This window comes from Zingiber officinale, chromosome 7A (genome assembly GCF_018446385.1).
Source record: "Zingiber officinale cultivar Zhangliang chromosome 7A, Zo_v1.1, whole genome shotgun sequence".
Lineage (NCBI taxonomy): Eukaryota > Viridiplantae > Streptophyta > Magnoliopsida > Zingiberales > Zingiberaceae > Zingiber > Zingiber officinale.
Genome location: NC_055998.1, coordinates 11,417,438 through 11,489,526, shown reverse-complemented (window position 1 = coordinate 11,489,526; position 72,089 = coordinate 11,417,438). Strand labels below are relative to the sequence as shown.

Below are 72,089 nucleotides of genomic sequence, written 5' to 3'. Positions count from 1 at the left end.
GCATTGTTTCCTAACATTCCTTGGAGCTTGGTTAGCGGCCGAAGTTCTTCATCTCTAGGAGATTGTTGGTGGCCGAAATTTGCAAGGAAAAAAAGGAGGCTTGGGTGGATTCTCGTCTTAGTAGATCGTCGCCCACACGACGTCCAAGATAAAAAGAGGAATACGACAAAAGATCGTGAGGTCTATAAGCTACAAAAGGTATAACTAGTTATTAGTTTCCACATCATAACTAGTTCATCCTTTTGTTTAGATCTTGAAATATCAAACACAAGAGGCTTATGATTCTAGGTTTCGAATTTATGATTCGAATTTTTGTTTCTTTTGTTTTTCAATCTTGTGATTCGATTGTTCTTATTGGTTAAACCTAGGGTTACTATAAGGAGATTAAATATTAAATTTCGTTAAAAGGCTTTATCTAGGAAGTGGTGGATGCTCTCATAACCAAGAAGGCCTAGTGCCTTGCCATGTTTAACCTGGAAGCCAATCTCTGAAATAAATATTTAATCGAATTTGTAACATGGGTGGATTTGGATCAATAATATTAAACATCGTTTGCGATCCAAGTCTAAACCTCTAAGAACAGATAAGTTGAATTTGGAATCAATAATGTTAAGTTCCGTTTGTGATTCCAAATTTAATTTCTAAAGAACACAATAGGTTGTTAGGAAAGGTTTAGGACTTGTACAAAATTTTTATACAAGGGAATCGGTACGATATTCCGAGTACCAACCAACAGATGGTACTTACTAAGCATTTGCTTATAGATTTACATTTCCTTATATTGCAGATAAAGGAAAAGGAAAGCTTGAGTAGGAGGAGGCAGTAGGAGCAGTGTTTGTGTGTGTGTGTGTGATGAAACAATGGAAGGAGATCGAAGAACTTGTAATTGTGTGAACATGTTAGAACTTTAGTATTTTTTTCTCTCTGTTTTACATAAAATACTATCACTAATTGTTTAGGATGAATTTATTGGTTTGGCAGAATTTAGAGTGGCAAGTATAGGTGAAAAAGGGGAGAATAAGCTCTTTTGGTAGAGAAGGGTGTGATCCTTCGGACGACCCGTGACACGGCCGTGCGGGTTCACACGGCCTCCCACTACCTGCTTTCGGCCAAGGTGACACGGGGGTGGAAAGTCCTAGTGAGTAACGGCACGGCCAAGGGTCATCGGTCGACGACATTAGAGGTCGCCAAATGGGCCGACGACATAAGGGCCGACGGTCGATGACCCGAGGGTCGCCAAATGGGCCGCCAAATGGGCCAAGAGGGCCGGGTCGTTACAATAAAAAGGCGCCTTTTTATTGTAACGACCCGGCCCTCTTGGCCCATTTGGCGGCCCATTTGGCGACCCTCGGGTCGTCGACCGTCGGCCCTTATGTCGTCAGCCCATTTGGCGACCTCTCACATCGTCGACCGATGACCTTTAGCCGTGTTGTTACTCACTAGGACTTTCCACCCCTGGCGGTGGATTTTTGCCTCCCCCAGGATTCGAACTCTAAACATCCAGGCTTAAGTATTAGAGTTTATGAATCCTGGTAACCAAGTGAGATGTCGGGTCATTACAATAAAAAGACGCCTTTTTATTGTAACGACCTGGCCCATTTAGCGACCCTCGGGTCGTCGACCGTCGACCGTGCCGTTACTCACTAGGACTTTCCACCCCTAGCAGTGGATTTTTGCCTCTTCCAGGATTCGAACTCTAAACCTCCAGGCTTAAGTATTAGAGTTTATGAATCCTGGTAACCAAGTGAGTCATCTCACTTGGTTACCAGGATTCATAAATTCTAATACTTAAGCCTGGAGGTTTAGAGTTCGAATCCTGGGAGAGGCAAAAATCCACTGACCAGGGGTGGGAAGACCTAGTGAGTAACGACACGGCCAAGGGTCGTCGGTCGACGACATGAGAGGTCGCCAAATGGGCCGACGACATAAGGGTCGCCAGTTGGGCCGCCACAAGGGCCGCCTAAGAAGCCAAAGGGTCAGGTCGTTACAATAAAAAGGTGCATTTTTTTTGTAACGACCCGGCCCTCTTAGCCCATTTGGCGGCCCATTTGGTGACCCTCAGGTCATCGACCGTCGGCCGTGTCGTTACTCTCTAGGACTTTCCACCCTTGGCAATGGATTTTTGCCTCCCCCAGGATTCGAACTCTAAACCTCCAGGCTTAAGTATTAGAGTTTATGAATTCTGGTAACCAAGTGAGATCATCTCACTTGGTTACCAAGATTCATAAACTCTAATACTTAAGCCTGGAGGTTTAGAGTTCGAATCCTGGGGTAGGCAAAAATCCACTGACCAGGGGTGAAAAGTCCTAGTGAGTAACGGCACGACCAAGGGTCGTCGGTCGACGACATTAAAGGTCGCCAAATGGGCCGACGACATAAGGGCCGACGGTCGACGACCCGAGGGTCGCCAAATGGGCCAAGAGGGCCGGGTCGTTACATATTCGCCCCGAACACACAACTCAAATTCATCAACAATAACTCATTCCACTAGAGAGTTATTGTTGCACTACCGTACCAATCCCAAATTACATTATGGGCTCCTTCATATCATGAGTGTGTTTGTCTCCCTGTGTTTAAAATAACGAATGTCCACTAATTAAGTAAGTTACTGACAACTCACTTAATTAATATCTAGCTCTAAGAGTAGTATCACTCAACCTCATTGTCATGTCGGACTAAGTCCACCTACAGGGTTTAACATGACAATCCTTATGAGCTCCTCTTGGGGACATTCTCAACCTAGATAACTAGGACACAGATTCCTTCTATAATCAACAAGACACACTATAAGTAATATCATTTCCCAACTTATCGAGCTTATTGATTTATCGAGCTAAATCTCACCCTTTGATAAGTCAAAGAAATAAATACTAAATATATATACTTGTTATTATATTAGGATTAAGAGCACATGCTTCCATAATAACTAAATAAGTCAGTATAAAAAAACTTACCTAAAATAGTCCTACTCAATAGACTTAGAGTGTACTAGTGTAATTTATTAGTCAAGACAAACTAATACCTAATTACACTACGACTATTCCAATGGTTTGTTCATTTTCATCCTAGTCGTAAGCACTTGTTTATAATTTATAAATATCTGATAACATGATCTTCTGTGTGTAACACCACACACCATGTTATCTACTTTATAAATTAATTAAACAACTATATTTAACAAATAAATATAGATATTTGACCAATGTGATTCTTTTATTTCAAAAATAAATGTTTACAAAAGCTAGGATTTTAGTATACACTCTAACAATCTCCCACTTATACTAAAAGACTAAGTTGGCATATCTGCTGCCATACATCTGATTCCCATCCCTTCCACATGCCGATCAAAAGCTTTCGCCAGAAGGGCCTTAGTGGAAGGATCTGCAAGGTTATCTGCTGATGCAATCTTGGTGACGACAACTTCTCCTCGCTTGACGAGGTCTCGTATCAGGTGGTACTTGCACTCTATATGTTTACTCGCCTTATGGGCTCGTGGTTCCTTCGAGTTTGTAACTACACCGCTGTTATCACAATAAATTGTGATGATTTTGGGCAAACCAGGAATCACATCTAAGTCCATTAGAAAGTTCCTGAGCCATACAGCTTCTTTGGCTGCCTCAGAAGATACCACATATTCAGCTTCCATGGTTGAGTCTGAAACGTATTTCTGCTTAACACTCCTCCATGCAATGGCTCCACCTCCTAAAGTAAACACATAGCCTGATGTAGACTTACTGTTGACCCTATCTAATTGAAAATCTGAATCCATGTAACCCACAGGAAGCAAATCGTCTGCTTGGTAAACTAGCATATAATCTCTAGTCCTTCTCAGGTACTTCAGTATATGCTTTACAGCAGTCCAATGTCCTTGTCCAGGGTTACTCTGATATCTGCTAACCATGCTCACGGCAAAACAGATATCAGGTCTCGTACACAGCATTGCATACATAAGGCTTCGTACAGCTGAAGCATAAGGAACTGCCTTCATGTCCTCTATCTCCTTTGATGTCTTCGTTGACATCTCTTTAGATAAGGCTACTTCATGCCTAAAAGGTAAGAAACCTTCTTGGAGTTCCGCATGCTAAAACGAGCAAGGATTGTATCTATATATGAACCTTGAGATAGATACAACAATCTTTTCTTACTATCCCTTATGACTTTGATCCCAAGAATGTGTGCACATTCTCCTAAGTCCTCCATATCAAATTGTTTGGACAACCATACCCTTACATCCGATAATACCTTGACATTATTGCCAATTAACAAAATATCATCTACGTATAGTATAAGAAATACCATCATGTTTCTGTTACACTTCTTGTATACACAAGACTCATCCGGACACTGAATAAATCTATATGACTGGATTACTTCATTAAACCAGATGTTCCAAGATCTTGAAGCTTGCTTCAGTCCATAAATGGACCGATTGAGTATACCCTTTCGCAACAAGCCTTGCTTTGAAGGTTTCTACCTCCCCGTCTGTCCCTCTTTTTCTTTTGTAGATCCACTTGCATCCAACGGCTTTTACACCATCTGGTGGTTCTACAAGCTCCCAGACCTTATTAGAATACATAGACTCTATTTCAGAATTCATTGCCTTTTGCTAAGATACTGCATCTATATCTTGGAGTGCTTCGTCATATGTTCAGGGATCAGGTTCATGTTTACCCGGGATCAAGTCCGAAGACTCTCCCAAAAACATGAATCTCTCAGGTTGCCTTACAACCCTTCCACTACGACGAAGCACTGTCTCTGGTTGTATATCATGTGTAACACGTGTTGCAGTTTCTTGTGGTACTTCATCTTGTACTATGGGTAATAAAGTAGACGTGTCCTCTCTTATTTCTTCTAGAACAATTTCACTCATGGCCTTATGATTCATTACATAATCTTCCTCTAAAAATCGAGCATTGGTGCTAACAATGATCTTCTGATTTTTAGGATTATAAAGCAAACCACCTTTCGTTCCCTTAGGATATCCCACAAACAGACAAACTTCTGTACGTGATTCCAACTTGTCAGTATCTCCCTTTAGCACATGTACTGGACTACCCCATATCCGGATATGATTCAGACTAGGCTTAGCCCATTCCATAATTCCATGGGAGTAAAAGAAACTGTTTTAGAAGGTACTATATTCAGAATATACACTGCTATTTCCAGAGCATATCTCCAAAACGAATTTGGTAATTCTGAATAACTCATCATCGATCTAACCATTTCCATAAGAGTCTTATTCCTTCGTTCTGCCATACCATTCTATTGGGGTGTACCAGGTGTAGACAATTGGAATTGAATCCCGACTTTTGATAAGTAATTCCTAAACTCTCCAAAGAGGTATTCGCCACCACGGTCGGACCGTAGTGTCTTGATACTTTTACCAAGACGTTTCTCCACATCAGCCCTATATTCTTTGAACTTGTCAAAGCATTCAGACTTGCGGCGCATCAAGTAAATGTATTCGTATCTTGAATAATCATCTATAAAGGAGACAAAGTATTCATAACCACCTCTTGCATGGATAGACATAGGACCACACAAATCAGAATGAACTAATTCTAACACATCTTTGGCTCTATACCCCTTGCCCTTAAAAGGTCTCTTGGTCATTTTACCTTCCAAGCAAGATTCACAGGTTGGAAAGTTTTCCAACTCTAATGAACCTAAGAGTCCATCGGCTACAAGCCTTTGAATCCTACTTAAGTTAATATGACCAAGCCTTAGATGCCAAAGATATGTTTGGTTCATTTCCGAAAGTTCTTTTCTCTTATTAGAGTTAGAAGATGTGTTATTAATTTTCATATTTTACTTTGTGGGATAAATTGGATTTAAAGTATATAAATTGTCAATCAATGCACCAGAACAGATAATCACCTTATTTATCTTTATAACCACATTGTTACTAAAGGAAACAGAATATCCATCCAAATATAGTTTAGAAACTGAAATTTAATTCTTTCTAAAACTTGGTACATAAAGACAATTTCTTAAAACCAAACTTATATTCCTATCAAAAGATAAGTAGACATCTCCCACTGCAATAGCCACCACCTTAGTAGCATTACCCATGTAGACGATTATCTCTCCTTCAAATAGTCGTCCGGTTTCCTGGAACCCCTGCAAAGAATTGCAGACATGATCAGTGGCTCCCGTATCTACACACCAGGTGCTGGTAGATAACACCGCTAAACATGTTTCAACTACTAGAGCAAGAGATATACCTTTATTGTTTTGATTCCTGCGAGGATAGTCTACCTTCCAATGTCCTGTCTGCTTGCAGATGAAGCACTTGACCTTCGGTTTCTTTATTCCAGCTTTTTGTCCTATACCCTGAGGTTTATTCACCTTCTTTGCTGAAAAGACTTGTTTCTTCTTCTTCTTGCCTTTCGACTTAGAAGTAGAACCATTTTTAGCATAGTGAATCTGAGAACTGTGACGAAATATTCCTTCTACTGCCTGTAGTTCTATCAGAAGTTCCACCAACGTATACTCCCTTTTATTCATGTTATAGTTCAGGCGAAACTGCTCAAAACTTCTAGGTAGCGTTTGGAGAATTATATCGACCTGAGTTTCCCCATCGATTTCTCCTCCTAGGACTTGTATTTCATTTAGATAAGCCATCATTTTGAGGATATGATCCCTTACGGGTGTCCCCTCTGACATGGTGGCTGTCATTAACTTTCTCATTGCCTTTTGCCTAGCAATTCCACTCTGGTACCCAAAGAGTTCTTTGAGATTGTTCATTACATCATAAGTCGTTGGTAAGTCCTGATGCTGATGTTGCAATACATTTGACATTGATGCCAAAATGTAACACCGTGTCATCTCATCTGCCTTTACCCATTTCTTATGATACTTAATCTCCTCTGGGGTAGAATCAATGTTAGGTGTTTTTGGGCATACCTCTGACAGTACAAACTTATAGCCCTCAGCAGTTAAGACAATATCCAGGTTTCTTTTCCAATCTATATAGTTGAGACCAGTAAGTCTATTCTCTTTCAGTATAATGGCCAGTGGGTTGAAAGTCATCCTAAGAATCACAAAATAAACTTTGGTCAGAACACTAAATTTAGAATAATATTGATTCCTCAAACAATACTATTTTAAATTTGCCAACATCTCAAAACACCGCGAATATTGCATGCCACGTTAGTGTGGACGTATACAAATTCAACATTTGTAAGAGAAGGGTGTAACCCATTAATTTTATTATCTTGTCATCCTAACTTTATGATAAATAAAATTAATAGTTGGTTTTCCTTTGGTCACACAAAATAATAGCAGTGACTCTGTTGGGGAGAATACTATTGAATGCGTCTAAGTGTATATCATTACTTGATACTTAGTCCATTAAATAGGATTATGCTCCTTAGTTGGAGAAGATCACACGCTCCTAAATAATTTCCTATAATCATCCATAAAGGAAGTTTGATCTAGTGATCCGCAACAAACCCATCTGTTGTGGAGGGAGGCACTCAGAGCCAACACGCAAGCTTATTGCATCACTTACAAACCAGTAATGGAGACCGTGGAATTTATTAAATTCCCTCTCCCACATAGTTATTTAAAATTGAGGACTTTAACCTATGCTAGCATACATCACATGCACACACACATCATAGTAAATAAAAGCAATAAATATGGAAATTAATTTTCCAACTATTATGGCATTTTCTGTCACTGTTCTCCGTGTGCTCAAACCCTAGCTGCTGCCATCTTTAGCCACCGCCACCGGGTCGAGTTGTCACATCTATCTTGCTTCTTATTCCACTATGTCTCTGGTCCTCTAATAGCACCACGCCTTGAAAAGATACGATCTGCGACAAATATAGAATTTTACATATATCGATCCTATATTCCACAAAGGAATGTACATGTATTCTATATCGAATAAAAATAAAATTCTAAAAATAATACAGCTCCTGTTGTATTTGATACATACAATCATGCACATAAAATAATGCCCTAGACATGTCCAAGGGTCCAATCACACACAATATCTATATGTCATAATAGTTGGAGCCTGTAACCACAAAGTTAGTACATCCTATTATTATCCTGCCTAAATTATGTATGACATGTGCATAATTAATTTGAAAACCAAAACACACAGAGACAAACCCTAGCTCTGATACCAATTGTTGGTTAGTCCTAGGAAGATCGTACCGGTTCCACAGTACAAAAATTTTGTACAAGTGTCAAACCTTTCCTAAATAACCTATTGTGTTCTTTAGAAGTTAAATTAGGAATCGCAAACGGAACCTAACATTATTGATTCCAAATTTAACTTATCTGTTCTTAATGATTTAGATTTGGATCGCAAGCGGAACTTAGCACTATTGATCCAAATCCACCTACGTTATAAATTTAATTAAATATTAATTTCCAAAATTAGCTTCTAGGTTAAACATGGCGAGGCACAAGGCCTTCTTGGATATGGGAGCAACCACCACTTCCTAGACAAAGCCTTTTAAGGAAAGCTAATATTTAATTTACTTATATAACTCTAGGTTTAACCTAAAGGAACAATCGAATCACAAATTCAAAAAATAAAAACACAAATTCGAATAGCAAATCTGAAAAACTAGAATATAATGCCTCTTGTGTTTGGAATTCTAACAAAGAAAAATACTAGTATGATGCGGAAGAAAAATACTAGTTATACCTTCTCTTTGTATGTTAATGACCTCGAGATCTTCTGCCATATTCCTCGCCTCGCCTTGGACGTCATGTGGGTGACGATCCTCAAAGGTGAACACCACCCAAAGCCTTCTTCTCCTTCTTCTAATATTCAGCCACCACCACCACTAAAGAAAAGAGAGCAAGGGGAAAGGGAGAAGAGAGAGGGTTAGCCACACCAAGAGAGTCTCCACCAAGAGAATAAGAGTTGTTGTGTCATGAGACCTCCTCACCCCTTTTATATTACTTGCCCAAGGCAAATAAGGGATGAATTTTTACAAAAATTAAAATCTTCCTCTTTTTTTTCCTTTTTCCTTTTTCCTTTTTTATTTTCCTTTTCTTTCCTCTTGATTGAATCAATCACCAAATCATTGGATGATGATTTTATTTTTATTTTTATTCGGCCGGCCCCCTTGCTTGGGCACCAAGCAAGGGTGGCCGACCCCCTTAAAGAGGAAGAAAATATTCTTTATAAAATTTTATAAAAGAAGAAAACCTCTTATAAAATTTTACAAGCTCTCTATCTAAAAGTGTATGTTAAAAAAGGAAAGTTTTAAAAATTAAAACCATGTTTTAAAATTTAAAACTTCTCTTCAAAATTTTCCTTTTTTAACATGAATAGAAAATTTTAATTTTAAAACTTCTCTTCCTTTTTTTCAAAAACCATGAGGATGGTTAAAAAAGGAAAGTTTTAAAAACTTTTAAAACTCTCTATTAAACTATATGGTCTAATTCAAATAAGGAAAGTTTTTAAATTAAAATCTCTCTTTTAAAACTTATAGTTTTCTACAAAGAGAAGATTTTAAAAATTCAAAACACCCCTCCTATTTGAATTTATTATGGTCGGCCCCTACTTGCTTGGTCACCAAGCAAGAGGGTCGGCCCTCTTAAGGTGGCCGACCATTGCTTGGTCACCAAGCAATGGGCCAACCTCCTTTCTTGGACACCAAGAAGGGATTTTATTTGGATGGACTTGAGACTTTAATGAGGCTACGACAGGGACCTAGAGGAGAAATTGGTTTTGTCCTTCCGATGAGCTTGAGTATCCCATGTTCACCCCGAACACACAACTCAAATTCATCAACAATAACTCATTCCACTAGAGAGTTATTGTTGCACTACCCCACCAATCCCAAATTATATTATGGGCTCCTTCATATCATGAGTGTGTTAGTCTCCCTATGTTTAAGATAACGAATGTCCACTAATTATGTAAGTTACTTACAACTCACTTAATTAATATCTAGCTCCAAGAGTAGTACCACTCAACCTCATTGTCATGCCGGACTAAGTCCACCTGCAGGGTTTAACATGACAATCCTTATGAGCTCCTCTTGGGGACATTCTCAACCTAGATAACTAGGACACTGATTCCTTCTATAATCAACAAGACACATTATAAGTAATATTATTTTCCAACTTATCGAGCTTATTGATTTATCGAGCTAAATCTCACACTTTGATAAGTCAAAGAAATAAATACTAAATATATGTGTTTGTTATTATATTAGGATTAAGAGCACACACTTCCATAATAACTAAGGTCTAGTTCTTTTATTAAGTCAGTATAAAAAAACTTACCTAAAATGGTCCTACTCAATACACTTACAGTATACTAGTGTAATATATTAGTCAAGATAAACTAATACCTAATTACACTACGACTATTCCAATGGTTTGTTCCTTTCCATCTTAGTCGTGAACAACTGTTTATAATTTATAAAGAGTTGATAACATGATCTTCTGTGTGTGACACCACACACCATGTTATCTACTTTATAAATTAATTGAACAACTATATTTAACAAATAAATATAGACATTTGACCAATGTGATTCTTTTATTTCAAAAATAAATGTTTACAAAAGCTAGGCTTTTAGTATACACTCTAACAGTTATACCTCATCTTGAGTTAGCTTTGGCTAATCGACCAAGACTTAGTATAACTTAGGTAGGTAACGTTTACCAATTGCATCCTATCTAACTCATTTGTTCATTTACCTATCTTATGAAATGCACATTATAGCTCATCTTGAGTTAGCTTTAGCTAATTGCCCAAGACTAGTATAACTTGGATATCATCATATGGGATATGCCTCTAAGTTCTCAACTTAGTTAAGTCAAACCTAAAATGTAATAGTCGGATATCACAATTGTCCTGTCTCACTCTAGAAAGATAAATCAAGTCACTTTACTTTGGCAAAACATTACTACAATTGATCAAGATAAAAGTGAGTACTAAACTTTAGTAGGTATATAATAAAAGGAGCTAATTATGTTTAAACTAAACATGTATCAAATACAATCAAAGAACACATCACATATATACATAAATAAAACATGGCATGGTCATGGCCTCCATAAACTATGATCTTCTCAAGCCAATGAGAAGAGCGATAAGTCAACCTAGGTCAAAGAACATACTAAGTTTAATGAAGGAAATTTATACCTGTGTTGCATTCCCTTCCCAATCCCGGCAGCAACGTTTCATTATATGCAGATCTCAGCACGATCAGCACGTCCATGCCTCTACGGTATCGACATGAACACGTTCTCCATCCGTCTCATGAACTCATGACTTGGAGAAGAAACAACCTTTGTTGTGCTAGCAACTACACAAGGTTGTTTCTGGGTAAGAGAAGAAGAGGAAGAAGATTAAAAACCAAGAAGATCACACTCACCCCAAAAGTCTCTTCATCTATATAAGCTAACTTCACAAAGGGTTGCTTTACCAAATAGGCTATTTCACCAAAAGGTTACTTTACTAAAAAGGTTAATTCACCTAAAGGTTACTTTTACAAATGGTTTTTATTCTCATTCAATGAATACAAAAATTTTTTATCTATTTATCTTCCTTATGATTAATGATGTATTAATCTCTATTAATATTCATTAATCTTAATGGGTTGGATTTAGTATATTGGATTAACCATTAATCCAATAAGCCATTAACCTAATAAACCAATAAGTCTAACCCATTACTCAATGAGTCTAATCTGAATGCATTCGAGTCTAACTCAATGTGTAAAATTTGGATTAGACTTAACCTTATAATCCATCTCCAAATCAACATATTCTTTGTGTGTGACCTAATGGGCTCTCATAATGTTGGCAATGTATCAAAAACCATTTAAATACATAAGGAATAAGTGACATCAAGCAATGCATCTATGCTACCCAAGTGACGAGAATGTCAAGATCTGACCTAACCTTTCCATGTCTATTATCTTGTATGACTCAGTCCTTCTATACTTGATATCTAGATTGATCAATGAGGCATAGACCGTGTCATTTTCTTATCAACATTTATATTTCTTGATCTCTAAGTAGACACACTTAATCAAATAAGCTCAATATCTCATATTGACTTATTTGAACATGGACATGCTTTCTTATGTTCTACTAATCAAAGGGCCCACAAATTCCTCTTTCGTCATATGGACGGGATAGATCTTATCTACATCACTCACATCCCTCCGCATAATTCATTGCATACCCAGTGATCAACTTTATTGTCCACCTTGTTACAGGTGATGTTTTCCTATACCAAAGTACACAACTCCTTATGTAGGGAAACGTAGTGACTTCAGGTCTAAGGACTATTCATACAAATAGTCATATGAGAATATTTATAACACTCATATAATAATCTATGAAACATTCTCGTGGAGGGGCATTCAGTATATATTCTCTAATACATACCCATGTATCAACCTAATATCTCATATCCATGACTTGTGAGATTAAGTCATCCGTTGACCTACATGCTAGTCTCAATACATTAATATTGTCCTTGTTGTTAGAGTGTATACTAAAAGCCTAGCTTTTGTAAACATTTATTTTTGAAATAAAAGAATCGCATTGGTCAAACTGTGGGACCGTTGCGGCCGGCTAGGAGAGGGTTGGATATCCTGCAAATACAAAAACACAAACCCTCCTCGAACTCTTTAAACTAACACTTGCATATATAAAGTAAGCTGATAAATTAAAAAGCATAAATATAAAGCGAGGCACAAAAGGTTTACATGGTTACAACCGATGTGGTTGTTAATCCAAGGAAGATTAAGCTTACTAAAAATCTCCTTCAGGCGGAGAAGCCTCGTACAGTAATGTAGCGCGGAAAACAGAAGCTAAACTAGAACAGAAACACACAAGTGTTTGGAATTACAATTTAGAGTTCATTTTAAAAAGCTTCTGGACCAAGGCTATATTTATAGCCTTGGTCGGGGCGCCTAGAAGGGTTCCGGGTGCCCTGAGGGGGATAAAACTTATCCCCCAACGTTAAGATCGAGTCAAAACTCGATCTGGTCAATTTTACTGCTCCGGGCGCCCGGAGCAGCTCCGGGCGCCCCGGAGCCCAAAGTCAACAGTTATTGACTTTTTCGTCCGGGACTTCTTCTCTGGTTCAGTCCCGCCTCGGTTCGGTTCTTCTCTTCCGGATCCGCTCGCTTGGGTGATCTCAGCCATCCGGAAAAGGGCTCACCCGAACCCAACTTTCGGTTTTCTCGAGCAGCCTTCCGCTCCGGCTTCTCATCCCTCGGAATCGCTGCGTGTTTCCTTCTCGTCCACCAGCATACTCATCCACAGTCTTCATCCCTCGGTCGCACCGCGTGCCGACCTTCTCGCAAGCTGCGTCTCTTGCTCCCCGAGCAATCTTCCGCTTTGGCTTTCGTCCCTCGGAACCACCGCACGCTTCCTTCTCAGCCACCGGGGTACTCTTCCGCAGCGTCTTGTCCCTCGGACGCACCGCGTGCCGTACTTCTCGCTAGCTGCGTCTTCCGCTCGAGTACCTATGCTCCTAAGCTCCTACACACTTAGACACAAGGTTAGAAACAACGTAGAACCTAACTTAACTTGTTGATCACACCAAAACAACCTTGGGATTCCAACACAAACATCTATATTTATTTGTTAAATATAGTTGTTTAATTAATTTATTAAATAGATAACATGATATGTGGTGTCACACACAGAAGATCATGTCATCAACTCTTTATAAATTATAAACAGTTGCTCGTGACTAAGATGGAAAGGAACAAACCATTAGAATAGTCATAGTATAATTAAGTATTAGTTTATCTTGACTAATAAATTACACTGGTACACTCTAAGTGTATTGAGTAAGATCATTTTAGGTAAGTTCTTTTTATACTAATTAAATAAAAGAACTAGACCTTAGTTATTATAGAAGTGTGTGCTCTTAATCCTAATATAAAGACAATCACATATATTTAGTATTTATTTCTTTAACTTATCAAAGGGTGAGATTTAGCTCGATAAATCAATAGGCCCGATAAGGTGAGAAATGATATTACTTATAGTGTGTGTTGTTCTTTATAGAAGGAATCTGTGTCCTAGTTATCTAGGTTGAGAATGTCCCCAAGAGCAGCTCATAAGGATTGCCATGTTAAACCCTGCAGATGGACTTAGTCCGACATGACAATGAAGTTGAGTGGTACTACTCTTGATATTAATTAAGTGAGTTGTCAGTAACTTACTTAATTAGTGGGCATTCTTAATCTTAAACATAGGGAGATTAACACACTCATGATAAGAAGGAGCCCATAATGTAATTTGGGATTGGTGCGGTAGTGCGATAATAACTCTCTAGTGGAATGAGTTATTATCGATGAACTTGAGTTGTGTGTTCGGGGTGAACATGGGATACTCAAGCTCATCGGAAGGTCAATACCAATTTCTCCTCTAGGTCCCTGTCATAGTCTCATTAAACCCTCAAGTCCATCCAAAGAAAGGTCCATCTTGGTGTCCAAGAAGGGGGGTCGGTTCATTGCTTTGTGACCAAGCAATGGTTGGCCACATCTCCTCTTAAAGGGTCGTCCCTTTGCTTGGTGCCCAAGCATGTAGGGGCCGGCCACAATAATTTAAACAAGGAGGGGTGTTTTGAATTTTTTAAAAATCTTCTCTTTGTAGAAATCTACAAGTTGTAAAAGAGAGATTTTAAATTTATAAAACTTTCCTTATTTGAATTAGGCCACATGGTTTAAAAGAAAATTTAAAAGTTTTTTAAAACTTTCCTTTTTATAACCATCCTCATGGTTTTAAGTAAAAGGAAGAGAAGTTTTAAAATTTAAATTTTTCTAACCATGTTAAAAAAGGAAATTTTTAGAAGAGAAGTTTTAAATTTTAAAACAAGGTTTTAATTTTTAAAACTTCCTTTTTTTAACCTCCACTTTAGGAAATTAAAAGAGAGCTCGTAAAATTTTATAAGGGCTTATAAAATTTTATAAAAAATTATTTTTCTTTCCTTGATGAGGTGGCCGGCCACCTTGCTTGGTGCCCAAGCAAGGGGTCGGCCAAAATAAATAATTATAAATCATCATCCAATTTATATTTGGTGATTGATTCAATCAAGAGGAAAGAAAAGGAAAAATAAAAGGGAAAAGGAAAAATAAAAGGGAAAAGGAAAAATAAGAGGAAGATTTTAACTTTTGTAAAAAGTCTTTCGTTATTTGCTTGGGAAAGTAATATAAAAAAAGGGGTGAGGAGGCCTCAAGGAACAACAATTCTTATTCTCTTCCTTGGAGATCTTGGTGTGGTCGGCCCCTCTCTCCCTCTCCTTTCCCTTGCTCTCTTTTCCTTGGTGGTGGTGGTGGTCGAATATTAGAGGAGGAAGAAGAAAGCTCTTTGGGTGGTGTTCATCTTGGAGGATCGTCGCTCACATGACGTCCAAGGCAAGTTTAGGAATACGGCAGAAGATCTCGAGGTCATTAGCATACAAAGAGAAGGTATAACTAGTATTTTTCTTCTGCATTATGCTAGTTATTTTTCTTTGTATGAATTCCAAACACAAGAGACATTAGATCTAGTTTTTCGAATTAGAAATTTGTGTTTATGTTTTTTTTTGTTTTTCGAATTTGTGACTCGATTGTTCTTTTTGGTTAAACCTAGAGTTATATAAGGAAATTAAATATTAGCTTTCCTTAAAAGGCTTTGTCTAGGAAATGGTGATTGCTCCCATATCCAAGAAGCTCTTGTGCCTCGCCATGTTTAACCTGGAAGTCAATTTTGGAAATTAATATTTAATTGAATTTATAACGTAGGTGGGTTTAGATCAATAGTGTTAAGTTTCGCTTGCGATCCAAATCTAAAACATCAAGAACAGATAAGTTAAATTTGGAATCAATGATGTTAAGTTCTGTCTGCGATTCCTAATTTAACTTCTAAAGAACACAATAGGTTATTTAAGGAAAGGTTCGACACTTGTACAAAATTTTTGTACAGTGAAACTGGTACGATTTTCCTAGGACTAACCAACAATATATTAATACTTAACTACGAATAGTTAAGAGCAGTGTTCTTTGTATATCTACAATATCTCACAATGAATTCAACCAATTAATGTGTTGTAGATAAGAACCTACTACCCAAAGATATTATTATACTTATTCAATCAGCATTGAACTAAAATAAATATAATAACCAACTTTACATTTTATTAATAAGTGAAATATGATACAAAAAATGCCCTTATCAATTATCTCATAATTGGTACTAGGGCTAATACTAAACAAGGGACTCAATAGAATCTTGAGTCACATCAAGAGCACTCTTAATATAGGTCTTTAGTACCCTAGGGCTAGAAATTTTAACTTGATTGGGTACACTGATTCTGACTATGAGGGTTGCAAATTAGATAGGAAAAGTACTAGCGGTGGATGTCAATTTCTTGGATCCTCTCTAGTAAGTTGGAGTATTAGAAAGCAACCTTGTGTTACCTTGTCTACCACCGAGGCCGAATATATAGCTATGGTTAGTTGTGTGGCTCAATTACGTTGTATGATGCATACTTTAGAAGATTATAAGCTTCACTACTCTAAAGTTAAGGTATTGTGTGATAATGTAAGCACCATCAACTTCTTCGCATCCATTTTCTTAAGGGTTCTTTTGCACGATGAACAGTTGATAACCATGATTTTGGCTATATTATCTTGATTCATAATGCACATTTTTAATGATCTTTTTATAGCTTAATCTCACATTTACACCATATATCATAATTGCATATGATTTTGAACCTAATTGCAAATTAGTCTATTTTCATGGTATTTGATGCTAATATTTGTTTATTATTTTGTAGGCATCAAAGGATCTTGGATTTGGATCTATTTGGACTGAAATTGGGCTCGAATCGGAGTTCAAACAAGAAGATCAAGCTTTGGGTTGTTTTGGGCCGTTCATCAAGAATAGGACAGATCTAGACCATCCGTTGAAGATCTGGCTGATCCAACTTAATGGGGAGTAGATCTGAGCCATTTATGAAGATCCAGAAGTTTTGATCCAGATCTAAGTTCATCTAGCCATTGAGCCAGGCCGAAACAATCTGGGTCGTTCATTGAAGACAGGGCAAATCTGGGCCATCCAGTGATGATCTGATCGATCCGACCTACGGGAGGGTAGATCCAGACCCTAGATCAACATCAGTACCTTCAGATCATATTTCGGGCAAACTTTCACCGTTGATTAAGCACCGAGGATCCTCAGCCGTTCGATCAAAACTGAGGAGGTTTAAAAACCCGCGTGAGAAGCTACAGTAGCTGAGCTCGGCGTCGCGATTTTCCAGCACAGTGTCATCTTCTTCGTGCGACGCCGCAGCTTCCCCATCCTTCTCCAGATTTACTTTTCAATGATTCTCGTTGGCGTTGGAGCTTCTATCCATTGGCTTCCAAGTCTCGATCTTTTGCACGCGCCGGCGATTTCCTCTCCGGAGCTCAGATCTGTGCGATTATTTCCTCTATTTCAGCCATCATCGGAGGAATTCCTTGGTGACAGTGGCTCGCCTCCATCAGAGAGCATCGATCCAGAGACTGCATTCCTCAGATCTGCAAAATTTCAAGCTCGGCAGTGTTAATCTTCACCAGCTTTTCCTGGAAGCATTTCTTCGGTGCTGGACGAGATGGTACTGAGTCAGTGATCGAGAGCTCCTTCACCATTCAGATTCCTTGTGTGACGGCAAGGGAAGACTCATTAGAAGAGTAGATTTGGGTAGAGATGGTTTAGATTTAAATCTTGCAATTTATGAATTCTAGTTTTAGTTTTGTTACTAGATCTTCTTATTTGCAATTCAATTCTGTTTACTTGCATTTCTGATTTCTTCAAATTTCAGTAACTCCACCCATGTTAAGCTACTAATTCAGTTTGCAATCTATTTCTTATTTTGTGTTCTTAATTTTAGGTTAAGCTAGCTAATGTTTAGTCACTAACAAGAGCTTATCTAGAGTTTTGTTTTGAATGTCTAGCTACTAATTTGGTTTTCCTTTATTAGAGTTGATTTGATTCTTAAACTTTAGGGTACTGCGCTGAAGTTGATATTGGAATGATCACAAAATGTCTTTATTATTCATCTTTGTTTGGCATTGTAGAATATGTTTGAGAATTGAAAATGTAGTGTTTAAGTGTTTACTTTGATTGTGATGGTGAATAATTCTTTAATTCTATTCTTGAATGCATTAGATGAGGACAAGTTGATTTGTAAGTCAAAGGATGAACTTAATTGATTTTGTTGATGTAATAATTTGATTGGAACCAATTCTAGAATTCACACATTTACTAGTTAGCCCTTGGAAAAATACGACTTGGGACTCCTTACTACATGTGATTACTTTAATTACAATGAGTTCCAATCTTTATTAATTTGGAGTGTCACGTGACATGCAAAATGGTTGACACCACTTCACTACTCTAAAGTTAAGGTATTGTGTGATAATGTAAGCACCATCAACTTATCCAAAAATCTGGTGCATCATTCTTATACAAAGCACATTGAAGTGAAGCGCCACTTTATTATAAAAAGGTAGATCCGCTACCTTAGCGGTCCCCCTAGTGTCGGCCCCATGGATATGGAGGGAGGTTCAATGCAGGTACATAGGCTATAGGTGCATGGTGGGGTAAACCACAGGTCGTTAGTTCCTGAGAATCGACCCCTGGCCATTACGCCAGAGATACCATGCACCCACCGTCTACGCTACGCCTTGGGGGCGAAGCACCACCTTATTATAGATCATGTGGCAAGAGGAGAGATTGTACTAAATTATGTTGAATCTAAGTCAAATTTTGTCGACATATTTACCAAACCACTACGCAAAGCAGAGTTTACCTCTCTTAGGAGAGAACTTGGTATGTGCTTTGTAGAATAATGGCTATAGCCTTGCATGATCCCATATTCTAAGACTCAAGAATATACCTCAATGCATCTCACACAAGACCTAGGAAACCTTGTTTGTGTATTTCTTCATTTAGAAATTATGTGAGATGTTAAGATGATGCATTTGGCTCATCATATTAGTTATGATACATTACTTTGAGTCAATATGACATATAGCGACATTAATCCTTCATTGGACCAATCATTAGGAAGACTTGTGCAAAATTAATGTGTACATAGCTCCTTGAACATGATTGAAAATTTAATTCAATGACACAAGGTTCTTGCAAATTATGAATCATCCCTTATTTCATGTGAATTAAGATGAGTTGCATAAATACCATACAAATAAATGCAAGAAATCCATTATACTCTAATATAAATGGAGAAATCATAAGGAAGTCAAGACTAGGACTTTCGATCAAGGATATGCTACATCACTTAGCTAGTTTTAAAACTTTGTGTCAACCTTAGAATCCAAGACATATATATCTTTAAATATAATTTCACCACGTAGACACTGATAAAACAGACCTCTCCACAAAGTTTGGAGATTTTTGGAGGTCCATAGAATTCTTGGTAAATTTTTGAAATCTATTCCATTTACATAATTAGGTTGATATAAGGTATCAGTCGACTGGTGCAGATACCAGTCGACTAGTAATAGTAATTTTTACGAATAGAGGGTTTTGCGAGTTTTTGTTTCGAGTACCAATCAACTGATAGTTACATCAGTCAACTGGTAATTGCATTTTTATAACCCTGCGTGCAATAGGCGGCTCTATGGAAACCCTAGTTCCTCCAACCGCCTGCTGTTACCCGGGATCTAAAGATTCTCCTCACCACCTCTAGTCACCTCCGACCACCTAAAACCCCTCTACATTTTTGATCCACCACCTATTTCCTTCCTTGCCGATTTTTGGTTTCCTGTTTGCTTCTCGGCACTGTAGGCATCCGAGACACTACGAGGCTGTGGTTTTTGGTTGCCAACTCATCTCTTCTTCCCTAATCTTTCAAATTTGGTGGAAATGGAATGAAGGTAACGATTTCTCACCAATATCTCTCAATTTCGTTGTGATTTTTAGACTAATCTTTCTTCTTTGTATGTCTACCTTGTTTCACTCCTCCGATCGGGTTCATACTGGATACATTTACATTACATTTGCATGTCTAGGTTTAGGCAAAAGCGTAGGGCTAGAGAGGGAACCTCCCAGCCGTCCGCCCCAATCCCTTCGATAGATCGGTTTCATTCCAAGGTCAAAAGACAACGGTTTGCAAATACCAACTTTTTTATAATGAATTATTGGTATCTCAACCAAACATATTTTACTGAGATATTCCTGACATAATGGAGATAATCATGTATTTCAGATTAGATAGGTGGGTTCATTGCACGCATACAGTCAATTTAGATCTGCGTAGGGAATTCTACAATAACTTGCATCCTAGCAGCAGTACTAATCGGGCATGGGTGTCTCATGTTGGAGGGATAGATATTGAGTTCACTCCTAGCATTCTCCAGCCATTCTTAGGATGTAGAGGTTCGGATAGCACATTCACATGCTTTTCTACTATTGTGGAGCCTTTTACTAATTTATTTTCTCATCTTTCGGTCAAGGTGATCCATCAGTATTACTTCAATGCTCTTTGGGCTCCACTGAAGCGCATCTTTGATGCTATGCATATGTCCGCCCACAGTAACATTCTCTACAAAATTGTCATTGCATGTATCTTACCTATTATCACTAAAGGGCAAGCCAAGATTAGGCTACCCCATCTGGTTCTGATGTATGCCTTAGAATAGAGGGTAGATATTGACATCGATCTATAGGTCTTTAAGTTCATATTACATTTCTCTAGCCCTATCCAGGGGAAGTTATACATGCCATTTTGCCACATACTGACATTATTTTTCGCATCTAGAGGTATAGATGTCACTAGGGGCCAACAACATCAGTTGTCTAAGGATTATGATCAGATCAGGTGTCGACAACTATCTCTAGAAGGATTTGAGAGATGCTAGGGAGTGATGGTCTGCCGCGGTCAGGTTGCAGAGGACTCTGACGATGAGGAGGTGGATATTCCAGCTCCAACTCCTGATCCTATGACCGTAGAGGATCGATTGACTCGATAGGAGGAGATAATTCGTCAGGGGTTTCAGGAGGTTCATGGTTTCTAACAGGATTGGCCCACCTCTCAGCAGTGTCAGATCGAGATGCACAAGATGATGCAGTGCTCGGATTTATCTTACCGGACCCCTCTTCCTCCTTCTAGTGATGATGTTTAGGCATGTTGCTTAGGTTCTAGTTGGTGTTAAGAGATATTTGGCCTATACATGTTTCTCTTTTATTTATCTTTAACACTATTGTCTCTCTTCTAGTTGTTGGTGCTACTCGGAATTCGGTTCTGTTTCCCCTGTACAAAAATTTGTACAAGCATAGAACTTTTTCCTAGCAACCATGTGTTTTTCAGAAGTTAAACTTGGATTGCAAACGAAACTTAACATTATTAATCCAAGTTCAACCCATGTGTTCATCAAAAGTTAAACCATATTACAGAAGTTGATTAAATATCTATTTCAAGGATTGGCTTCCAGGTCGTTGGCAAGGCACTCGACCTTCTTGGGTATGGGATCATCCACCACTTTCTAGTCAAAGCCTTTCAAAGAAATTGAATATTTAAACTCCTTACAGTAAACCCTAGGTTAAACTACAGAGACCTCAATCAGATCACAAGATCGCTTGCCTCTTATGTTGGTACTTCAGGATCCATACAAAGGAAAAATAAACTAGTACACAGCGAAAATAATTAACTAGTTATACCTTTCTTTGTAGCTTAAAGACCTCTTGATCTTCTGTTGTATTCCTCTCCTCCTCTTAGACGTCGTGTGGGCGACGATCTACCAAGACGCAAAAACCACCCAAGTCCTTCTTTCTTCCAAGACTTTCGAGCACCAAGGGATCAAAGCTAGGAACACCACTTCTTGTTCTCCTTTCTTCCTTGCAACCCGCCGACCACAAGATGGTTGAAGCCTCTTGATGTCGTCGGCCTTAGGTGAGAAAGCAAGGGGAGAATAAGAATATGAGGGGGTCAACCACAAGGAGAATAGAAGAGGAATAGAAATTGTGTAGATGATTATTTCTTCTAAGGCACAATCTAACCTCTTTTATAATCCTTGGTAATGGCAAAAAAAGGAAAGATTTTAACAATAATTAAAATCTCTCTTTTAAATTTCCTATTGTGGATTGCGACAAAAGGAAAGTTTTAAAATTAAAAATCCATCTTTTAAACATTGTAGATGGCTAAAAAAGGAAAGATTTTTAAAATTAAAACCTCTATTTTAAATCATGGTTACAAAAAGGAAAGTTTTAACAAAAATAAAATCTCTCTTTTAAACCATTGTAGATGGCTACAAAAGGAAAGATTTTTTAAATTTAAAACTCTCTTTTAAAACCATGTGGATGATTTCAAAAAAGGAAAGTTTTTAAAATTTAAAATCTCTCTTTTAAAACATTGTAGATGGCTACAAAAAGAAAGATTTAAAAAATTAAAGCCACTTTTAAACCCATCTTGGTCGACCCCTTGCTTGGGCACCAAGCAAGGGGTAGCCGACCCCTTGCTTGGGCACCAAGGAAGGATGTGGCCGGCCATAAGGATGACTTGGGTGGATGCGAGGCTTTATACATAGAGGCTGTAACAGGGACCTAGAGGAGGAATTGGTTTTGGCCTCCTAATGAGCTTGAGCTTCATGTGTTCAACCTGAACACTCAACTCAAGTTCATCAATAATAACTCATACCACTAAAGAGTTATTATTGAACTACCACACCAATCTCATATTATATTATGAGCTCTTTCTTACCATGAGCGCGTTAATCTCCCTATGTTTAAGATATCGAATGTCCATTAATTAAATGAGTTACTGACAACTCACTTAATTAATATCTTGCTCCAAGAGTAGTACCACTTAACTTTATTGTCATGTCGGAACTAAGTCCACCTGCAAAGTTTACATGACAATCCTTATGAGCTCCTCAAGGGGACATCATCATCCTAATAAATAGGACACAGTTTCCTTCTATAATCAACAAAACACCATATAAATAATATTATTTCCCAACTTATCGGGCCTATTGATTTAACGAATATATCTCACCATTTGATAAATTAAAGAAATAAATACTAAGTACATATGCTTGTTATTATATCGGATTAATAGTACGCACATTCATAATAACAGAGGTTCTATTTTTTTATGCAGTCAGTATAAAAGGAACAACCTCAAATGGTCCTACTGTTAGAGTATATACTAAAAGCCTAGCTTTTATAAACATCTATTTTTGAAATAAAAGAATCACATTGATCAAATGTCTATATTTATTTGTTGAATATAGTTGTTCAATTAATTTATAAAGTAGATAACATGGTGTGTGGTGTCACACACAGAAGATCATGTTATCAGCTCTTTATAAATTATAAATAGTTGCTCACGACTAAGATGGAAAGGAACAAACCATCGGAATAGTTATAGTGTAATTAGGTATTAGTTTATCTTGACTAATAAATTACACTCTAAGTGTATTGAGTAGGACCATTTTAGGTAAGTTCTTTTTATACTGACTTAATAAAAGAACTAAACCTTAGTTATTATGAAGTATGTGTACTCTTAATCCTAATATAATAACAAGCACATATATTTAGTATTTATTTCTTTAACTTATCAAAGGGTGAGATTTAGCTTGATAAATCAATAGGCCCAATAAGTTGGGAAATGATATTACTTATAGTTGTGTTGTTCATTATAGAACGAAACTGTGTCCTAGTAATCTAGGTTGAGAATGTCCCCAAGAGGAGCTCATAAGGATTGTCATGTTAAACCCTGCAAGTGGACTTAGTCCGACATGACAATGAAGTTGAGTGGTACTACTCTTGGAGCTAGATATTAATTAAGTGAGTTGTCAGTAACTTACTTAATTAGTGGACATTCGTTATCTTAAATACAGGGAGACTAACATACTCATGATAAGAAGAAGCCCATAAATGTAATTTGGGATTGGTGTGGTAGTGCAACAATAACTCTCTAGTGGAATGAGTTATTGTTGATGAACTTGAGTTGTGTGTTCGGAGCGAACATGGGATACTCAAGCTCATCGGAAGGCTAAAACTAATTTCTCCTCTAGGTCCCTGTCGTAGCCTCTTTAGTGCCTCATAAACCACTCATTAAAAACCCTTCTTGGTGTCCAATAAAGGAGGTCGGCCCATTGCTTGGTGACCAAGCATTGGCCGGCCACCATATCCTCTTAAGGGGACGGCCCCTTGCTTGGTGCCCAAGCAAAAGGAGGCCGACCACATTAATTCAAACAAGGAGAGGTGTTTTGAATTTTTAAAATTTTCTCTTTGTAGAAAATTATAAGTTTTAAAAGAGAGATTTTAATTTTAAAACTTTCCTTATTTGAATTAGGTCACATGGTTTAATAGAGAGTTTTAAAAGTTTTTAAAACTTTTCTTTTTTAACCATCCTCATGGTTTTAGAAAAAAAAGGAAGAGAAATTTTAAAATTAAAATTTTCTATTCACGTTTAAAAAGGAAATTTTATAAGAGAAGTTTTAAATTTTAAAACATGGTTTTAATTTTTAAAACTTTCCTTTTTAATATCCACTTTAGGAAAGAGAGCATGTAAAATTTTATAGGAGGATTTCTTCTTTTATAAAATTTTATAAAAAAGATTTTCCTTCCCCTTGATGATGTGGCCGGCCACCCTTGCTTGGTGGCCAAGCAAGGGGCCGGCCAAAATAAATAAAATTAAATCATCATCCAATTAATATTTGGTGATTGATTCAATCAAGAGGAAAGAAACGGAAAAATAAAAAGGAAAAACTAGAGGAAGATTTTAATTTTTGTAAAAATTCTTCCCTTATTTGCCTTGGACAAGTAATATAAAAGAAGGAGTGAGGAGGCCTCATGAGATACAACTCTTATTCTCTTGGTGGAGACTCTCTTAGTGGTCGGCCCTCTCTCACTTTCTTCTCCATTTGCTCTCTTTTCTTTTGTGGTGTTGGTGGCTGAAAGTTTGAGAAGGAGGAGAATCTCTTTTGGGTGGTATTCATCTTGGAGGATCGTCGCCCACACGACGTCCAAGGCGAGGCGAGGAATACGACAGAAGATCTCGAGGTCATTAGCATACAAAGAGAAGGTATAACTAGTATTTTTCTTCCGTATCATACTAGTTATTTTTCTTTGTAAGAATTCCAAACACAAGAGGAATTAGATCTAGTTTTTTGAATTAGTAATTCGTGTTTGTGTTTTTCTTTGTTTTTCAAATTTGTGATTCGATTGTTCCTTTTGGTTAAACCTAGAGTTATATAAGGAAATTAAATATTAGCTTTCCTTAAAAGGCTTTGTCTAGGAAGTGGTGGTTGCTCCCATATCCGAGAAGGCCTTGTGCCTCTCCATGTTTAACCTGGAAGCCAATTTTAGAAATTAATATTTTATTGAATTTATAACGTAGGTGGATTTGGATCAATAGTGTTAAGTTCCGCTTGCGATCCAAATCTAAACTATTAAGAACAGATAAGTTAAATTTGGAATCAATAATGTTAAGTTCCGTTTGCGATTCTTAATTTAACTTCTAAAGAACACAATAGGTTATTTAAGGAAAGCTTTGACACTTGTACAAAATTTTTGTACAGTGGAACTGGTACGATTTTCCTAGGACTAACCAACAATTGGTACCATAGCTAGGGTTTGCCTCTGTGTGTTTTGGTTTTCAAATTAGTTATGCACATGTCATACATAATTTAGGCAGGATAATAGTAGGATGTGCTAATTTTGTGGTTGTAGGCTCCAACTATTATGGCATTTAGATATTGTGTGTGATTGGACCCTTGGGCATGTCAAGGATATTATTTTGTGTGCATGATTGCATGTATCAAATACAGAAGGAGCTATATTATTTTTAGAATTTTATTTTTGATCGATCTAGAATATATGTACATTCCTTTATGGAATATAGTATCGATATTTGTAAAATTCTATATTTGTCGCGGATTATATCTTTGCGAGGCGTGGTGCTTTTGGAGGACCAGAGGCGCAGCGGAATAAGAAGCAAGATAGATACGACAACTCAACCCGATAGCGGTGGCTAAAGATGGCAGCAGCTAGGGTGGGAGCATAATGAAGACAGTGATGGAAAAGGTCATAATAGTTGGAAAATTAATTTCCATATTTATTGTTTTTATTTACTGTGATATATGTGTGCATGTGATGTATGCTAGCATAGGTTAAAATCCTCAATTTTAAATAACTAAGTAGGAGAGGGATTTTAATAAATTCCACGGTCTCCATTACTGGTTTGTAAGTGATGCAACAAGCTTGCGTGTTGGCTCTGAGTGCCTCCCTCCACAACAGATGGGTTTGTTGTGGATCACTAGATCAAACTTCCTTTATGGATGGTTATTGGAAATTATTTAGGAGCGTGTGATCTTCTCCAACTGAAGGGCCACAATCTTATTTAATGGACTAAGTATCAAGTAATGGTATACACTTAGACGTATTCAATAGTATCCTCCCCAACGGAGTCACTGCTATTGTTTTGTGTGACCAAAGGAAAACCAACTATTAATTTTATTTGTCATAAAGTTAGGATGATACGATAATAAAATTAATGGGTTACACCCTCCTTTTACAAATGTTGAATTTGTATACGTCCACACTAACGTGGCATGCAATATTCACAGTGTTTTGAGGTGTTGGTAAATTTAAATAGTATTGTTCGAGGAATCAATATTCTTCTAAATTTAGAGTCCTGACCAAAATTTATTTTGTGATTCTTAGGATGACTTTCAACCCACTGGCCATTATTCTAAAAGAGAATAGACTTACTGGTCCCAACTATATAGATTGGAAAAGAAACCTGGGCATTGTCTTAACTGCTGAAAGCTATAAGTTTGTACTGACAGAGGTATGTCAAGATACACCTAATGGTGACTCTACCTCAGAGGAGATTGAGTATCATAAGAAATGGGTAAAAGCAGATGAGATGACGTGGTGTTACATTTTGGCTTCAATCTCAAATGTATTGCAACATCAGCATCAAGATTTATCAACTGTTTATGATATAATGAACAATCTCAAAGAATTCTTTGAGCACCAGAGTCGGACTGCTAGGCAAGAGGCAATAAGAAAGTTAATGACAGCCACCATGTCAGAGGGGACACCCGTAAGGGATCATATCCTTAAAATGATTGCTTATTTGAACGAAATACAAGTCCTTGGAGGTGATATCGATAGGGAAACTCAGGTCGATATAATTCTCCAAATGCAACCAAGAAGTTTTGAGCAGTTCCGCCTGAACTATAACATGAATAAAAGGGAGTATACGTTGGCGGAACTTCTGACAGAATTACAAGCAGCAGAAGGTATATTTCGTCACAGTTCTCAGATTTACTATGCTGAAAATGGTTCTACTTTTAAGTCGAAAGGCAAGAAGAAGAAGAAACAGGTCTTCAGCAAAGAAGGTGAATAAACCTCAGGGTACAAGACAAAAAGCTGGAATGAAGAAGCCGAAGGGCAAGTGCTTCATCTGCAAGCAGTCAGGACATTGGAAGGCAGACTGTCTTCATAGGAATCAGAACAATAAAGGTATATCTCATGCTCTAGTAGTTGAAACATGTTTAGCGGTGTTATCTACCAGCACCTGGTGTGTAGATACAGGAGCCACTGATCATGTCTGCAATTCTTTGCAGGGGTTCCAGGAAACCCGACAACTATTTGAAGGAGAGATAACCATATACATGGGCAATGCTACTAAGGTGGCAGCTGTTGCAGTGGGAGACGTCTACTTACCTTTTAGGAATAGAAGTTTGGTTTTAAGAAATTGTCTTTATGTACCCAGTTTTAGAAAGAATTTAATTTCAGTTTCTAAACTGTATTTGGATGGATATTCTGTTTCTTTCAGTAACAATGTAGTTATAAAGAGAAATAGAGTTATTATCTGTTCTGGTGCATTGGTTGGCAATTTATATACATTAAATCCAATTTCTCCCATAAAGCAACAAATGGAAATTAATAACACATCTTCTAACTCTAATAAGAGAAAAGAACCTTTGGAGATGAACCAAACATATCTTTGGCATCTAAGGCTTGGTCATATTAACTTAAGTAGGATTCAAAGGCTTATAGCCGATGGACTCTTGGGTACATTAGAGTTGGAAAATTTTCCAACCTGTGAATCTTGCTTGGAAGGTAAAATGACCAAGAAACCTTTTAAGGCCAAGGGGTATAGAGCCAAAGATGTGTTAGAACTGGTTCATTCTAATTTGTGTAGTCCTATGTCTATCCAGGCAAGAGGTGGTTATGAATATTTCGTCTCCTTTATAGATGATTATTCAAGATATGGATACATTTACTTGATGCGTCACAAGTCTGAATGCTTTGATAAGTTCAAAGAATATAGGGCTGATGTGGAGAAACGTCTTGGTAAAAGTATCAAGACACTACAGTCTGACCGTGGTAGTGAATACCTCTTTGGAGAGTTTAGAAATTACTTATCAGAAGTTGAGATTCAATCCCAATTGTCTGCACCTGGTACACCCCAACAGAATGGTGTGGCAGAATGAAGGAATAGGAGTCTTATGGAAATGGTTAGATCGATGATGAATTATTCAGAATTACCAAATTCGTTTTAGGGAATGCTCTGGAAATAGCAGTGTACATTCTGAATATGATACCTTCTAAAATAGTTCCTTCTACTCCCATGGAATTATGCAATGGGCGTAAGCCTAGTCTGAATCATATCCGGATATGGGGTAGTCCAGCACATGTGCTGAAGGGAGATACTGACAAGTTGGAATCACGTACAGAAGTTTATCTGTTTGTTGGATATCCTAAGGGAACGAAAGGTGGCTTGTTTTATAATCCTAAAAATCAGAAGATCATTGTTAGCACCAATGCTCAATTTTTAGAAGAAGATTATGTAATGAATCATAAGCCCATGAGTGAAATTGTTCTAGAAGAAATAAGAGAGGATACGTCTACCTTAATACCAGCAGTACAAGATGAAGTACCACAAGAGACTGCAACACGTGTTACACATGATACACAACCAGAGACAGTGCCTCATCGTAGTGGGAGGGTTGTAAGGCAACCTGAAAGATTCATGTTTTTTGGAGAGTCTTCGGACTTGATCCCAGGTAAACATGAACCTGATCCCCGGACATATGACGAAGCACTCCAAGATAAAGATGCAGTATCTTGGCAAAAGACAATGAATTCTGAAATAGAATCTATGTATTCTAATAAAGTCTGGGAGCTTGTAGAACCACCAGATGGTGTAAAAGCCGTTTGATGCAAATGGATCTACAAAAGGAAAAGAGGGATAAACGGGAAAGTAGAAACCTTCAAAACAAGACTTGTTGCAAAAGGGTATACTCAGAAAAAGGGAATCGATTATGAGAAGACTTTTTTGCCAGTAGCTATGCTGAAGTCTATCCGGATACTCTTATCCATTACTGCTTATATGGATTATGAGATTTGGCAAATGGATGTCAAGATAGCATTCCTTAACGGAAGTCTTGAAGAAAACATCCATATGAAGCAACCAGAAGGGTTCATTGAAAAAGGCAAAGAGCATCTAGTGTGCAAGCTCAATCGGTTCATTTATGGACTGAAGCAAGCTTCAAGATCTTGGAACATCCAGTTTAATGAAGTAATCCAGTCATATGGATTTATTCAGTGTCCGGATGAGTCTTGTGTATACAAGAAGTGTAACGGAAACGTGTTGGTATTTCTTGTACTATACGTAGATGATATTTTGTTAATGGGTAACAATATCAAGGTATTATCAGGCGTAAGGGTATGGTTGTCCAAACAATTTGATATGAAAGACTTGGGAGAATGTGCACACATTCTTGGGATCAAAGTTATAAGAGATCACAAGAAAAGAATGTTGTGTCTATCTCAAGCTTCATATATAGATACAATCCTTGCTCGTTTTAGCATGCAAAACTCCAAGAAAGGTTTCTTACCTTTTAGGCATGGAGTAGTCTTATCTAAATAAATGTCTCCAAAGACATCAAAGGAGATAGAGGATATGAAGGCAGTTCCTTATACTTCGGCTGTAGGAAGCCTTATATATGTAATGCTGTGTACGAGACCTGATATCTGTTTTACCGTGGGCATGGTTAGTAGATATTAAAGTAACCCTGGACATGGATATTGGATTGTTGTAAAGCATATATTAAAGTACCTTAGAAGGACTAGATGTTGGTGCAGCGGGAACCGGCAAGAGGAGGGTGAATTGACTGCAAATAAAAATTATACCCTCCTCAAAGCTTTCCAACTCTTAAAATAAAGCAACAATATAAAATCAACTACAGAAATAAAAGGAGATAGAAATTAACCTGGTTACAACCAAGTGGGTTGTTAATCCAGGGCAGTAAGAAAAGCGCAATAAGAAAAACTCCTTCTCAGAAGGCGGAGAAGCCTTTTACACTTTGACAGCACAGTAGTTGCTTAAACAGAGATTACTAGAGTTGCTACTTCGTTCGTATTCGATATTCCGTAAAGCTACCCGAGACCCTCTTTATATAGGGGTTCTCGAGCTTATCAGATCACCTGATCCTTCGGGATCAGGTTTGACTCGAGAGGGATCGGTCGACCGATCCCCAGATTCGGTCGACCGAACCTGCTGTACATGCCAAGCTTTCCGTCCAGGTGCAGTCTCTGTTGATCGAGCTCAGGTTCGGTCGATCGATCCTTTTGTTCGGTCGACTGATCGGCCAACGGTCTTCCTCTGCGCTGGCCCGATGAAAGTGCTCGACTCAGTCTCTGGATAATCTTGGGTTCGGTCGACCGATCAAGAGGTTCGGTCGACCGATCAGTCCTCCAACGGCTGACTTGCTGACGTGGCTTCTGACGTGTCACTAGCGGTTGGTCTTCTGAGGATTAGTGTTCGGTCGACCGATAAATAGGTTCGGTCGACCAAACCGTTGACAAGTCAACTCCAGTTGACTTGCTCCGGTTCGGCTCCTTGGGTGATTGCGGCCCACCAGAATAGGGCTCACCCGAACCCAATTCCCGGCCTTCTCCTCGAGCAGGCTTCCTCCCCGGCTTTACGTCCCTCGAACGTCGCACGTTCTTCTCGCCCACCGGGTGTACTCTTCCGCAGCTCTCCCGTCCTTCGGACGCACCGAGCCCGTCGCCTCTTTTCCCGTGCCGTCCTTCTCGCCAGCTGCGTCTTCCGCTCGACTTCCTATGCTCCTAAGTTCCTGCACACTCAGACACAGGGGTCAGGCAAAATGCAGGACCTAACTAACTTGGTTGATCACATCAAAACTACCACGGGGTCCAACACTAGAGATTATATGCTAGTTTACCAAGCAGACAATTTGCTCCCTGTGGATTACACGGATTCAGATTTCCAATCAGATAGGGACAACAGTAAGTCTACATCAGGCTATATGTTTACTTTAGGAGGTGGAGCCATTGCATGGAGGAGTGTTAAGCAGAAATGCGTTTTAGACTCAACCATGGAAGCTGAGTATGTGGCAGCCTCTGAGGCAGCCAAAGAAGTAGTATGGCTCAGGAACTTTCTAATGGACTTAGATGTGATTCCTGGTTTGCCCAAAATCATCACAATTTATTATGATAATAGCGGTGCAGTTGTAAACTCGAAGGAACCACGAGCCCATAAGGCGAGTAAACATATAGAGCGCAAGTACCACCTGATTCGAGACATCGTCAAGCGAGGAGAAATTATCGTCACCAAGATTACATCAGCAGATAACCTGACAGATCCTTTCACTAAGGCCCTTCCGGCGAAAGCTTTTGATCGGCATGTGGAGGGGATGGGAATCAGATGTATGACAGCAGATATGACAGCTTAGTCTTTTAGTATAAGTGGGAGATTGTTAAAGTGTATACTAAAAGCCTAGCTTTTGTAAACATCCATTTTTGAAATAAAAGAATCACATTAGTCAAATGTCTATATTTATTTGTTGAATATAGTTGTTAAATTAATTTATAAAGTAGATAACATGGTGTGTAGTGTCACACACAGAAGATCATGTTATCAGCTCTTTATAAATTATAAATAGTTGCTAACGACTAAGATGGAAAGGAACAAACCATTGGAATAGTCGTAGTGTAATTAGGTATTAGTTTATCTTGACTAATAAATTATACTAGTACACTCTAAGTGTCTTGAGTAGGATCATTTTAGGTAAGTTCTTTTTATACTGACTTAATAAAAGAACTAGACCTTAGTTATTATGGAAGTGTGTACTCTTAATCCTAATATAATAACAAGCACGTATATTTAGTATTTATTTCTTTAACTTATCAAAGAGTGAGATTTAGCTTGATAAATCAATAGACCCAATAAGTTGGGAAATGATATTACTTATAGTGTGTGTTGTTGATTATAAAAGGAAACTGTGTCCTAGTAATCTAGATTGAGAATGTCCCTAAGAGGAGCTCATAAGAATTGCCATGTTAAAACCTGCAGGTGGACTTAGTCCGACATGACAATAAAGTTGAGTGGTACTACTCTTGGAGCTAGATATTAATTAAGTGAGTTATCAGTAACTTACTTAATTAGTGGGCATCCGTTATCTTAAACACAGGGAGACTAACACACTCATGATAAGAAGGAGCCCATAAACGTAATTTGGGATTGGTGCGGTAGTACAACAATAACTCTCTAGTGGAATGAGTTGTGTGTTCGGGGCAAACACGGGATACTCAAGCTCATCGGAAGGCCAAAACCAATTTCTCCTCTAGATCCCAGTCGTAGCCTCTTTAGTGCCTCATAAACCACTCATTAAAAACCCTTCTTGGTGTCCAAGAAAGGAGGCCAGCCCATTGCTTGGTGACCAAGCAATGGCCGGCCACCATATCCTCTTAAGGGGGCGGCCCCTTGCTTGGTGCCCAAGCAAAAGGAGGCCGGCCACATTAATTCAAACAAGGAGAGGTATTTTGAATTTTTAAAATTTTCTCTTTGTAGAAAATTATAAGTTTTAAAAGAGAGATTTTAATTTTAAAACTTTCCTTATTTGAATTAGGTCACATGGTTTAATAGAGAGTTTTAAAAGTTTTTAAAACTTTTCTTTTTTAACTATCCTCATAGTTTTAGAAAAAAAAGGAAGAGAAATTTTAAAATTAAAATTTTCTATTCATGTTAAAAAAGGAAATTTTATAAGAGAAGTTTTAAATTTTAAAACATGGTTTTATTTTTTAAAACTTTCCTTTTTAACATCCACTTTAGGAAAGAGAGCATGTAAAATTTTATAGGAGGATTTCTTCTTTTATAAAATTTTATAAAAAAGATTTTCCTTCCCCTTGATGATGTGGCCGGCCACCCTTGCTTAGTACCCAAGCAAGGGGCTGGCCAAAATAAATAAAATTAAATCATCATCCAATTAATATTTGGTGATTGATTCAATCAAGAGGAAAGAAAAGGAAAAATAAAAAGAAAAAAGAAAAAATTAGAGGAAGATTTTAATTTTTGTAAAAATTCTTCCCTTATTTGTCTTGGGCAAGTAATATAAAAGAAGGGGTGAGGAGGCCTCATGAAATACAACTCTTATTCTCTTGGTGGAGACTCTCTTGGTAGTCGGCCCTCTCTCCCTTTCTTCTCCCTTTGCTCTCTTTTCTTTTGTGGTGTTGGTGGCCGAAAGTTTGAGAATGAGGAGAAGCTCTTTTGGGTGGTGTTCATCTTGGAGGATCGTCGCTCACACGACGCCCAAGGCGAGGCGAGGAATACGGCAGAAGATCTCGAGGTCATTAGCATACAAAAAGAAAGTAGAGTTATATACTAGTTATTTCTCTTTGTAAGAATTCTAAACACAAGAGACATTAAATCTAGTTTTTCGAATTAGTAATTTGTGTTTGTGTTTTTCTTTGTTTTTCAAATTTGTGATTCGATTGTTCCTTTTGGTTAAACCTAGAGTTATATAAGGAAATTAAATATTTGTTTTCCTTAAAAGACTTTGTCTAGGAAGTGGTTGTTGCTCACATATTCAAGAAGGTCTTGTGCCTCGTCATGTTTAACCTGGAAGTCAATTTTGGAAATTAATATTTAATTGAATCTATAACGTAGGTGGATTTGGATTAATAGTGTTAAGTTCTGCTTACGATCCAAATCCAAACCATTAAGAACAGATAAGCTAAATTTAGAATCAATAATGTTAAGTTTCGTTTGTCATTCTTCATTTAACTTCTAAAGTACACAATAGGTTATTTAAGGAAAGGTTCGACACTTGTACAAAATTTTTGTACAGTGGAACCGGTACGATTTTCCTAGGACTAACCAACACCTGCTCTATACACACATAGTGTACTAGTGTAATTTTATAGTCAAGATAAATTAGTACCAAATTTCACTACAATCATTCCAATGGTTTGTCCCAATCCATCTTGGTTGTGAGCTTCTATTTATAATTTATAAGGAACTGATAACATGATCTTCTGTGTGACACCACACCATATTATCTACAATATAAATTAAATGGGCAACTGCATTTAACTAAATGTAGACATTTGACCAATGTAATTCTCATTTCAAATTAAATTTTTATGAAAAAACTAGGCTTTTAGTATACATTCTAACACTAGTACGCTATTTTTTATGACTGTGCTCTCTTCTGACTTTGCATAAGTGTTTACCTCTATGTGTTTTGTATGCTTAGTTGTATGCTTTCTATGACATTGTATGACAATTATGTGTTGCAGTAGTCCTTATCATTTCCCTATCATTTCCCTATGGTTATCTGTGTTTTTCTTTTCTGCTTATTGGTGAGTATGTCTATTTTCTGTATATGACTTATTTTGTTGTTTTCTAATTGTTTGCATCTTTGATCCTTGATCTTGGAAGGAATTTTGGATTAAGGAGGAGTTTAGATTGGCGGTGGATTTTGTTTTCTCTATCTTTTTTAAAACATCCCTAGACTTATGAATTTTTTTTTAGACGACCATCATAGACATTGAACAAATCTATCACAGAAAAACTTTCATACTCAGCGTAAACCAAACACCACCGTCCGGAAATACGAAAAACAAGTGAAACACAAGCATGACCGCGTACACCAATATCAAACTTTATTTCAACAGACCAAGAACTACAGAGCACTCATGAAACTTCTGGACAGTATCGTGAATCCATCAAGTCTCCTCGGCTACCCCGTCTGCGTTCCCTCCCTCCCATCCTGGAGTACATCTCCCTCACCTGTAAGTAGGCATCATGAGTCTACAGCCAAGCAAGCACTGTTCGATATGAATAGAAGGAATATCCATAAAGTAACAGATATAGCCACTAGAAACAAAAATGAGAACGTAACTCAATAATAATACTGAAAAGAAGGATATATCATGCATAAATAATCCTATGTAACTAACTAGGGTGAATATGTTACATATTCGGTAACCACTATTAGAGTCAGTCAACAGCCCCATGATCCTAGAGGTACCTCCTAGAGAACATGCAATTATTTAGCCGAAGCTAACATAAATAAATTACTAGTCAAGTTTGAAATGGCCCTCCCCAGAGCTCATCCCGGGACACCCAACCCGTACTGTCACCACATATGCACATACCCATCCAATTAGCTATAACAAAATACATAAACCATTTCCATTTTCCTGTATCAATATACATATTATTCATCTCCATTTTTTTCTGTATCAATACCACATTCTGTTCTTTCAATAATTCCACCAATTTCTCAGGCATTTTACCACAAATCCAGTCGGACACTAAATAAGGTTACTAATGCTTATCAATCTAACACATGCCCAATGTATTAAATAAAGTTGCTAATGCTTATCAATCTATCACATGCTCAATGTAGTAAAGAATGAATTCACTGATTTTTAACAGGCATTAAGAACACAACAAATAAATAAAATTACCTCATATATGCAGCTAGATAGAGAGTAGACTGTAGAATTTAAGCTAGTAGAAACTAACAAATGACTGAAGCTAACTCATGTATACAAATTGGAAAAACATATCACAAAACTTAAATTAGCTATAAGGAATTAAAGTATGACCACACAAATCCGGCAACCTCACATGACATAAGGAACAATCAACATTTGTATTCAATACAGAACCACAACAGATCGAACTAATCTCTCCATTTGCCCAAAAGAACAGATCTACTTCTACCAAGGCATAGGCAATCACAAGGGAAAAAAAACATTCGTGAACCCAAATCTAGCAATGGACTAAAACTTCACAGAGAGCAAATCAATACTATCAAGAACAGCAGCAGAAACACCGAGGTAAAACATCATGGATGAAGCCTTCCACCGTCCATCCGAAACTTCCGAAACTCAAGGAGAAAATAGATTGTTCTTAAAATTAACTCGGTAACCTCACGAATCTGAAAACCAAATTCAGAAATCCACAGAGATCAACACTCATCTTCCATCTCTATCTAACCTCTCAGCCAGGCATTCAAGCAAACAGGTAGCATTCAAATGGCTAGGTGAATTCTGGAAATCATGTGCACCAAATGAGGATTGCAATAACACCTTAAGACGAATCAAACTCCACAGAGGAAACCCGAAACAAAACCAACACCCCACCGAACCTTTAACCCGAAACATAAGCACCACAGAAGGAACCACAAAGCCTAGCCATTCCATTCCCAGTTGCAAACGCTGAAATCCATTGCGAAAACTCGAAGAAATTCATGAAACAGAGCACGAATCCGAGAAGAACAAGAATCGGAATTCGCAAGACAAAACCATTGATCCATAGAAAACCTCAAATCGCTCTTCAATCAACTGAAACAGCTTCGTATCCGGTTATCAGACACACTTAGACTCCTATCGTCTACCTTATGGATCTCCCAGCATCAAAATCAACATGTACTTGCCTTTCCCCGTCGACGCCTCCACCGGACTGCAACGCACGATGTCTGACCGGAGCTCGGACACAGTGATTCACCGCTTCGTCGCGATGGTGAAGCTGGCGAACTGAGGCGGCGACTCCTTCAGGAGAACGGCGGGTAAGAGTGAAAGAAATGGGAATCGGCACGGTAACCTAGGCTTTGGGTATTTTATACCTAGGAGGTAACTTGTACTTAGGTTTAATTTACCTCAACTTATGCTAATTAATATTAATCCACCCCTAACTTAAATATCCCCTCATGCTTCCATTTGATTCCATATTTCAATTCATTTTTAAAAGAATTCCGGTAAGTAATTTCTTCCATTTCATAGAAATTATATAATTAGATCTCTTAATATTAAACTCGTGTATTTCTAAAAAAAAATTCACCTTTAAGTTCCTTAATTACGCTCGTGAGATCTTACAATTCTTCCCCCCTTAAAAAAAAATCATCCTCGAAATTTGACTTACCAAATAACTCGGGATAGCGGTTGCACATATCCAATTCAGATTCCCACGTTGCCTCCGCCGTCAATTGGTTTCCCCATAGAACATTTACCATTCTGATCTCGTTGTTCCTCAACTTCGGAACCTGGTGATCAAGTATTTGCTTCAGCATTTCCTCATAGGACAGGTCAGGTGTCCACTGCACAGCCGTATGACCAATCACGTGTGAGGGATTGGATACATATCTTCGAAGCATAGATATGTGGAACACATTATGGACTCTGGACATATTCGGTGGTGAGCAAGCCGATAAGCCCGAGTCCCAACTCGTTCTAAGACCTCAAAAGGCCCAATATACCTTGGACTGAGCTTTCCCTTCTTACCAAACCTTAGTAATCTTTTCATCTATGACACTTTAAGGGATCAGGAATACATGATCCCCTACGGCAAACTCCAAATCCCTCCGTTTCAGGTCAACGTAACTCTTTTGTCGGCTTTGTGCTGTTAGCATCCTATCTTGAATCTTAGCAACCAGATCCACTATATTGACCACAATGTCTGGCCCCAATACAGCTCTCTCTCCTACCTCATCCCAATGCAAAGGTGTCATGCACTTCCGTCCATACAGCACCTCATACGGGGCCATACCTATTGCAGCTTGGTAACTATTGTTGTACGTAAACTCTACCAGTGGCAACTTTGATTCCCAGTCTCCTTTGAAATCTATCATACAGGCCCGCAACAGATCCTCTAGAACCTGGATCACCCGTTCAGATTGACCGCCGGTTTGAGGATGGAAGGCGGTACTAAAAGTGAGTTGTGTAGCTAACCCACGGTGCAGGCTTTCCCAGAATCCGGATGTAAATTTTGGATCCCTATCCGTCACAATCCGAACTAGAATCCCATGTAACTGTACTATCTCCCGTATGTACAACTCTGCATATTTCGTCATAGTGAACGTGGTTTTTACTGGTAAGAAATGTGCTGACTTTGTCAGTCGGTCCACGATGACCCACACTGCATTAGACCCCCTAGGAGAGGTTGGTAACCCCACCACGAAGTCCATAGCCACATCCTCCCACTTCCAAATGTGAATTGGAAGCGGTTCTAGTAATCCTGCCAGCCTTTGATGTTCTACCTTCACCTGCTGGCAAATGAGGCACTCCTGGACTACTTTAACTATGTCCCTCTTCATGCCTGACCACCAATAAAGCAACTGCATATCCTTGTACATCTCCGTGCTCCCTGGGTGAGCAGAGTACGGAGCGGTGTGTGCTTCAATCATGATGTCCTCTCTGAGTGAGTCAACCTTAGGCACCCATATGCGGCCCTTGTATCGCACAATTCCTTCAACCACTGAGTAGATGTTGCTACCCTTTGCTTCATCTCTACATTTCCATTCCGTCATCTGCTGGTCCGAGGCTTGTCTGATCCGGATCCACTCCAGCAAGTTTGATTTAACCGTCAGTGTTGACAGATCATACCGCTCATTCGGTGCTATCACTTCTATTCTCATTTGTTGGAATTTTGCTATTAACTGTTGTTGAGTGGTTAATTGTGCCAATGTTGCAAACTTGCGACTTAGAGCATCTGCCACTATGTTGGCCTTACCTGAATGATAGTTGATGTTGCAGTCGTAATCCTTCACCAATTCCAACCACCTTCTCTGTATCATATTCAATTCCTTCTGCGTGAAGAAATTATTCAAACTTTTGTGGTCCGTAAAATTCTCACAACGTTCCCCATACAGGTAATGCCTCCAAATCTTTAGTGCGAAATAATTGCTACTAATTTCAGGTCATGTGTGGGATAATTGTGCTCATGCATTTTCAATTGTCGTGAAGCATAAGCAATTAATTTCCCATCATGCATCAACACAACTCCTAATCCATTTTTGGACGCATCTGTGTAAACCACAAACTGTCCACTACCTCCTAGAAGTGTAAGTACTGGTGCTGTCATCAGTCTTTTTTTCAGCTCTTCAAAACTCTTCTTACACTGATCCATCCATTCATCCTTTACCCCCTTTTTGGTCAGCATGGTCAGGGGTAAAGCGATATGGGAAAAATTCTGAATGAACCTCTGATAATAGTTTGTCAGCCCTAGGAAACTCCGGATTGCGGTAGCATTTCTCGGTGTAGCCCAATTCCTGACTGCCTCTACTTTGGTTGGATCCACCTCTACACCTCTTTCTGATATAATGTGCCCCAGAAACGGAATATGTCCCAACCAGAAGTCACATTTACTGTATTTCGCATACAACCGTCTATCTTTCAGAATTTGCAACATGGTGGTCAGATGCAACTGATGCTCTTCATGATTCCATGAGTAGATCAATATGTCATCAATAAAGACGATGACGAATTGATCCAAATACGGCTGAAAAATCCAATTCATCAGATCCATAAAAACCACAGGGACGTTAGTAAGTCCGAATGGCATAACCAAAAACTCATAGTATCTGTAACGAGTTCTGCATGTCGTCTTATGGGCATCCTCCTCTTTTACCTTTACCTGATGGTACCCCGACCTTAAGTCGATCTTTGAAAATGTCGTTGCACCCCTTAGTTGATCAAAAAGATCATCAATCCTGGGCAGAGGGTACTTGTTCTTTACTGTAACTCGATTTAGCTCTCTATAATCTATACACAACCGCATTGTCCCATCCTTCTTCCGTACAAATAGCACTGGTGCTCCCTATGGTGATACGCTTGGTCGAATAAAATCATTGTCTAGAAGCTCCTGTAGTTGTTCTTGCAACTCTTTCATTTCTGTGGGTGTCAGTCGGTACGGTGCCTTAGACACCGGAGTGGTTCTAGGTATCAATTCTATCCCGAATTCCACCTCCCGTACTGGCGGCAATCCTATGATATCATCCGGAAATACCTCAGGAAAATCCTATAGCACCTCCACATCCTCCAGCCTTGATTTACAACTTCCAAGCTGGACTATTATATTGACTAGGAAGCCATCACACCCCTTTCTCATCATCTGTTGCGCTTTGCACACTATAATGATATGCAGACATCTCCGATCGGTAATTACATTAAAGACGAAATACTCATCATTTGGTAGCTTCAACTTAACCGTACATTACTTGCAGTCAATGATGGCCTCATACCGTGTCAGCTAGTCCATTCCCAATATCACATCAAAGTCCGTCATTTCCAACACGATGAGCTCAGCATACACTGCACGTTGTTGCATCATCATCCGAAAATTCTTTACTATTCTATTGCTATGCAATTCATCTCCCGAAGGTAAAGTAGCACTATATCCCAAAATCATTCGATCAGGTGATATGCCCAGTTTTGTGATATACGCCTCGGATATAAAAGAGTGAGTAGCTCCAGAATCAATCAATGCATGAGTGGATACATTAGCGACTGAAATCATACCTGTGATGATCACCGAATCCAGATCCACCTGCTCCTGTGTCATTGAAAACACTTGTCCTTTGACTGGCTCTCGGAGCTGTGGGCATTCTCTCGCAAAATGTCCAGTCTGTTTGCATATGAAACAAACATCCAAACCCATCAGACACTGTCCCGCATGTACTTTCTCACACTTGGGGCACTGAACTTTATCTTCCTTCTTGGAAATTGTACCATCTACCGATCGAGGTCCCTGGGGTCGCTACCGTGTCTAATCCTGTTTCTGTGACTGCTTGCCTTGAGTTTGAACTGTAACAAGTTTCTTACCACTTGGTCCCTGCTGATCTCTTCCCGGATATCCCGCCCTCTTGTTTTGTGCTTCTTTAATCATATCGTTCCGATCTCTCTCGGACATCAGAGCCTGATCCACAGCCTCCCTGTAAGTGGTAACACAGCTTAATCTGACATCATGTTTAATTGCAGCTCTTAACCCCTCTATGAAGTGCTTCAATTCTTCAGCTAGTTGCCCTGCAAACATGGGCACAAAGTATCGTCCCCTTTCAAATTTCTTGACATACTCAGCCACTGACATGTCCTCTTGTCGGAGTTCCAGAAATTCCCTTGCTAATCGCGACCTGCTATCAGTGGTGAAATACTTTCCATAAAATATTTCCTTGAAGCCATCCCAAGTCATGGTATTCAGATCCATTGAAGAGCGAGCACCTTCCCACCATATGCGTGCATCGCCACGCAGCATGAATATGGCACACCGGACTTTATTAGCATCTATGAGTTGCATGAAGTCGTAGATTGTCTCCAAGGATCGTATCCACTCCTAAGCAACAAGCGGATCTATAGCGCCCTTAAACTCCGTCGGCCCAAGCTCCTTAAACTGTCTATACACCGAGTTCGCATTGACTGTTGTGCGATGAAGTGCATGTCCATCCTCGCTAGCTCTCAATAACTGTTGTATTTGTTCTCCATGGACGCGATTTTGCTCTTGTAGAAGCGTTGGCAGCCCTGTCAAGAACTAACTTTTCTGACCTCCCAACTCGCCATTGTTCCTTCTAGCTGCCATGACCTGTATCACCCATCACAAATTCATCATTTCCTTTATTTACTGTTCATATTATAATCAAATTTTCAGTCAAATTTCTGAACTGCAGTATAATAAATCTTACAACTTGAGGCAGGAGTAGTCGAGTTCCTGACAAGATGGCTTATGCATGTTGTCCTTCAAAAGTGTTCAAGAGTGACTGCTCTGATACCAACTGAAACATCCCTAGACTCATGAATTTTTTTTTTGGACGACCATCATAGACATTGAACAAATCAATCACAAAAAAACTTTCATACTCAGCGTAAACAAAACACCACCATCCGGAAATACGAAAAACAAGTGAAACACATGCATGACCGCGTACACCAATATCAAACTTTATTTCAACAGACCAAGAACTACATAGCACTCTGAAACTTCTGGACGGTATCGTGAATCCATCAAGTCTCCTCGGCTACCCCGTCTGCGTTCGCTCCATCCCATCCTGGAGTACATCTCCCTCACCTATAAGTAGGCATCATGAGTCTATAGCCCAGCAAGCACTGTTCGATATGAATAGAAGGAACATCCATAAAGTAACAGATATAGCCACTAGAAACAAAAATGGGAACGTAACTCAATAATGATACTGAAAAGAAGGATATATCATGCATAAATAATCCTATGTAGCTAACTAGGGTGAATATGTTACATATCCGGTAACCACTATTAGAGCTAGTCAACAGTCTCATGATCCTAGAGGTACCTCCTAGAGAATATGCAATTATTTAGTCGAAGCTAACATAAATAAATTACCAGTCAAGTTTGGAAGGGCCCTCCCCGGAGCTCATCCCGGGACACCCAACCTGCACTGTCACCACATATGCACATACCCATCCAGTTAGCTATAACAAAATACATAAACCATTTCCATTTTCCTGTATCAATATACATATTATTCATCTCTAATTTTTTCTATATCAATACCACATTCTGTTCTTTCAATAATTCCACCAATTTCTCAAGCATTTTACCACAAATCCAGTCAGACACTAAATAAGGTTACTAACGCTTATCAATCTAACACATGCCCAATGTATTAAATAAAGTTGCTAATGCTTATCAATCTATCACATACTCAATGTAGTAAAGAATGAATTCACTGATTTTTAACAGGCATTAAGAACACAACAAATAAATAAAATTACCTCAAATATGTGTTGATGCGGGAAGCATCCGACGATCGACCATTGTTTTGATAATGACAAAGAAATTCAAAGTTAAGTTGTTTTGTGATCTAACGTACTTAATTGAGTGTTTCAGGAAAGTTCTAGCTGCGGTTAGGCAAGTGGAAAACCCTAGGGGGTGGTAACCCTAGGTCATAGGGGGTGGTAACCCTATGCGGAAAGTCTTGGCCGGTCGAGAGCTTAAGGCAAAAGTCCAAGGGGGAGTAACCCTAGGTGGAAAATTCTGGTGTCGCAAACCAGGTGAAAGACTGGATTAGCCGGGAAGCGGAAGTCCAACAGAAAGTCCAGAAGCTTCGAACGCTGAGCAAAAGTCCAGTCGATCTGGAGGATCACACTAGCAACAAGTAAATCTCCTGAGCGAAGTAGGTGAGGACGCGTTCCCCATAGAGGGAACAGTAGGCGTCGGTCGACCTAGGGTTTCCGGTTGGAAATCCGAACTTAGATCCGGACAGTCCGATGACTATCAATTATATCTATCATATTGTTTCTGTGCTAACTTTGTTTTGCAGGGTTTGTGTTTGGGACTAACACATTTTGCAGGAACAAAGAAGCACACTTAGCCTCAGATGAACAATATCCGAGGCGCCTCCATGGGGCTTGAAGGTGCCTCGGGTGCTAGCCGAAGTTAGCTGTCCAGAGAAGCTGGAGGCGCCTTAGAGTAGCTTGGAGGCGCCTTCAATGGGATAAGGTGCGACTAGATCAAAGCTGATCCACGCGTGTGACTCGGCGGCCTGGAGGCGCCTCGGACAGCCTTAGAGGCGCCTCCATCACTGTTTATAAGGAGGGTTCGAGCAGCACTAAAATAAAGAATTTACTAGCGATCCTTCTGCGGTCAACTGCTAACAAGTTCATCCCGAAGTACTACAGCAACCTTCCGATGACCCGGAGCTCCGCTGTTTTAGAATCTGTCGTTCAGTATAATTTACATTCTCGCACTCATTGTAAATCTTAATCTGTACTATTGTTTCGAGCTTATAGTTGTTGCCCACCGAAAGCGATCAACGATCGCGGGCCTTGGAGTAGGAGTCGCCACAGGCTCTGAACCAAGTAACTCCTCGTGTCCTTGTGTATTGGTTTTGTTCCCTTTTATTTATTCCGCTGCTTAAACTTGTACGATTTACGAATTTGAAAAGAGTGAAAGCCACGAGCACTATTCAACCCCCTCTAGCGCTTTCAATCCAACAATTGGTATCAGAGCGGGGTCGCGTTGATCTGGTGCAACCACCAATCAGTAATTTTTTGTGGTATTTTCAATTTTACGGAGTCAATTAGAATTAACTTAATAGCTATATTCTAATTATTTTTTTTGAATCAGTTTTTGCTCGAGGCTGGTGCAACACCACTCGAGTTCGTTATTTCTTAACCTTATTTCCCGCACTGCTAATCCAAGACATAGTCTTGGGACATTTCTGCTATTTTTGTTTTGCATATTTAACAAATGGCCCAACAAGAGGGTTTTAGCACCGTTCGTCCCCCGCTCTTCTCCGGAGAAGACTTCGGGTACTGGGAGGGATGAATGAAAACTTACCTGAAGACCCAGTTTGATACCTGGATGATTATCAAGACTAGAATACAACTGCTAACCGATGATGACAGCAAGTCGACACCCTGCGAAAAATGGGAACCGACACTAATCAAGAAGGTGAAAGCTGATGTCAGAGCAACCTATACCCTCCAGTGTGGACTGACCAAGGAGAAGCTCAACAGAGTTGGACCGTTCTCCAACGTAAAAAAGCTTTGGGAGAAGCTAATCGAACTCCACGAGGGCACCTCCGACACCAAGATCAGTAAAAGAGATCTTCTATTCAATAAACTATATAATCTAAAAATGCAGGAAGGAGAGAAGGCAAGTTAACTCCACGTGCGCATACAAGATGTTCTCAACGCCCTCCATGCAATCGGGCAGAAAGTCGAGAATTGAGACATCATAAGGTACGCACTAAACTCGTTTCCAAGGAGTACATTGTGGGCATCAATAGTAGATGCCTACAAAGTTTCCAAGGATCTATCTTCTATAAAATTAGATGAGTTATTTTGTGAGTTTAAATTGCATGAATAGCCTAATACACAACCAACCGAGAAGGGGGTTGCTTTGGTTGTAGGTATCAGACGAACACGAAAACTAAAATCACGGCGAAGAACTGAACCGGAATCGGAAGTCGAACCCGACTCAGACGATGAAGACGATGAATTGACAACCGAACTAGTAAATCTTGTAAAGAAACTCTACAAGAAGAAGAAGGGCTTTAACAAGAGAGACCTAAAGAAAGCAATACAATCCAAGGAAGGTCAACCCAGCTCAAGAGTCAATTTCGAGGTGATCTGCTATGGGTGCAACCAGAAAGGGCACATCAAGGCCAACTGCTCAAACCAAAAGGAAGCAAAGAAGCAGAAGAAAAGGAAGGTGCTAAAAGCGACTTGGGAAGAATCCTGAGAAGAAGACACCGACGATGAACTCGATCAGACGAGTCTACTTACGCTGATGGCCCGGGACCAGATTGAACTGTCCGAGAGCGAGAGCGAGTCAGAAGCTGAGTCCGAACGAAGCCACGGATCCATATCCATTTCCGAAGGGTCTAACCCCGCTGTAAGTGTTCCTCGACTTAATAATTTAGTTAATTACTTACTACGTAAATTAGCTAAATCAAATCTAAAGGTCAAGTCACTTCTAAAGGAAGTAGCAATCCTTAAAGAAGTGACTAACCCCAAGACCTTACCTGACCCAGTTCAGACTGGAAGTTCAACTCGAATTCAAAAACTTGAGGAAGAAAATTCTAGTCTGAAAACTCAGGTCAAGGATTTGAAAAACACATTAAAATGGTTCTCTTTGGGCTCCAAGAACCTTGACCTAATTCTTGGGACACAAAGAGTCGTTTACAACAAAACTGGGCTAGTTATAAAACTAAAAGAAAATATAGATATTACCTGTCCTTAGTAAATAGACAAAATAATTAATCAGTCCAAGCATGGGTACCCAAGTCCAACCTGGTTAATCAAGTTGGGCTTGGTCAATATTGGGTCCCTAAGGATCAAATACATTACCTCGATAGACCATATCAAGGCTATGATTCAGGGAGAGCTAGAAGAAAAACAATAAAAATTAAATTAAATTCAAATTCAAATTTAATCAAATTTAATCAAAATTCAAATTAAATTAAATTCAAATTAAGATCAAATTCAAACAAAATCTTAAATCCAAGAGAATGCTCCAGAATAGCTAGCACCTCCAAACTTAATCCACCCGACAAGGGTAACTAAGAGTAGACTACCCGACAGGGTAATTAAAGTTAGATTAAACTGGGCCAGGTTTAACTTGACTCACGGTACTGGTGAAGTATTGGATGATAGTACGTTGGGGAAGCTTAGTTATCGCATGTCTAGGAAGATATGACTTCGACTTGGTGCATTTGGCTAAGTGGAACTGACTGAAGCTACCATTTATGGATCCTAACCAGTTAGACCAAGGTTTTATACTAAGTTCAATGGGTAGGACTATTTGGAAAATCTCGAAGGTATGGTTACTTTAATGATGTCCTTATGACTCACCATAGCCCAGAAGTTTATCCAAAGAACGCATACTTGTTGAACCCAAAGCTAAACCTGAATCTAATATAAAGTTAAACCAAACCCTAAAATTGAACCTAATTCATCTCACAAAAATTATAGGATTACCTGATTGAAAATTTAGAACGGGTGAGATGACTAAGGAATAGAAATTAAAAGAAAATCAAATTTGAAATTCAAATGCAAACTCGAAATTTGTAATTATTTCTAACTAGATATTCAAATTCGAAATTCGAATTAAAATTCGAAATTTGAAAGTAAAATTCGTAATTATTTCTAATTCAAGATTCAAATTCAAAATTCGAATTAAAATTCGAAATTCGAAATTAAAATTCGTAATTATTTCTAATTCAATATTCAAATTCGAAATTCAAGTTAAAATTTGAAATTCGAAATTAAAATTCACAATTATTTCTAATTCAAATATTTAATTAACTTAAATATTTTTCAAAAATTAAATTAACTTAAATATTTTTCCAAAAATTAAATTAACTTAAATATTTTTTCAAAAATTAAATTAACTTAAAACATCTTTTAAAAATTTAATTAACTTAAATATTTTTCAAAAATTAAATTAACTTAAAACATTTTTCAAAAATTAAATTAACTTAAATACTTTTTCAAAAATTTAATTAACTTAAATATTTTTCAAAAATTAAATTAACTTAAATATTTTTCAAAAAAAAATAAATTAACTTAAATACTTTTTCAAAAATTTAATTAACTTAAATATTTTTCAAAAATTAAATTAACTTAAATATTTTTCAAAATTAAAAATTAACTTAAATATTTTTCAAAATTTAATTAACTTAAATATTTTTCAAAAATTAAATTAACTTAAATATTTTTTCAAAATTTAAATTAACTTAAAACATCTTTCAAAAATTAAATTAACTTAAATATTTTTCAAAAATTAAATTAACTTAAAATATTTTTCAAAAATTAAATTAACTTAAATATTTTTTAAAAATTAAATTAACGTAAAATTAAAATGAATTAAATCAACCTAATACTCCTCAAAACTTAAACCCAACCTTTAAAACAAATTAACCAAAAATCCAATTCACCACTCTAGAACCAAACACATAGAGGTAAAACACCATTTTGTAAGGGATCATGTAGCTAAGGGTGAAATTGTACTCAGCTATGTTTAGTTCAAATCAAACCTAGCTGACATTTTCATAAAACCCTTACTTGAACTTGAGTTCAGTACACTTAGAAGGTAAATAGGAATGTGTTGGGTATAATAGTTTTTATTTTTCAAATCAGTTTCCTACTTCTATTTCTAAATATTTTATTTGTTTGTTTTCAAAACTTGTGAGTATGATTTCATAAATACCTCTTAAATTATTTTGAAAATTCTAGGAAAAATGGTTTTAAAATCCCAACTTTGCTAGATTTTCAAAATTTGGACTTAGCCTAGGCTCTACCCTAGAAATCATGCTCCCCTGGAATTCAACCAGAGCATCTCACAAACACCTAGGTGTACCTTGATTGTGCTTGAAAAACATAGAATAGTGTAAGATGCATAGGGCACAGCCTGGACTCAAAATGCTTATATCTATGCATTAATATGAGTCTGGGCGTTAAACACCTAATTAACAATAATCAAGTCAAGTCATCCAGCCCTAGTCAAATCTAGGTGGATCTATTAACTTAACTTGACTAACCACGTGAAAGATGTTGTCCTCTAGGTAATCAGCTAGTAGCTAAATGGTTAGACATGTGGCCGCAAACCTAAGTGCTTGACTTTTAAATTTTTGAGTTCACTCAAGCTTGAACATTAGGGCTCTGATACCTTACTTAAAGAAATTAGCTAATTTACAATCAATCTAACTCAACTCATGCTTGGACATTAAAGCTTTAAGCTCTTCTTTTGCCTTCAAAAGTTTTAAATTAACTATTCGTCTAAAAGAAAAATCCCTTCAAATTTAACTAAATTTTTGCAAAATTTAGCTTATTGTTTTCAAAATTTCCTTTCAAAAATCATTTTGTACTTTTTAGCCTTAGCCGTTCTTAAAAGTCTTTTTGAAATTAATAATTATCAACAAAGCTTTTTTTGAATTTAGCTAAGTCTTTCAAAACTCTCCCTTAATAACTGTTGAAAATTTAGTTAAGTATTTTCTAACAGAATTTCAAAATTTAGCTAAGACTTTCAAAGTATTCCAAGACGCTTTTCAAATTCTAAAACATGTTTTTCAAAGACCTTGATTTCAAATTCTAAAACATGTTTTTCAAATTGAACTTTAGACTTTGATTTCACTTAGCTAAGAATTTTATAATGAATTATAAAAAGCTAAGTGTCCTAAGGAATTTTTAAAAGAAAATGTTTAAAACTATAGTTTTACTATGTTATAAAGAAAAATCTTTTTCTACCAAAATTAATTGATAAAGTTTTAGAAAATCAGCTTCGAGCTCAAACTATTTTACTTAGCGAATCTGATTTACAAGAAATGTTACTTTTCATACAAAGTAAACTCGAAGAATCCTTACTTAATCTTTTTTCCTCTCTTATCTTTTTCCTAAAATCTTCGTGAAAAGTTAAGATTTTTTCAACATGCTTACTTATAAAAGTTAAGATTTTTTGATAAATAGCAAAAGGGGAGAGTAGGGAAATTCAAAAGAAAAAATTTATAAAGAAAAACTTATAAAGAAAGCCTTTATTAAGGGGGAGCCTGACAAAGTTTAAGTTTTAGCTTAATCATGCTGACATTCAAAATTTATAAACTTGCTTACTTAAACTTTATACATTTATTTTACTTAGCTTTGAATTTCAGTTGCCATAATCAAAAAGGGAGAGATTGTTGATGCGAGAAGCATCCGACGATCGACCGTTGTTTTGATAATTGCAAAGAAATTCAAAGTTAAGTTGTTTTGTGATCTAACGTACTTAATTGAGTGTTTCAGGAAAATCCTAGCTGCGATTAGGTAAGTGAAAAACCGTAGGAGGTGGTAACCCTACGTCATAGGGAGTGGTAACCCTATGCGGAAAGTCTTGGCGGGTCGAGAGTTTCAGGCAAAAGTCCTAAGGGGGGTAACCCTTGGTGAAAAGTCCTGATATCGCGAACCAGGTGAAAGACTAGACTAGCCAGGAAACGAAAGTCCAGCAGAAAGTCCGGAAGCTTCGAACTCTGAGCAAAAGTCCAGTCGATCTGGAGGATCGCACTGGCAACAGGTAAATCTCCTGAGCAGAGTAAGTGAGGACGCATTCCCCGTAGAGGGAACAGTAGACGTCGGGTCAACCTAGGATTTCCGGTTGGAAATCCGAAGTCAGACCCGGTGTCACGCCCCATAGGAGTCCCTGTCCGAAGAAATTTCGGCAACATCTCACTTGTACGAGTGACAATCTGAAACATTACTACATACAAACTATACCTCAGTCACACTCGGCTGGAATATATATACAAAATAGAAATAATATAACCACGCAGTTAATATACACAGCCTACTTGGCTGGACATAAATGAATAAAACATATAACATAATACAACAGCCCACACTGCTGGATATAAGCACGACCACGCAGTTAATAACAGCCCATTCGGCTGGAACAAAATAAACACATAGCAATGGAAGACATAAAACAATACGAACGTAAAACCAACAACGACACTAACAAAAATACATGTCATCACAGACTTGACCCAAAATTCACATCGACTTATTGAAAAACAAAATACACAAAAACAATATACTACCCCAAACGATAACAAAACCAAAACGAAAACTATCCTCGGGTGTGACGTGGGACTGGCAGCCGGGACTCTCCAAGTATCCATGACTCATCTACCTGTTACCTGGCGAAAGAAAACCAAATTGCAATGTGGTGCGTATTGGAACTCAGCGGATAAAGGAAAGATAGTGCATGAACATAATGTACAAATAGAAATGCCAAAAGAAATACAGTCTCATAAGGGGAAATAGCAGATACTACAATAGAACCAAAATAAATGCTCATACCTGGAACCATATCCTAGGCTAGGTATAGTAGGTCGGAACTGGTACTAACCTGCTACAGTACTGCTCATACTACAGATGTAATAAGCAAGGTATATACAAATTTCCAATGAGTAAACATCTACCATGAGAATATATCTCAACACAAGTAAGCATATTAGCATACGTAAACAACAACAGTAAGTAAGCAATAATAGCATATATAGACAGCAGCAGCCAAAACAAATATAATAACAACAGCGTATGCACGGATGATCACTCCCCGCCCGCCTCTCTGCACCATGACCCCTGTATGGTCAAGAGGCCGGGTCAGTGACAGACTATACACCACTCCAGCTACCACTCTCACGAGTGACCGAGGGGACAGTTGCATAGTAGCTAACTAGCTACATCCGCGACGGGATCTCTGCTGCTCGTAACTCCAGCTACCACTCTCCATGAGTGGCCGAGTGTGGCACAACAGGACAAGCGACATCAACTCCAGCTACCACTCTCTCGAGTGGTCGAGGATGTGGCCCTGGTCAACGACTCTCTCGACCGCAAGGGAGAATTGGTCGTTAACATGCATGCAATGACATGATGCGAACAATGCAATAGTCATCATATATATATAAACAAAAACATGTACGCTATATGAAGTCAGCATGCTCAATATAGTACATAACTAAACAATAATCAAAGTATACAAACATGGTATCTAGTATCTGCTACTGATCATGAACAACAACAAGAGACTGTATAGATATGGAAACGAATTTCTCAAAGATTGTGTGGAAGTATCAAACGCAAGAAAATAAGAATGGAGTCAAGGTAAAAATAATTTCTTATCCAAAATAGTTCATGCACTAAGGTAAAAGTACTAAAAGAAACAAAGCAAGAAGTACCCGCCTTTATACGTAGGTCGTGCATCCAACATTTTCCACCCGTTAAGTGCCTCGTCGTAAATCAAAGCCCTGTAACAACATATATAATTAAGTTATTCCCCATGTATCCAAAATAAACTTGCACTCCTATTTAGGACCCAAATTCGGTTATTAATTCAGTTAACTATAAGCCTCGGAGCTAATCTAACCCTAGATTAAACCCAACATTTTATCTTAATCATTTCAAACAACCACCTGGAATAATTATCCCTAATCATATCAGCAACAATTCGGTTCTAGGCTACAACCCAGTACACAAGAAACCATCTAGCAAAGGAAGAACCAACGTCAAGGCCAGGACATGTACAACACAACCCACAACTAAATACGTAAAACAGAATTCATCATAAAAATAGAAAACCAACCTGGAAAATCTTCTCCGAATTCGTCCCAGACTATAGCCATCACCAAACAAGACCATGAAACCAATCTAGAGAATCACCACTGAACCTACCCTAATCCACAACCACCACATCAAACTTGAAAATGAGAACAGGAACTTATTGAGTCCGAATCACTTCGATTGAAACCGATCGACAACCCACAATCACCTTAGGGTAAGGCGAAAGAAAATCAAAATAATGATTCTGTTAGGTAACCCTTTCCCAAATCCAATTTTGTCATCTACACGAACTAATCAAAATAGGGCAGAAACTTTAATCATCAAGAAGAATCTAGGTAACCCAAATTCAATCATCAATTCCCAAATCCGTTGTAGAAACTTTAGAGGAGACATAGGGCAGAGCAAGGAAAAACACAGAAATTTTGATTCGCAGCTCATTCAACTAGAAAACCAATCATACTCGACAATCACCATAAATCTAAGCATCTACCCCTTACTTCATGGAGTTTATACCAATACAGGATGTACCTGCTGGCCAGCTCTCGTTGTGGCCGGAGGTGGTAGTGGATCGGGCGACCGACGCTAGGGCAGAGAGGGATGGAGCAGCATCAAGGTTGAGGGGAAACCGACGGCTCACCCTAGTGATGTCAAGGGCGACGGCTGTGGTCGGGGGTCCTCATGCGAGGAAGAAGGATTGCCGCTGTGCTGTCTGCGTGAGGAGGAAAAACCGACAGTTGGGGCTCGTCATGACCGGCGCTGATGCGACGTCTTTGGTGCTGGCGGAAGAAGGGTCAGCGGCGTCCGGGGGTGCACGTGCAAGGGAGAATGAAGAAGGCAGGAATTCGATAGAGGGAGAGGTTCGGCGGCGCGAGGAGAGGGCGCGGGACGAAGGTGGAATCAGGAGAGGGAGTTCGGGCGACGATGTTGGCTAGGGCACGAGGAGGATTAAAATAAATGGTTTTAAACTTAGGTCTGTTTAACTAAGGCCTAAGTTCTTTTCTCAATCAACTCCTAACTAAAATGGATATTCTAAACAGGCTTTCTTACAGCCTATTAATTGATCCCCTTAAAACGTGTCATAAGAGCTCCGATTAAATCCCCGAAAATTTCTAAAAATTTAAAAAAAAAATCCAATAAGATTATGTCGAATAACCCCATTTTTAAATTATTATTTTGTTGCCGTATTTTACACCCGGAAAGTCCGATGACTGTCAATTATATCTATCATATTGTTTCTGTGTTAACTTTGTTTTGCAGGGTTTGTGTTTGGGACTAACACATTTTGCAGGAACAAAGAAGCACACTTAGCCTCGGATGAACAGTGTCCGAGGCGCCTCCATGGGGCTTGGAGGCACCTCGGGTGCTAGCCGAAGCCAGCTGTCCCGAGAAGTTGGAGGCCCCTCGGAGGAAGTTGGAGGCGCCTTGGACCAGGCGTTGGAGGCGCCTTGGAGCAGCTTGGAGGCGCCTTCAATAGGATAAGGTGCGACCAGATCAGAGCTGATCCACGCGTACGACTCGGCGGCCTATAGGCGCCTCAGATAGCCTTGGAGGCACCTCCATCACTGTTTATAAGGAGGGTTCGAGCAACACTAAAATGAAGAATTTACAAGCGATCCTTCTGCGTTCAACTGCTAACAAGTTCATCCCGAAGTACTGCAGCAACCTTCTGACGACCCGGAGCTACGTTGTTTTAGAATCTGTCGTTCGGTATAATTTACATTCTCACACTCATTGTAAATCTTAATCTGTACTATTGTTTCGAGCTTATAGTTGTTGTCCACCGGAAGCGATCAACGATCGCGGGCCTTGGAGTAGGAGTTGTCACAGGCTCCAAACCAAGTAACTCCTCGTGTCCTTGTGTATTGTTTTTGTTCCCTTTTCTTTATTCCGCTGCTTAAACTCGTACGATTTACGAATTCGAAAGAGTGAAAGCCACGAGCGCTATTCACCCCCCGCCCCCTATAGCGCTTTCGATCCAACAATATGCAGCTAGATAGAGAGTAGACTGTAGAATTTAAGCTAGCAAAAACTAACAAATGACTGAAGCTAACTCATGTATACAAATTGGAAAAACATATCACAAAACTTAAATTAGCTATAAGGAATTAAAGTATGACCACACAAATCCGGCAACCTCACATGACATAAGGAACAATCAACATTTGTATTCAATACAGAACCGCAACAGATCGAACTAATATCTCCATTTGCCCAAAGAACATATCTACTTCTACCAAGGCATAGGCAATCACAAGGAAAAAAAAACATTCGTGAACCCAAATCTGTCAATGGACTAAAACTTCACAGAGAGCAAATCAATACTATCAAGAACAGCAGCAGAAACATCGAGGTAAAACATCATGGATTAAGCCTTCCACCGTCCATCCGAAACTCAAGGAGAAAATAGATTGTTCTTAAAATTGACTCGGCAACCTCACGAATCCGAAAACCAAATTCAGAAATCCACAGAGATAAACTCTCAGCTTCCATCTCTATCTAACCTCTCAGCCAGGCATTCAAGCAAACAGGTAGCATTCAAATGGCTCGGTGAATTCTAGAAATCTTGTGCACCAAATGAGGATTGCAATAACACCTTAACCCTCTGTTTGGATGGGGTGAGGTAAGGTTCATTAATGGAAGGGGATGGAAGGGGAAGGGAGGGAAAGTAATATATTTATCTTGCCCTTGTTTGGAAGGGAGGGAAAGTTCAAAGAGATGAAAATGAAAGTTAAATATACAAATTTATAAAAATATCCTCTTATTTTTTTTAATAAATCTGCATGTGAAAATATAAATAAGGATAAAACTGGAATAATTTTTCCTTACCCTTCCTTACACCCGAATTTGAGGTGTAAGGAATTTCGCTGATTCCCTGCTGCAAAAGGCAGGTTCCGCCGCCCAGCGGCCCCCTACGCCTGCCCCATGATATTGTAGGAGGAAGGTAAATCAGGGTGAATGCTGGGTTGGCAAGTTGATGGTTGTTCGAGGTTTTAAGCCAGCAGACGGGGATATTATCCCACATTGCAACTGGCGACACTCGAACCGTCGCTCCATGCTGCAAACATACCACCAACTTACCAACTGATCCAGCCCCTGGGGGCGGAATTTCGCTGATTCCCGAGCATGCAAGGGGAAGCTTTACCCTTCTCTCCCCTTCCCCTTCATGGCTCACTATCTCCCAAACAAATGTAAAAATTCTTTTTACCCATGTTTACCTTTCCCTCCCCTTTACTCACCTCCTCCCAAACAGAGGGTAAGACGAATCAAACTCCACAGAGGAAACCCGAAACAAAACCAACACCCCGCCGAACCTTTAACCCGAAACATAAGCACCACAGAAGGAACCACAAAGCCTAGCCATTCCATTCCCAGTTGCAAACACTGAAATCCGTTTCGAAAACTCGAAGAAATTCATGAAACAGAGCACGAATCCGAGAAGAACAAGAATCGGAATTTGCAAGACAAAGCCGTTGATCCATAGAAAACCTAAAATCGCTCTTCAATCAACCGAAACAGCTTCGTATCCGGTTATCAGACACACTTAGACTCCTATCGTCTACCTTATGGATCTCCCAGCATCAAAATCAACATGTACTTGCCTTTCCCCGTCGACGCCTCCACCGGACTGCAACGCACGATGTCTGGCCGGAGCTCGGACACAGTGATTCGCCACTTCGTCGCGATGGTGAAGCTACCGAACTGAGGCGGTGGTTCCTCCGGGAGAACGGCGGGTAAGAGTGAAAGAAATGGGAATCGGCATAGTAACCTAGGCTTTGGGTATTTTATACCTAGGAGGTAACTTATACTTTGGTTTAATTTACCTCAACTTAAGCAAATTAAAATTAATGCACCCCTAACTTAAATATCCCCTCATGCTTCCATTTGATTCCATATTTCAATTCATTTTTAAAAGAATTCCGGTAAGTAATTCCTTCCATTTCATGGAAATTATATAACTAGATCTCTTAATATTACACTCGTGTGTTTCTAAAAAAAAAATTTCCCCTTTAAGTTCCTTAGTTACGCTCGTGAGATCTTATATTTTTGTTGTGTGTCAAAGGAGGAGAAATGGATAGTTTAAGTTAGATACTTCATTGTGCCTATGCTTCATGGAACCTTGAGTTATATTAATGTCATTCGGAGCTGAGTCAAGTGTCTCGATCGAGTGGCCTAGCTGATTAAATCGTTAATCCAATTAGATATACTAGGCACATGACTTGACTGGACTCCTTAGCCAAGTGAAAAGGTCGAGCGGAGGTCGATCCCTCGAGAGGGTCATCATCCCTTGGCCGACTCGACCCCTATGCACGAATGAGGCCCAATCGGATGACAGACTCGATCGACCTATCATCTAGTATTATAAATGGTCCACCAACTCAATGATTTAATATTCTTTTTTGGTGTTTGGTGTAATATCTATCAAATAATTAAAGGAATATTTCCCGTGATATTTGTGCGAGGAAGCTTCTACTCAACAAATCAAAGAGATAGTGGGTTCATTTTCATAAATGTATCGAAAATGTAAGAAGGATCAGTCTTTTTTTGGAAATTCATTGAGATTTGCGTAAAGAGTAAAAGTAACACTATATAAGAGAGTCTCCATCTACAGATATAGGTATGCTACGGAACTTAAGGCACTTTGATTTTACTGTTCATTACATTTTCTCTTGTCCACCTGTTTGACTTGAGCATCAGAGTGTTTATGCCAGGGAGCTCTCCCTAGCCCGGGTGCTAATATTTTTTTCCTCGACTTTTAGTTTTTGACACACAAGATCATCCGATGTCTTCTGTTTCTAGCTCAGAGTTTTCTCATAGTTAATATCAGAGTCACGTGCCTAGCATTCCATCTTCCCTGATTTTATACAGGATAAGATATAATAAAAATGGTTTAGAATTTCTTTTTTTATTTCTAACTATATGGGGAGCTTTTATATTAAGACAATCTTGTTGGGTCATAATTTATTAGTATGATTTTTTATATTTAGGGAAAAATGTACCCTCTAATTGTTATTATTTTTTATGTTTAAACTTATATATTGCAATGATGCATGAAAATTCAAAAATTGATATAAACGAACACTTCATTTATGAATTTATTTAATACTTGAAAACAAGCTATTCATTTTATTTTGGTGCAACTAAATTAAACTTCAAACTTCATCGATATCCTCAAGCAATTAATCCAGAGTGATTCATGAAGGATATTCACAGTTCTTGTAACCTGTCACGGTGAGTGGTGTACTAAGCATCAGAATCAAGAACAGAGAGGCCGAGCAAATTCATCAAATTAATTAATCAGTAGTTTTAATCAATGAATTCATAATTGACTTACTGGGATCAACGTGGACGATGCGGGCGGTACCATTGAAGTCGCAGTCGATTCCCTTGGGGCCAAACACGAAGAAGTAGGCATTCATGGCATAGGATGCCTGTCTGATGATGCTTGTGGAGTAGCACGGTGCACCTTTCTGTATCTTGTCGCAAACCCATCCGGCAAACCCGCAGACATAGTCGATGTTCGCCTGGAGTGCCTCCCTTGTTATCTGCGGCTTGGCCACGCACCACGGCCCTTTGCCAGCCATGACCGTCACCGCCGATGCTGCCTGTCACATTCATTAATTTGTTCATCGATTAGATCAATCTTGCTAACACGACATAGAGTCCAAAACATGAAAAAAAAATTCTAAATGGTTTGAACATTGATCAAATAATCAAATGATAATTATTTATATGACAAAAGATTGGAAAAAAAATGAAGTGAGTTTGTTTTTATGAGAGAGAATCTCACCCAGTCATTCATTAGGTATGGGAGGAGGAACAAAGATAAAAGAAGAACACTTGTGGCCTTTCTCACTGTGTCCGTCATTGTTGACGAATCGAAATTGTTAATGAATTCGAGATGCTCGAATAAGGTTTATATACCGCCAACTACAATTTTCCTATTTACCTCCTCTCAGATGGTCGTGGAGCCGACCATGTGGGGTCGCTGAGGTGGTGAATTTCATCTTTTACTACCATACTTGGAGCGGGAGGAAAAAACTAAAGCAAAATAATTAAGACTAGAAAGTCTTATTACATTATCTATTTCGAGCAAGAGTAAATAAGAAAGAGTATCATTCAAAGAAAAATATTAACGGTGTCAAACTTTGAAAGTAATAATTATCATTAAACTTACATTTAATATATAAATAAAAATACAAATAATAATTACATTAATATAACCCAAAAATATAAATAATGATTATACATTAATATTTACATAAATTCTAGGACGGGCTCAGTCAACCTGACAGCTCTACCTCCGAGTATTACAAAGGCTGATGACGTAATAATCCTAATAAATCTATTATGGATATAACTAAATAATCAAGGAAAAAGAATTATCCAATTTTTGATAAGTTCCTCATTGAATTAAATATTAATATGGATATAACTATATCGAATTTATATAATTAGTTATATATATTACACTTGTTTTTATTATCAAATGGTACATTTTGAAATTCTCAAAATATATAAAATTTATTATTGTAATTATTCAGGTTTAAGGATTGTATTTTGAATGAAAAACTCTTCTAGAATGTAACATCATAATTTCATTTTAGTCCTCTCTAAGCGGTACGGTGGTTGAGACATAAGTATTATCATATAAAGTTTTGAGGTTAAAACTCGACACTTCTAAATATATTTTTTTTCATATCTTGATCATCTATACTAATAATTAATAGTCACTCATAATTTACCTCTATCGAGATCACCAGAGACAATGAACTTGCCATAAACGACTATGGTAAACTTTAAAAGCAAAAGTTAATCAGACAACATACCAAAGTTCGGACGATGCAGAAGGAAATAAATAAAATAAAAATATATATTAATAACTTCTATACTTGATTAATAAAAAAAATATAAGTTTCTAAAAATAAGATTATAATTAATAAAAAAAAATTAATTTATATCATCTAATACGATGATTAATATTTTTTTAATAAAAAATAAAAAATAATTATAATATCTATTATAAATAGATATGTTTTTATTTATAGATGATGCACTTGTCAAAAACGACGGATTTAAACGTTAAAAGCAAATGTTAATCCGGTTCAAAGGAAATAAATAAAAAATATATATTAATAAATTCTATACATGATAAATAAAAAAAATGCAATTTTTAAAAACAAGATTATAATTAACTTTAAAAAATAATTTATATCATATGATTAATATTTTTATTTTAATAAGAAATAATTATAATATCTATTATAAATAGTATGTTTTATTTAAAATATTTATTCATATAATGTCTTGTATTTTAGATAGTTTGGAATTAAGGTGACGTTTGATTTAGAGTTTTGAAATGAGGGAATAGATTAATTTTTAAATATTGTATTTGGTTGATGGGAATAAAATTAAAATTTTGGAATGAAATCCAAAAACTTGGTTTTAATGAAACTCACATTCTCCCTTAGTTTTTTATGGGAATGAGAATGATTATTAAATTTTGAACGAAAATATCCTTAATATATTTATTCAATTTTTTTCATATCACTTTCACTCTCATTATTTTTTTTCTCTCTCCTCAATCTCTCTCTCTTCATTCTCTTCCATTATATTTTTCTCTCTCATCATACTATTTTGCTCCTCATCCTCTCTTATCATATTTTATCTCCCTCCATTATTTTTTCTCATCACATTTTTTTGCTCATCGCACTTTGATTGATGAGGAGCACCAATAGATAGGAGAAAGTTTCATACTCTAAGCAAGTAGAAGTAGCATGGAAATTATATATATATATATATATATATATATATATATATATATATATATATATATATATATATATAATCTCTAAAATCTATAATAAAATTACCATACTACATCCTTAAAAATTTTTTCATTCAAAATGCAATCTTTAAAAATAACTAACCTCAACCTCAAATTTGTTTAAAAATTAATGTGTAATTATTATTTGCAATTAATGTATAGTTATTATTTTCATCCTTAAGTGATATATTAAATTTAAGATAAATTATAATTAGTACTTTCAAAATTTGACATGGTTAATATTTTTCTATTTTTTTTAGTTTATATATATAATATAATTATTAAAAAAAATTAATTTAGATCATATGTTGATTAATATTTTTATTTAATAATAATAATAATAAATTATAATATCTATCATAAATAGTATATTTTTATTATAGATAATGCAATTGTCATTATCTATCGGAGGAAAACTTAAAAGTAAAGTTTAATCAGGCAATAGATCACAGCTCATACGATGCAGAATAATAAATAAATAAATAAAATAATATATTAATAAATTCTATACATGATAAATAAAAAATTAATTTTTTTAAAAAGATTCTAATTAATAAAAAAATAATTTATATCATATGATGATTAATATTTGTATGTTAATAATAAATAAAAAATAATCATAATATCTATTATAAATAGTATGTTTTTATTTAAAATATCAAGGAAAAAAGGATTATTTAATAACAAAAGATCTAAAACATTTAAATAGACCATTGAACCCTAAAATAACTTATAAGGACGGAAATACCCTAAATACCTAAAATTATCAAAAATAGTAAAAAAAAAAATGGAGTCTTTGAAAAGACCCTAAATGATATATTTTGGACCCGAAAGTGGCAAGTTATGAGTTTCACCTGATATATAATAAATATAAATATCTGAACGAGCTTTAATTTACACTATAGATCACCTCGTTCTGATACCTGAGTCAAAAGTTATGACAGATTGAAGTTTGACATCTCTTACATTAGTCATCTTATGTTGAAAAAAACTAGTTCTCAATTTTAGAATAGTATCATCCTATGGTAGACTAGGAGGAAGATCATCTGACATTGAAAAATCTCCTACAATTTTTGCCTCCTATGTTATACAAGGTGTTCACGAAGTGTGCCATGAGCCATATAATCACAAACTAAGATCAGTTCAGAGTTTTCCTCAAGGAAACCAATCAAGGGAATACGATTCCTGTGATAGAGCTTCGATAGCATCTTAATTTTAGTCTGGAATTCATGAACATCCTGCTCTGACATTGGGTTACCATGCTTGATTATGACCTTCATGGTTCTGTCATCAATTTCCCCAATGTAGACCTTCCTAAACCCACTAACACCAAGAATTAGAGATTCATCAATGTCTTGTGTGGAAGTTTGGATCTCTTCAAAGGAGCAGAAGAAAAGATTAGCAGAAAGCAATAATGCATTGATCCCATCTATTGTCTTAGTTGATGTAGTGAAGATGACGATCGAGGAGAAAGGTAACCACCATAAGTCCCCTCACTGATGGTTGCTTTCCTCACCCTTTGCTTCTTCTTCCTCTTATCAACTTCTTGCTCAGGTTTTTCTTCTTCTGCTGCCACATGTTTCTATTTTAGAAACCTTTCTCAAGCTAGCTTGAATCCCTCTTTTCCACTGTCAAGCAATTCATTCTCCTTATCAAAATCCTTCTTCTCTTGATCCAAAATATTTTTTACTTAGAGAATTCCTTAAAAATTACTTTTCGTTTAAAACTTTCCTTATCCGAGACTTTCGTCTTACTCTAATACCAATTGTTGGATCGAATGAGTGCGATAGAGGGGGGTGAAAATTTTTCAAGAAAATTTTCCGCTGCACGACTATGTTTTCTAAAGTAAAAGAAAAGTTTTAAAAGAAGAGCGCGATATTTATCCCCCCTATCGCACTCATCCGATCCAACAATTGGTAACAGAGCCTGACTGCTCTGAAATTACTTAACCATTTTTTGAGCAATTTTAAAAACTTTTTCTTTAAAAAAATGTTCTCTTTAATTCTTAAGCAATATCTCTTATTCTTTTTTTAGCACTACTAATCCCAAGACGAACATCTTGGAAATTTATTTTCTAGTTTTTTTTTGCAAGAATGTCGACATCCTATCAAGAAGGCAGAAGCATCTACGAACCTCCACCGTATGATCAAGATTATTTCAATTCCTGGAGGTGAATGATGGAATCTTTCATAAGAAGTGAGAGTTTTGACAACTGGATCACACTGAAACAACCTTCTCGAAACTCATAAGCAAACACAAAGGTAATAGATATATTAATTAGTGTTTTGCCTAACAAAATTTTGTGTCAATTAGAAGATTACAAGAATGCATTCGAGTTATGGACCAAATTGATCGAGCTTCACGAGACTTCTTCGAGGCTAGAAGATCAAGTCGAAAGTTAGTTCAAATCCGAGCCTGAATCCAGAGAGCTATCCTCAGAGTCAGATCTAGAAGAACAAGATCAAATCAACTTCATCGCACTAGTGGCTGAGGAGGCTGATGGATCCGAACTCAAGTCAGAACAAGTGTCCAAACCTGAACCTAAGTCCGACCAAATGCTCGAGCCTGAATCCAAAATTGCAATGGTCAAGGGGGAGAATCCTAATGAGGATTCAGAAGGTAAAATTGTCAATTCTAAATTTAAGGTTCATATAACATGTTTTAAGTGCAGTGAAAAATGACACTATAAAAGTAAATATCCAAAGAACCAATTTGCACAACCGGAGGCAAAGGAGGAACCGATGCCTAGATTCCAGAAAACAAAGGACTACATCGAATGTTTTAAGTGCAAAAAGATATGACACTACAAATCTCAATGCCCAGAAAGAAGATCCAAGGATCTAGGGGGAGCAATTAAGGTAAAACAATTTATTTTACATGAAAAATTATATGCTTTAGATTCTTCTTGTTTGAATTGTACTATGAATTTAAAAAAGCATGAAAATCCTACATTACTTAACAAAACTAATTTAATTAATAAAATTTAAATTAATTCAAATGTAACTAAAATTGATCAAATCAATTCAAACATTAATCAAGATCTAGATCTAGTTAATAAAAACTTATTTATTCAAGATAATTTGAATTTAAATCAAAATAATAATTATCTAAAATTAAATAATAATAAACACAATTCAACAAAAAATTTAGAAAATGAAAATAAGAAACTAAACTATAAACTAAATACAAAATCAAATTTTAGAAAAGTAGAAAAACAAAATAATGTTTTGAAAAAGAAAATTGATAAACTTAAAATATTATTAATAATTTTATAAACTCACAAAATCTAGATTTAAGCTATAAATCAAAACTAAATCTAAACCAAACCTTCTACAAACCTAATTATAATCATGTACCATTTAATTATAAAACTAATCAATAATATTAAAACAACAATAATAAAACAATAATAACAATACAGCAATAATAATAAAACAATAAAACAACAACAATATAACAATAATATTAGAACAATAATAACAACAATAAAACATTAATATTAATAAACAACAATAATAAAACAATAATATTAATAAATAATAATAACAACAACAACAACAACACCAACATTTGGTATCATGCATGACTTGTTTAAATTGTTTGACTTGTCATGATCATGCATACTTATCTGTTATATAACATGTCATGCATCTTCTCTTAAATTAGAATGGTTAGATAAAAAGGTTTACCAAACCCTAATAGCATAGCATCAGAATGGATTGGGATGATAGTACGTCAAGGAAGCTTTGTCGAATGCTTGTCTAGGCTGAATCATGTGTATTCTATCTGGTGCACTAGACTTAGTGGATCTGACCGAAGCTACCCCAGTCAAACATGGGCTAGTTAGACCAAAATTTAGTATTAAGTTTTTTAGGCAGAACTATTTTGGAAAGTATTTAGCAAGTGGTCCATCGTTGATACACAAGAAGGTCATATGCCTCGCCACTAAACTGAAAACTTATCCTTAGAAAGCTTGCTTGATTAACCCAAAGCTAAGTTTGAATCTAACATGGATTCAATAACCTTTTTCAAAATACTTATACAATTAAATTAAATTTAATTAAAAAATGTTTTAAACTTAATCAAAATTATTTTAAAAAACATTAACTCAAATTTAATTCAAATATTAAACCTAATTATGAAAACCTAATAAAATTTAAAAGTAAAATTAATGTAACAATCCAAATTTTCTTATTACGAGTCCTAATAGTGCTTATAAATATTTAGAAATACTTTAGAAATATTCTAGAGATTTTTAGGAATTTTTAGAGTATTTTTATGTAATTTTCAGAGTTCGTTTGGCATTTTTACCAATAGAAGGGAGTTGCAAAAATAAAGAGGTTCGGTTTAGGTTCAAACCCGTGACCTCCGACCTGATTCAAGAATTAAGCGAAGCGCTCAAGCAGGTGTTTCATGATCAAAGTGATGGCAAAATAAATTTAAGTAATAATTGAAACCAAGAATACCCATTAGTATAAAAAAAAGGAATTGGGTTATTTCCTCATGACCTAAAATCACTTCCTCTTCTCTCTCGCATGCGACGACACTGTTTGGGCGAAAAGAGAAGGGAAATTAGGGTTTTGTCTCCGGCGGCCGACCAAGGACCAAATCTGAGAGTCTTCCACACCATCGCGATCACCTCGTCGAGGAGAACGCGTAGACATGAAGAAGTTGCCGAGATTTCGAGTTTCTCCGAAGCCCTAGAGGCAGATCTCGGCTGTGAGTCTAGGGGATTCGGTAAGTGCTTCTCACCTACAGTAGGAGTAGTTTCGGATTCTTATTTTCTTCTTGATTTTGAAGCATACTGTAAAGGTTATTGTTTTGAAACTTGCTGCCGTGAGTCTCATAAAGAAAATGAAAAGGGAATTGTTTAGATGGGCATGGATAGTTTTAGTTCTGGGAATGTTCAGTGGATTGCAGTGGTTTATTTAGACCTTGCGTTATTAATTGGTTAACCTGCTGTTGGAACTTTTGTTATTAGTCCTGTACATGCAGTTTTTAGACCCTTTGGTTGTGTAACTTAGTATTTCAATTTCGGAATTTCCTTGTTAAATCCGAGCATGAATGGCTTTCTCCTTTCAGTATGCAGTCCTAAAATTGTTTGTTGCCAGTAAACAGGTGTGGACAGCCTGTTCGTAGCCATGCTGATTATCTTTGTTGCTGACTTGGTTTGAGTGTGAAGAGTCTTATTAATTGGCACTACAGATTTTGGTTTCTTTTGGAACTTGTTGGACACGATCAGGCCCTTGGGAGCTGCTGTACAGTTCAGATTTGTGCCATAAAAAGGGCACGAACAACCTTATCGTTTGGGCTCGGTTTGTGCTATGTAATGAATATGAACAGTTATTTTTTTTTAGTTTACTGTGTAATTTATGAGGCATTCTTTTATTAGAAGTATTAATAAGTAACAAGTATTTTACTTGAAGAGGCTAGTACCTGACTTCCGAGGTTGTCGTTAAATAAATCCAGGTGACCGGTTCCGAGGTCTCGGCCCTGGTAAGATCAAGGTCTTTACCCTCGTAGGACTGGTGGCTCGCTATCCCAGTCTTTATTAGGGAGCGCGCTTTGGTACTACGCCTGGACCCAAGAAGAGATTGATTATTAATATTTTGAAGTATAAGAGTATAAGTTTTGGGAACAAATGAAATAAGTTTCACATGGGTTTATAAATCAGCAAGTTTAGCTCTTTTATTCTAGCATGTTATTTAGATTTTTTAGTCTATTATGATATCTTTGTTATTAGATGAGCAGCCTTACATGTTTATCATTTTCAGTATGTTTTGATTCCTTTGCTATTAGAAGAGCATGAGCAGTCTATCTTTTAAAGCATTCAGTTTTTAGATTCTTTCTTGTTCACATGCATATCCGAGTTTTGTGAGTTAGATAGCGCTTACTAAGCATCTGCTTATAGTTGCATTTCCTCTTACTGCAGATAAAGGAAAAGGAAAGCTATAGTGAAGGAAGGCGACAAGGAGGTGTGGATGGATGTGTGATGTCTGGACTATGGAAGCCTTGGGATTTTCTTAAAGAATTTATTAAGATTTTGTATTTAGACATTTTATGAAATGTAGGTGGATTGAGTCCTTTTTGCATTGTTGGAATTATTCTTTTATGTTGATGGTTTATTCATAGAATGTTTTTATATATTTAGAATTCTTCCGTTTAAATTGCTATGCACATTAGTCCCATTATTTGAATTATATCACTGTCACATGCATGTGCAGATTGATATGTTTTAGTTGTGAACAAATGCTAGAGTAGAATGTTGAGATGAGTTATTTATGTTTTCAGCTGTTACTAAATTGCATGCTTCGAGTTTTCAAAGAGTTCTAAGTATTACTATTAATATGTGGACGACATTAGTTAAGTAAAGTTAATAGTCTAGTAACGTCCCACCCTCACAGACTAGTAGAGAAGAGGGTGGGGTTGTTACAAGTTGGTATCAGCGCAGTCCCCATTCTCCAGCATCACACACACATCAGCATCTGCCTTGCCATCTTCAAGTAAGAATGTATTTATACTTTCTTTTATGTGTTTCTTTTATTATTTGCAGTATAGAGGAATCCTTAGAAGTATTTGCTTATATGTGCTTAAGCTAGATAAAAGTTCTTGTTTGTCTTTCTATGTTTTTATATATATGTCTAGAGAGCATAGAGACAATTTCAGGTTTTCTCTCTCTACATGACTAGATGGCAAGAAGAGGGTGTCTCTGTGCCGCTCGTACTGAGGACCAAGCACAGGAGAACGAAGAGCCCAGAACAACTGAACCTGATCTCTTTGAAGTTGTTGCTCAACTCCAGAGACAAGTAGTAGAGCGACATCAAGTAATTGTCAATCTGATGGCTAATCGGCAGCCAGTCCCTCCCACTCCCCCAACTATCAATGTGGAGACCCCAGTGGTGACTGAAGTTCCACCAGCTGCCCTGGAAGTCGCCACAGCACCTAAAAGACAAGAAGCATATCTGATACAGTAGCTGAAGCTGAAGCCAGAAAGTTTCTCAGGCACGACTGAGCCCTGGGATGCCCAGGCTTGATTCAAGACACTGGAGAGCACAATGGAGCTTCTTGACTGGCCAGAAGTCGAGAAGGTCAAGTATGCCTCTTTTTGCCTATCTGGAGATGCCCGTATGTGGTGGGAGAGGGTGAAGAGCAAGAGAGCAGCCAACTAGATGAGCTGGGCTGACTTCGAGAAAGAGTTTTACGAAGAATTCTTCCGCCAATGGATCACCAATAAACATTATGAGGAGTTTATAGAATTCAGACAAGGTGACCTGTCAGTGGAAGAAGCAGTCAAGAGATTCAACATACTAGCTCGTCTCTGCCCAGAGCTAGTAAGTACAGAGAAAGAACGAGTCAGACTGATGCTCCGAATGCTGAGGCCAGAAATAGCACTTAACGTGAGTAGTGGAACTCACCGACCACAGACCGGTGAAGAGCTGGTCAGCAGAGCATTAGTCACTGAGCACTATCTGAATAGCATCAAGGCACAACAAACGCAACTCAAGATAGTCAAGATAGAGGACATGACAGCAGGGAGTCAGAAACCCCAGGCAAGCAAGCAGAACTGGAAGGGCAAAGATAACAAAAGGAAACGATAGAATACAGGAGGCAACCAAAAGGGAGGTCCAACAAACAAGCAGGCCAAGTTCCCTCCCGGTCCTAAATGTGGGAGAGTACATCCAGGAGCCTGTCTTTTGGGTATGACTGGATGTTATTCGTGTGGTCAAGAAGGGCATCTGGCTAAGGCATGTCCTAACAAGCTCAAAGTACCTCAGCAACAGACAGCGCAATACGGGAACAAGCCTCAGTTACACTACATGCCCGTAACTCTGGACGGACCTCAGCTCAGTCAAGGAAGGTTGGAAGCCCCACCAGTTTAAGCCAGTGCTAGAGTATTCTCCCTCACTAAAGAGGAAGTTGCTAGTGCCTCCACGGTCGTAACAAGTTAAGTAGTTATTTTTCAGCATGTAGCTATTGTACTATTTGATACTGGGGCGACCCATTCTTTTATATCAGTACCCTTTGCCAAGGAATTTCAGGTGCCTACAGAGAGCATAAACTCCAAGTTCTTGACAACCCTACCTTTCGGGGAAGTCATGGAGTCCAACTAGTGGCTTCGGGCTGTACCAGTCAAAATTTTAGACCGAGAGCTATATGTTAATCTAGTAGTCCTTGCGATGCAGGATTTTGACGTTATTCTGGGTATGGATTTCCTCAGTAAGTACAATACTTCGGTGGACTGCTGCAGAAGGAAAGTGATTTTCAGCCCAGAAGGTGAATCATCCTTTGAGTTTACGGGAGTACTGAAGAGGAAGACTCAGAAACTTCTCTCTTCCTTAACAGCCCACCAAATGTTAGCTAAAGGGTGTGCTGGTTTTCTTACGTACATTGTGAATACAGAAGAACAAGAAGGACCCAAGCAGGAAGATTTTCGGGTAGTCTGTGAGTATCCAGAAGTATTTCCAGAAGAGCTACCTGGACTACCTCCCAACAGAGAAATAGAGTTTGAAATTGAGTTAGTGCCTGGCACCAGTCCAATTTCAAAAGCTCCGTACCAAATGTCTCCAGCAGAGCTAAAAGAGTTACAAGAACAACTTCAGGAGCTACTTGATAAGGGTTTCATCTGTCCTAGTCATTCACCATGGGGAGCTCCAGTGTTGTTTGTTAAGAAGAAAAATGGATCTATGCAGATGTGCATAAAGAGCGCTGAACAAAGTGACAATTAAGAACAAGTACCCTCTTCCCAGAATAGATGATCTATTTGATCAGTTAAAGGGGGCAACAGTGTTCTCTAAGATAGACCTGTGCTCTGGATACCATCAGTTGAAAGTGAAAGAAAGTGATATACCCAAAATAACTTTTAGGACTAGATATAGACACTACGAGTTTGTAGTCATGCCTTTTGGGGTGACAAATGCACCTGCGGTCTTCATGGACTTAATGAATAGAGTGTTCAGAGAATACCTTGACAAGTTTGTCATCGTGTTCATCGACGACATTCTAATCTATTCAAGAACCCCAGAGGAGCATGACACGCACTTGAGAATAGTACTGCAGACCCTTCAGCAAAAGCAGCTTTATGCCAAATTCTCAAAGTGCGAGTTCTGGTTAGAGCAGGTGGCATTTCTAGGTCACTTCATTTCTAAAGAAGGTATCCAGGTGGATCCTGCCAAAATAGAAGCGGTCAACAACTGGAGGAGACCCAAGAACGCCAGGGAGATCAGAAGCTTCCTTGGTTTAGCTGGATATTACAGAAAGTTTGTGGAGGACTTTTCCAGGATAGCCTCTCCACTAACAACCCTAACTAGGAAGAACAAGAAGTTTGAATGGTCAGACAAATGTGAGCAAAGTTTCCAAGCATTGAAGAAAAGACTAACCAGTGCTCCCATTCTGGCTGTTCCAGAGAGCGACAAGAGTTTTGACATATACAGTGATACTTCCAAGATGGGCCTCGGAGCTGTTCTCATGCAAGAGGGGAAAGTTATAGCTTATGCTTCCAGACAACTCAAAAACTATGAGAAGAATTACCCCACTCATGATCTTGAGCTGGCAGCTATGGTCTTTGCACTAAAACTCTGGCGACATTATTTGTATGGAGTCCAGTGCAGAATCTTCACAGACAATGAGAGCTTAAAGTATTTCTTTATCGAGAAAGACTTAAACATGAGACATCGCAGGTGGTTAGAGTCGGTTAAAAATTATGACTGTGAAATCCTCTACCACCCAAGTAAAGCTAACAAAGTGGACGTGCACTAAGCCGAAAATCCAGTGCAACCCTGATGCCCTTGTCATCATTAGCACTACCACTGCAGAAGGAATTGTCAGACTTTGGAGTTGAAATTATTTATGGGCAACTCTCGGTGTTGACCTTAGAGTCAACCCTACTCGATGATATACAGAGAAAGAAAAGTGAAGATCCAGATATCCAAAGAATCAAGCAAGGGATACAAAAAGAAGAAAATTTAGAGTTTCGACTATCAGACAGTGGAATTCTTTATCATGGGAGCCGCATTTGTGTCCCCAATGATGAGGAATTGAGAAAAAAGATTTTAGAAGAAGCTCATAGTACACCATACTCCATGCATCCTGGTTCCACCAAGATGTATCAAGGGATACAAAAAGAAGAAAATTTAGAGTTTCGAGTATCAGACAGTGGAATCCTTTATCAGGGGAGCCGCATTTGTGTCCCCAATGATGAGGAGATGAGAAAAAAGATTTTAGAAGAAGCTCATAGTACACCATACTCCATGCATCCTGGTTCCACCAAGATGTATCAAGATTTGAAACAGAGATTCTGGTGGTATGGACTCAAGAGAGATGTTGCAAAATATATCAGTACTTGCCTGACCTGCTAGAGAGTCAAAGCAGAGCACCAGAGACCAGGAGGAGTCCTACAACCTCTCCCAATACCAGAGTGGAAGTGGGAAGAAATATCCATGGACTTTATAACAGGTCTTCCAAGAACTACTAATGGATACGATGCGATATGGATGATAGTGGACAGATTGACCAAGTCTGTCCATTTTCTAGCCATCAAGGTGTCCCACTCTATAGAGCAGTTAGCACAGTTATATGATAAGGAAGTGATCAGACTTCATGGAGTCCCGAAGTTGATTGTTTTCGATAGGGATGTGTGCTTCACATCTCATTTTTGGGAGTGTGTCCAGAATGCATTAGGCACCAAACTCAAGTTCAGCACAGCCTTCCATCCCCAGATTGATGGACAGACAGAACGAGTAAATCAGGTTTTAGAAGACATGCTCAGGGCTTGTGCATTAGATTTTAAGGGAAGTTGGTGTAAGTATATGTACTTAGCTGAATTCACCTACAACAATAGCTACTAGGCCACTATCAAGATGGCACCTTATGAGACACTGTATGGCCGAAAGTGCAGATCACCCATATGCTGGTTGGAGACTGGAGAAAGAAAAGAGATGAAATCAGAACTAGGCGGGCAAACAGAAATGACAGATGAAACCACTCAGGCTATCCAGAAGATCAGAAAGAGAATTGAGACTGCCCAGAGTAGGCAGAAAAGTTATGCTGACGCACGCCGTAGGCCACTTGAATTCCAAGTAGGGGATTCAGTCTTTCTCAAAGTTGCTCCTATGAAGGGAGTGATGAGATTTGGCAAAAAGGGCAAGTTAAGTCCCCACTACGTAGGGCCTTACCTGATCACAGAGAGGATTGGGAAAGTAGCTTACAAGTTGGACTTACCACAAGAGATGTCAGCAATACACAACGTATTTCATGTCTCCATGCTAAAGAAGTGCCTCCACGACCCTAGCCAAGTGATTCAGCCTTAGTCAGTGCAGATCCAAGAGGATCTTAGATATGAGAGCAAATGTAATGACCACCCTTCTCACTACTCTCTAAAGGTGTCCGTTACATAACTACTATAAACTCTTACTTAACTAGTGTAACAAACTGTACTTAAATTTTTCCAGAAAACTTAAAATTTCTGCAGAGTATATGCTGTCCGGCAGGACTAAAATAAAATACAATACTCCAAAATTTAGAACATGCACATATAACTCATAATAGCAGAAACATATGAAACAATATCTCAATGCAAACACAACATATTCACTTACTAAACAAAACTCATCTTAGCATGCGATCTAAAACAAGAATAATCTCAAATGACATAAATATAAGGTACAGTCTCAAATGTTTCTTAACCACTAAAACACTGAAACTTAATAATGCCCCAAGTCTCTCCCATAGTCCTGGCATCACACATCCTTCTGCACCTCCTTGTCACCTTCCTTTTCTATAGCTTTTCCTTTCCTTTATCTCCAGTAAGAGGGAATGCAAACTATAAGCGAATGCTTAGTAAGCGTTGTCTAACTCACAAAAACTCGAATGTGCATATAAATACAGTAATGCTAAAACTGAATCTGTAAGAAGAAAACTATTCATGCTCATCTAGTAGCAAAGCAATAAAATTTGCATACTTATGATATACAAGAATAAAACTGCATGCTGGAAGACAAGGCTAATCATGCTCAATAAACTAATCAGGAAATGAATAAAACTAATACTGCATACTTCGAATTAAAAGAAACTAATCTTGTTGACTCTAAACATAAGTGAAGCTTGTTTCATTTGTTTCAAAAACTTATAATCTTATACTTGAAAATAATAATAAACTTTTTTCTTGGGCCCAGGCTTAGTACCAATGCGCGCTCCCTAATATAGACTGTGGTAGCTAGTCACTAGTCCTACGAGGGTAAAGACTTTGGTCTTACCAGGGCCAAGACCTTAGAATTGGTCACCTGGATTTGTTTAACGACAACCTTGGAAGTCGGGTACTAGCCTTTTTAAATTAAAATACTTGTTATCTTTTAATATTCTTACAATCAAATGCCTTGGCATTTCTTTGAGCACTTGGTGTGCTGCTGATCCCAATTCTTAAAATTTAGGAATCCTATCAAGACTTTGGTCTTTTCTTACTTATAGCTACTCATAATACCCAAAAAGGGTTTAATGAAACACATATACACTCCACCAAAATTCATGGCTATTCATGCTTATTAAATGGCACAGAAAATCTAGGACTTCATGCATAAAATGAGAAGCTTTAGAGATTCAAATAATAATAGCTAGATGCTTAAAGGGAACTAAAATTATG

The 72,089-nt window shown here is 37.8% G+C and overlaps 1 protein-coding gene across 1 annotated transcript; it reads right to left on the bottom strand.

The window, feature by feature from the left end:
- Window positions 1–53,798: 53,798 nt before the first annotated feature.
- LOC121999205 lies at window positions 53,799–57,496 on the bottom strand. Its single transcript, XM_042553914.1, has 5 exons — window positions 57,419–57,496; window positions 56,963–57,233; window positions 54,949–55,011; window positions 54,457–54,801; window positions 53,799–53,860 (listed from the first exon to the last, which is right to left on the bottom strand). The coding sequence occupies exons 1-5, from the start codon at window positions 57,494–57,496 to the stop codon at window positions 53,799–53,801; spliced, it is 819 nt and encodes a 272-aa protein (XP_042409848.1).
- Between the last annotated feature and the right edge of the window lie 14,593 nt (window positions 57,497–72,089).

Coding starts and splice junctions, on each gene's coding strand:
- LOC121999205 (XM_042553914.1), bottom strand. CDS start 57,496: ATGACGGACACAGTGAGAAAGGCCACAAGTGTTCTTCTTTTATCTTTG. Junction 57,234..57,418: donor CATACCTAATGAATGACTGG/GTGAGATTCTCT, acceptor TGAATGTGACAG/GCAGCATCGGCGGTGACGGT. Junction 55,012..56,962: donor CATCGTCCACGTTGATCCCA/GTAAGTCAATTA, acceptor AACGGATTTCAG/TGTTTGCAACTGGGAATGGA.